General features: G+C 33.2%; 4 protein-coding genes across 4 annotated transcripts; 2 read left to right on the top strand and 2 right to left on the bottom strand.

Moving 5' to 3' along the window:
- Positions 1-11708: 11708 nt before the first annotated feature.
- LOC115717291 (probable inactive receptor kinase At4g23740) lies at positions 11709-17568 on the top strand. Its single transcript, XM_061115328.1, has 4 exons — positions 11709-12023; positions 12528-13329; positions 16061-16623; positions 16713-17568. The coding sequence occupies exons 2-4, from the start codon at positions 12626-12628 to the stop codon at positions 17372-17374; spliced, it is 1929 nt and encodes a 642-aa protein (XP_060971311.1). The 5' UTR covers positions 11709-12023; positions 12528-12625; the 3' UTR covers positions 17375-17568.
- A 432-nt stretch (positions 17569-18000) lies between these two features.
- LOC133038115 (uncharacterized) lies at positions 18001-18720 on the bottom strand. Its single transcript, XM_061116165.1, has one exon. The coding sequence runs from the start codon at positions 18718-18720 to the stop codon at positions 18001-18003; it is 720 nt and encodes a 239-aa protein (XP_060972148.1).
- Positions 18721-34493: 15773 nt separating this feature from the next.
- Positions 34494-36955, bottom strand: LOC115717292 (uncharacterized). The gene is made up of 4 exons (XM_030646262.2): positions 36445-36955; positions 35481-35799; positions 34811-34869; positions 34494-34715 (listed from the first exon to the last, which is right to left on the bottom strand). Exons 1-4 carry the CDS (start codon positions 36701-36703, stop codon positions 34684-34686), a joined length of 669 nt encoding a protein of 222 aa, XP_030502122.2. The 5' UTR covers positions 36704-36955; the 3' UTR covers positions 34494-34683.
- A 5007-nt stretch (positions 36956-41962) lies between these two features.
- Positions 41963-44397, top strand: LOC115717294 (ubiquitin-conjugating enzyme E2-17 kDa). Its single transcript, XM_030646264.2, has 5 exons — positions 41963-42176; positions 42289-42368; positions 42810-42937; positions 43454-43558; positions 44001-44397. Exons 2-5 carry the CDS (start codon positions 42299-42301, stop codon positions 44142-44144), a joined length of 447 nt encoding a protein of 148 aa, XP_030502124.1. The 5' UTR covers positions 41963-42176; positions 42289-42298; the 3' UTR covers positions 44145-44397.
- Positions 44398-72089: the final 27692 nt, after the last annotated feature.

Genomic DNA, 72089 nt, shown 5'->3' with positions numbered 1-72089 from the left:
ACAAAGACAAGACATTATGAACTCTAAGACAACTCAAATATCAAGGACTATGGAAAAATAAAAGCATTAAACAGTACAAACCCCTAAGGATTTCCTTAGAGAGATAAATCGGACCGAGTCAAGAGCTTTAGTAAAAATATCTGCAATTTGTTTGCTAGTTTCAACATACTCTAAGACAAGAATTTTATTTTCCACAAGCTCTCTAATAAAGTGATGACGAATGTCTATGTGCTTAGTGCGAGAGTGTTGAACAGGATTCTTAGAAATGTTTATAGCACTAGTGTTATCACAAAAGATGGTTAAAGTTTTCAAATCAAACCCATAATCTGCCATCATTTGTTTCATCCATAACAATTGGGTACAACAACTACCCGCAGCAATGTACTCAGCCTCTGCTGTGGACAGAGAGATTGAGTTTTGCTTCTTGCTATGCCATGAAACCAAATTGTTTCCAAGATAGAAACATCCACCACTAGTACTTTTTCTATCATCAGCATTACACCTTGATCGGCATCACTAAAGCAAACAAGGTTAGAATTAGTGTCTTTTGAAAACCAAATCCCAAAATCAATAGTGCTATTTACATAGTGAATGATTCTTTTCACAGCAGAAAGATGGGATTCCATGGGATTAGCCTGATAACGTGCACAAACACCAACACTATAGCAAATGTCAGGACGACTAGCAGTAAGATAAAGCAAACTTCCTATCATACTTCGATACAAAGTTTGATCTACCTTTACTCCTTGTTCATCTTTGCTTAATTTCAAAGTTGTGCTCATGGGAGTGTTGGTATGTTTGGCTTTCTCAAGGCCAAATTTTTTCACCAAATTCTTTGCATACTTGCTTTGAGTGACAAAAGTTCCCTCATCTGATTGCTTCACTTGAAGACCGAGAAAATAAGTGAGTTCACCTACCATACTCATTTCGAACTCCTTTTGCATTTGGGAAACAAAAACCTGCACTTCAGAGTTAGAGGTAGAGCCAAACACAATATCATCAACATATATTTGAGCAACAATCACATCAGAATTAATGTTTTTGATGAAAAGTGTTTTATCAACATTTCCTCTCTTGTAATCATGAGAAAGCAAGAATTCAGTTAGACGCTCATACCAAGCACGTGGTGCTTGTTTAAGACCATACAATGCCTTGTCTAACTTATAAACATGATCAGGAAAATGTGGATCCTCAAACCCTTTAGGTTGTTCCACATACACTTCTTCTTTTAACAACCCATTCAAAAAAGCGGATTTGACATCCATTTGACACAATTTAATACCAAGAATGCAAGCTATGGAAAGAAGTAACCTGATCGATTCCAGTCTAGCTACAGAGCAAATGTTTCATCAAAGTCAACACCCTCAACTTGAGTGTATCCTTGGGCGACCAACCTTGCCTTGTTTCGAATGATAGTGCCAAACTCATCACTCTTATTTTTGAAGATCCACTTGGTTCCAATGATGTTCACAAACGGTGGTCTTGGAATCATTTTCCAGACTTTGTTTCGAACAAACTGATGAAGCTCATCCTGCATAGCTAAAAACCAATCTTCATCCATTAAAGCTTCTTTTACAGATTTAGGTTCTAAAGAAGAAATAAAACATAAAAATTGAATTATATTGGCATATTTTCTTCTTGTAACCATGCTCTCATCAAAGTTTCCAAGGATGAGATCTGAAGGATGATTCTTTTTAACCCTGGAGGATGGTTCCCTCTGTATTGGATCAGTGATTGAATTTAAAGGATACTCAGTTTCTTTTGTTGTTGGATTTTCTGTAGCAACGATTCTGCACGATAACCTCGACGAGCGCACGAAGCTTCGTCGGGTTCCTTTTCCTCGGCGACGGGCTTTTCAAGTAAATCTTCAATCTGTTCTTCTGTGGAAAACTCAGAAAAATCTTTTAGATCATCAACAACAACATTAGCAGATTCCATAACAGTTTGGGTTCTCATGTTATACACACGATATGCCCTACTATTTGTGGAATATCCTAAGAAAACACCTTCATCACTTTTAGAATCAAATTTACCAATGTAATCACGATCTCGTAAAATATAACACTTACATCCGAACACATGAAAGTGACTTACATTTGGTTTCTTACCTTTCCAGATTTCATATGGTGTTTTGTGAGTACCTGGGCGCAAGAATACTCGTTGATGGTATAGCAAGCGAGTGTTAATGGCTTCGGCCCAAAGGCGCTTTGTGAGCTTCTTGCTATTCAACATTACTCTAGCCATTTCTGTTAGAGTACGATTCTTTCTTTCAACCACTCCATTTTGTGGAGGAGTTTTAGGAGCAGAAAATTCATGAGAAATACCGTTAGCTTTACAAAATTCATCATATATGGTATTTTCAAATTCCTTACCATGATCACTCCTAATCCTAACAATTTTGCCAATGTTACAATCTTTTTCAACTCGTAATTTCAAACACAGAGTTTGGAAAGCTTCAAAAGTATCAGATTTTTCTCTCAAAAAATCCACCCATGAGAATCGAGAAAAATCATCAACACAAACAAAAATATACCTTTTACCATTTAAGCTTTCTACCTGGATTGGACCCATTAAGTCCATGTGCAAGAGTTCGAGAACTCTAGAAGTATTCACATCTGGGACACTCTTGTGAGAAATTTTCAGTTGCTTACCTAACTGGCATGGACCACATTTTCCCAATGACTCTTTACCTAATTTAGGTAATCCTCGAACAATCCCTGAAACAGATAATTTTTTCAGATTTTTAAAGTGAATGTGACCAAGTTTTTCATGCCATAGGTCAGTAACATTTTCAATGACAGAATGACAAGTGGCATGCGTAGTGAGAGTATAACAATTATCACTAGATCGCAGCCCTTGTAACACAATTTCATCAAGAATATTATATACATAGCAATGATTGCTATCAAAGCTCACAAGATAACCACGATCACAAATCTGACTAATGCTAAGTAGATTAGCTTTTAGTCCTTCAACCAACATGACATTTTTTAGTTTAGGAAGCCCTTCGAACTTGAGAGTTCCCATTCCTATGACTTTACCAGTAAGACCGTTACCAAATGTAACTTCTCCACAGTGCATTGGTCTTATGTTCACAAGAAATTCTTTTTCACCTGTCATGTGTTTGGAACAACCACTATCAAAATACCACATGTTAGAAGCAACAGTTTTAAAACAAGTAGAACCTACCAAGCATTTGTTTTTGACAACCCATTTTTGTTTTTGTAAAACATGTTTATTTCCAATGTAATTAGATTTAAACATGTTATGCATGGTTATGCATTTAGGTCGAATGTGACCTTTTACTCCACAAAAATGGCAAATAGGAATGAAACGTCTTCCTTTCCCTTTGAAATTGTCAAACTTACCGTGCTGCTTCTTTTACGTAACGAGAGTGCTTTCTTTGGCGAGACAGAAACCTGCGAGGTAGAAACAGTTCTTCCAGAAACAAAACTATTAGTGGTATTAGACACAGGTTGATTTGGAACATAACCCAGCCCAGCATGATTGGTTTGGCCAGATTTTTGAATTTTTTTCAAAAATGGTGGAACCTGGATTTAGCATTTTAACATTCTTTTTAATGTTATCAATTTCCTTGGTTAAAGAAATAATTTTTGACTCTTTTAAAGACAATTCAGATTCACAACATTTGAGTTTATCTTCCAACTCATTAATGTTGTTACACAAAATTTTATTATCTTTAACCAGGGAGCGATTTTCAGCACTAGTTTCCAACCACTTACCAAACATTACCTTGTAGGATTCAATCATGGAATCCTCATCAATTTCTGACTCATCTGATTCGGATTCGGATTCTTCCTTGTTGTCATTGATCAGGATATTGTTCAAGCAAATGCTTTTTCCTTTTTCCTGCAAATTTCTTGACAAAACACTTGTTAGGACAACTTTTTCTTTTTCATCCTCACTACTCTCAGAATCATCACTCCAAGTAACATTCAATCCCTTTTTATTTTTCTTTAAGGTATTAGCACATTTAGATTGAGTGTGACCAAAACCTTCACATTCTCTGCATTTAATACCTTTTTTATTGTTAGATGGAAAAGGTTTAGAGGGATTGTTACCAGAAATGTTACCTTTTGGGTTCTTTGAAAAGAACTTTTTATTTCCACCAGATTTCATGAATTTTTGGAAATTTTTTGCCAATAGAACCATTTCATCATCATTTTCATCATCAGAAACAATATTTTCAGAAGCATTAAAGGCAATACCTTTGCTTTTCTCATTCGAGAGATTTTGCTTACTCTTTTTCTTGATTTGTTGATTCAACTCAAAGGTTCTTAAAGATCCCATGAGTTCCTCAACCTTCATTTTGCCAAAATCTTTCGCCTCTTCCATTGCAAGCAATTTTGTATCAAACCTGTCAGGAAGAACTCGAACAATTTTTCGAACCAAGACAGATTCATCCAGTTTTTCTCCCAAGGCAAAAAACTCATTGGAGATGTCAGATAATCTTTCATAGAAATCATTTAAAGTTTCAGTATCTGACATTCTCAATTCATCAAATCTAGTTTGAAGCATGGTAAATCGTGATCTCTTCACATCAGCAGTACCTTCAAATTGAATTTGAAGGATTTCCCATGCTTCTTTTGCAGATTCACAATATGAGATTAATTTAATAAAACCTTCACCAACACCATTAAAAATAGCATGTAAAGCCTTATTATTATAACCAGACAGTTTTTCATCTTCAGTGGTCCAACTGAGTTCAGATTTTACCTGAGTATTACCTTTTTCATCATTTTTAGTAGGTTGAGACCACCCTGTAAGAATAGCTCTCCATGCTTTCTCATCTTGCGATTTGATGAAAGCTCTCATCCTGACCTTCCAATAAGGATAATTCGACTCATTCAATAGAGGAGGTCTAGAGATGGAACTTCCTTCTGCAAACAAAGACATCTCACACAAAACAAGTTAAACGGAATAACCTCAAGATCTCACTAAGAATTTAGTGACTCGGCTACGATACCAATTGAAATTCCGTATTTTAATATTCCCAGTTTGATTATTTAATTAAAGGATTAATTAAATGCGGAATAATAAAGCGAGTGCGAAAACGATTTTACGTAGTTACAGAATGCAACTCCGTAACTCCAGAGAAACCCAGAAAAACAAACAGTGCATAAAAGTAAAGACACACAAGATTTTTGTACGTGGTTTCAACAATCCTTTCAGATTGTTACTAGTCCACGGGGCCACGCCCAGAGATAAGATTCATTAGATCGGTATCAAAAATACAAAGTAATTGACTTATGCATAAATAGACTCCCTCTTATTGTATGCCGCAAGCTTGATGTATTCCACCTACTAACCGAATCTTGATAAAACTCCAAGTGCTCGAACTCCCTTCGATCACCTTGAAGAGTGCTTGAATCCTCCCGATTCAAGGCTTAAAGGCTATCTCCCGAAAGCCTATACAACCATCTCCCGAAGGTTGTGTGCTTGTATCCTCCCGATGCAAGACTTCAAAAGCAATCTCCCGAAAGCTTGTAAATACCCTTCTCCCGAAGGTGCACTGATGTTCTTCTTCGTTGTAGACTTGAATACAGACTCAAGACAATACAAACAACAAATAAACAGAGTAAGAGTAGAACAACTCTTCTCTACAAATCAAAGACTCTCTTTTCTAAAGATATGAATGAAATTCAAAGATACAAGAGAGGTACCAAGAGAGGTACTAAACAAAGACACTCTTTTCTTAAGATATGAAAGTGAATGAAAGAGATACAAAACCTAGCTACTATAAGATGTATTTATAATGAATATACATCTCATAGACAGCTTACATTCGGTCTGAACAAGACCTCAACCCACTAGAAACTTCCCTAAAATAATTCTTCAATCAGTCCAGGAATTTCCGTTTCTGTACATACAGAATCGTGGGCAGTAACTACAACTTTCCTTTTATAGAAAAGGAAAGTCTAGCTCCGGTTTTCTCTTCAAGAAACCTGATCTAAGAAAATGGGAAACTCAACACAAGATCAGATTACACAGCTGGTTAGATAAAAACGAAATGGGTAACCAAACTTACCATTTTTACCTTTTTTCCAAAAATAGGAAAGCTAGACAACTTTCCTTTCAAGTTTGATTTACACAAATATGGAAACCATATCAATATATGCCAGCCGAAATATACATTAAATAATAAAATATTTTTGTCAATTAAATATGCCAAAAATGGAATTAACAAGAAAGTTATTCAACATGCTGTTAAAATCAAGCATGTCCTTGTAATTGATCAAGTTGCAGATGGGTTGACAAAAGTTGTATTCAATGGCAGGTTCAATGTTCTTAGAGAAAAACTCAAAATTGAAGATGCTTCAATTCTAAGCTTGAGGGAGAATGTTGAGACCGTGTAGTTAGTTAAGCATAACTAAAATTTTGTTATGTTTGTTGTATGAGCTGTATGAGCTAGTTGTCCGTTTTCAGTTATTTTGTTAGTTTGTTAAGCATGGATTTTATGTTATGAATCAACAGAAAACTACTCTTCAAATTTCTTCTCTTTTCCTCTCTTTTTAGACTTTTTCTCTTTCAAAATGTCTAAAAAATTTAACAAAACATATAAAATTTGGTCGCATTACTCTATAGAAATATAACACGTGCAACTTTTGTAATTGTCATAAAATTTTTAAGTAATTTGTGGCATAAATACTTAAATTTAATTCTCTGCTGTGTACAAATACCTAAATTTAATTTTTGAAAGAAATATTACTTAAGTTATATTTTAGAACTTTCTTAGATACATGTGCGTTAAGTGTTAAGTCATTATTCACATGTTATTTTTTTATTAGTATATTTAAATTAATTTTTAAATAAAAAATAAAAATTTAACGACTAATTAGACTAATTAAAAACTATTACGTAATTATTAAATTAATACTTAACGGTTTAATACTTACAAAAATTTAAAAAAAAATATAACTTAAATGTGGTTACTATTAAAAATTAAATTTAAAAATTTATTTATAACTGAAAATTAAATTTAAATATTTTTATTGTAAATTATTTAATTTTTTTCATTAAAAAAGAAAATTGAAACAAAACAAGATAAAAGTAATGATAGGTACAATTAGTTTCACTTAGTCAAAGGCTATGCAAATTATTTACTGACTAAATGGGACCCACAAACTAATTTATGTGATCGGAAGGCCTACCTCGATTCCTATTGTTTTCAGCCATTGCCACGTGTTTTCAGCATCAAACACCGTCGGCATGACGCGCGGCTCCCTTCGTGGCCGTCAAGCTCGAGGAGGAGATTTCAAAGTCAGCGTCTTGTCGTTGGAGCGTGTACTCAACGCGCCAACATTACACTGTGAAGAACTGATTGATATATAGTTAAATAACGTTAGGTAACCTACGCAAGTAAGTAGGCGATTTTTTACGGTTTAGAAATTTCTTAAGAATAAATAATTAAGTGAAGTAAAGTCAACTTTGCATGTGCGGTGATATTAGGGCATTTAATTAGCAAATTTAATTAAAATGAATTAACTAATCAGAGCAGAAATAAACATAACATTTTTTTTGATAATGATTGTTCAGCTACAATTTTGCATATGGCTTTTTCAGCCATTTATGTGTGTGCCAATTTTGTTTAATATATATAATAAATTTAGTTGATATTCCATTTTTCTCAAAAATTTGAGTCCAATAATTAAGAATATGTTCCAATTTATTTGCTGGTTTAATCATTATGTCAGCCTACTAAAAAATTTAGTAATACATTTGATCTATATATATGTAAATTATTTTGTCTAAATAATGTAAATATATTGTTTTGGTTAGACAATTAATGAGAATTTCTATCTTATCTTATTTATTCTAAATAAAATTAAATAAAATATTTCTTGACAAAAAATAATAATTACATAACATTATATTAATTTTGTAATGAATTGTAATTGTAATGACTATTACAATGATTTTTCATTGTAATGAAGATTACCATATACAATATAATGGATTACAAATTTTAAAAAAAGAAATCAAACAAAGTAATGGATATATTGATTACCATTACAATGGGATTTTGCCTATGTATTGTAATTCCTATCACGTTATAAAACCAATATAAGATTACATTGTTAGAAAATATTTCTTTTGCTTTTTTTGTTAATTTTATTTAAATTTTAAATATTAAAAATAATAAAACTACAAGCTTGGAACAAGGCTATCTTGGCTAAGTTTCTATGGGCTATTATAAAGAAGCATGAAGTTCTATGGGTCAAATAAGTTAATGTTGTCTATTTAAAACGAGATGGCATTTGGAACTACAAGCTTGGCCTGGATACAAGCTGGTATTGGAAGAAGTTTCACCATTTAAGGAAAGACTTCAAACAACAGCAGATTGTGGCTGCTGGAAGGAATAACAAGTTCAGGGCAGCGTTTCTTTATAATAGCATGATGTCTTGTGAGGAAGATAAGTACTACAAAGTTGTTTGGAATAGATATAACATCCCCAAACACACAGATTTATACTTTGACAAACGGTACACACCCAACTCCTAACTAGAGATCAGCTTGCAATTCTTCACATCAACATTTTGGCTTCGAATTATCTAGTGTGCGGGTTGGAAGTTGAATCTCATCAGCATTTTTTCTTTGAATGCTGGTTTTCTAAACAGGTTGTGTATGAGATTTTCTGTTGGCTAAGCTTTCAGGCTTGGAACACACAGTTCACAAGCTGGAGAACTTTTCTGTCCATAATAGGTAGCAAGTTCAAGGACAAAGTGGTGGTTATGCTGCTTGTTGCGGTTGTCTACCATATTTGGCTAAATAGAAACAAATGTACACATGATAATAGCTCTTACACGATTAGTCATATAGTTAAGGAGATTAAAAGGATTGTAATGTATAGATTGTATAGCTATAGACAAAGAATGATTGACTCCAATAGCCAAAGGCTAATGAGTAGGCTGTTAATTTGATTTTTTTTTTGCTGCTGCCCGAGCCTCTGATTTTTGTGAGGCTTTGTTTGTAACTTGTTTGTTGATTAATGAAAATTCTTCTTCTTTGAAAAAATAAATAATAATAAAACTATGAGTATTTTTGACAATATACAACTTATTTTATTTGATTACAATATTCATTGCGAAGTTAAATCAAATATCATAATATTATTCATATTACAATTCTTATTTCATTACATTACCATTCATATTACAATTACCATTCTCATTATATTACATTACTAAAGCAAACACCACCTAAATATCTTGAAGTCCAAATATAATTATTGAATCTATTTATGCTATAAGAATATATGTTAGGAGTTTTTCATTTTTACACTTTAAAACAGATTTTTTTTTACGAAAATTCACATACCAACAAAATAACCTAAATCTACAAAACAACTCATATAAAAATTACTGGAGCAATCTAATAAACTGTAAATTTTAAAAAAAAAAATTAAAAAAATAATATCTTATATTTTTATATATATGTAGTGATGAGATGCATCTTATCTCTTGATTATGATCTTAAATGAGATAATTATTTCTTTTCTTTATTTTTTTTTTTACAAAAAATACATATTTATTTCGTCTAATTAATCCCCCTTTTATGTTAACGTCCGGTCACCAATATAATTATATTTCTTTTTGCAAGAAAATTAAGTCCTTCAGTATTTAATGCATGTAATATATATAAATGCTCTTAACTTTAACAGTTGATGATTTTCTTATAAACTAATGCTCTTTTTGTGGTTAGCTTAATTTTTTTTGAATATTTTCAATTTTCAGTTACATATGCATAAATTATTACGAGGACCAATTGTTAAATAACATGAAAATTTGTGAGTATGTGTATGTGATAGTAAACTAACAAAGTTTTTTTTAAGGACATTTGAACAAATTATTTGTAAAAAGTTCCTATTTAATTAATTACCGGCCATGACCATAAATATTATTATTTATTTCTACATTAATGAGTCATTGACCACTATATATCTCTTTTTTTAATTTTTTTTTTTTTGCCCCTTTACTATCCTCTTCTCTGTTTTTTTTTTTTTTCATTACTACTAAGACATATAAAAATAGAAGCAGTTTCTCACTAAAATTAATCTAATCGAACACATAAAGCTATCCTATATATGAGATTACTACAATATCTCATTATTATTAGACATATAAAAATAGAAGCAGTTTCATATATGAAAAGTATTTTAGGTTATCTTTAGGATACTAAATACTTAAATTTATTATTATTTCTCACTAAAATTAATCTAACCGCGAACACACACTGGCATGTTTACTAAACTATAATTAAAATTAAAATAATTAATGGGAGAAATGTATCGGTTTGAAATAAAAAATAATCGGAAACAATAACTTATTATGTTGTTTACTAAACTGTTCGAAAAGAAAACTCGAATCATATTATTTTGTTTACATAACTAGAAAATGTAATCGGAATGCTTTAATTTGATAAAATTATCATTATTATAACATGTAACTATTTTCTGTTTGTTGTGGACATTGCCCCACATAGAATAAATGGTAGAGAATTGAGTCATATATAAAAACATGGGCTACTTCACTCATTGCCAATTGATTTTGAGATGGAACCACATGATTCTCAACACTGTTTATAGATTTTTAAAGGCATATTTGTCCTTTTCATTTTTAATTAATAAAATTAAAATTAAAATAAATTAAGATAGAAAAAGGAAAGGTATTCCCTATGAAAATGGAGGGAGAACATTTCCCTTTGTTTTTTTTTTTCCTAATTTGTGTGGGTCCTACTATTTTTCTCTTTCCAAAATTTAGTAAACGATTGTATGAAAATCAATAGCATACCATGCATTCCCATTCCCTTTAATAAACTAATCAATGAGAGAAATGTATCGGTTTAAAATAGAAAATAATCGAAAACAATAATTTATTATGCTGTTTACTTAACTGTCCGGAAAGAAAACCCAAATCATATTATTTTGTTTACATAACTAGAAAATGTAATCAGAATACTTTAATTTGACAAAATTGTCATTATAAGAACATCTAACTATTTTCTGTTTATAGATTTTTAAAAGGCATATTTATCTTTTTCATTTTTAATTAATAAAATTAAAAATAAAATAAATTAAGATAGAAAAGAAAAAGGTATTCATATAGAATCAAACAGTTTTTGTCATGTAATCAATCTCAATCACAAGTTTATATATATAATTATTTATGATAAAAATTAAACACATATTTTTGTGTGTAAAAGAAGTGTTACAATTTTTTTGATATCTCTAACATTACTCAATTTGTACTTACATATCCCTACTAGTTGGTGCAATCATACCCTAAAAAAGAAGCATAAGTTCACAAATCTCCAATATCAATCAATTCAAACCCACAAAACTATTTTAAAGGGCATTAAATTGCTACATTGTTTTTTTCTTACCCTATACTCTACAAGTACAAAATATGTCAATGACTCAACTATAACTAATTAAAGTTTTAATCTTCCTTTTTTTTTCCTTGTCTATTGGGAATAATGACCAAAGTCTAACCGTTGAAGAATATTGCTAAAAGAGTACATACATACATACATTATATATATATATATATATATATATTTAATGGTAGTAGTAGAGTAGTTGTTCAATATTTAAGCTATTCTCAAATGGGGTATTTTTTTTTTTCATTTGATTTGTTGTCTCTCCATCTATCTATCCACATGCACTTCCTCTTGTTGCGCTTTATAATATTTGTTTTTACAAACTGTATACATACATATATATATATAGATATATATATAGAGAGAGAGCCCATATTTCTGATAGATTTATCTAATGGTTTCCGGAGCCTGTTGGCATGTGGTGATGCTGCTTTCACAAGCAAATACCAGCTCATTCTCATTATTACAATCATCATTGCCAATGACCCACCTAAGGATTTTTCTTCTCTGAACTATTTCTCAAGCCCTCAAACACTTAAACTACTTCCACTACTAGATCTATCAAAGCTTTGGTGTCATTGTTATTGTTAGTACCAATCCTTAATTGTCAGCTACCTAAGCAAGTAAGTCTTAGTTATCTCTCTCTCTCTCTCTCTCTCTGCAAAAACTATAACTTTTATTTCTCTCTTTAGTTCTGCCAGAAAAACTTAAAAGAACTCTTATCTATAGGAGTTTGTTGTACATGTGGGAGGCAAAAAGAAAAAGCAAAAGGGGTAATGAATAGTTTTTCTCTGATCTCAGTGTGTATCTTAAAAAATGATTCTTTTCTTGTTTATGTTGGTTTCTGTTGTGATACTCAATTTTTGTTTTGTCCCTAACTAGAAGAGTGAAGTTTTGTTTTTTTTTTCTTTCTTTTTTGAGAATTTTTTTTCAAGAAAATTAACCCAACAGAGTTGGTAAAAGTAGGCAAATAAACCTATCTGGTTCCTATTCTTAATTCAAACTTTGAACTGCTTTTCTTGACTAAAAACTCCTAACTGTAAAGCATTAAAAGTCAATCGTTACAGCTCAAATATGTTTGATTCTCTTCTAATTCTCATTTGTTTAATGTTCTAAAACTATTGCAGATGTGACAAAAGATTTCTGAACCAACTTCTGTTCTGTTTATATCTTTGGGCTGAAACATTTGATTTGAGTCTTGTGATCATTTTTTTCTGAAGAGAAAATGAAAACAAGACTAGACTTTTACTTAATCTTCTCAGCCATTTTGTTGGTTGGAACAATCTCTACAAGTGTCACAGCAAATATAGAAGAAGATAAACAAGCTTTGCTTGATTTCCTTGGCAATATTTCTCATTCTCATTCTCTTAATTGGTACAACAACACAACTGTATGCAACCATTGGATTGGAGTCATTTGCAGCAGTGATCAGACCAGAGTTACAGAACTCCATCTCCCTGGAGTTGGGTTCCGTGGTACTTTCCCATCTAACACTCTAAGCCGCCTTTCAGGGCTTCAAGTATTGAGTCTCAGACTCAATAAGTTTTCAGGTTCTTTTCCATCTGATTTCTCCAAACTTGGAAACTTAACATCCCTTTACCTTCAATCCAATAATTTCTATGGCTCTTTGCCTTTGGACTTTTCACCTTGGAAGAATCTTTCAGTCCTTAATCTTTCAGACAATGGTTTTAATGGGAGTATTCCATCTTCAGTTACCAACTTGACTCATCTCACAGCTTTGAATCTTTCCAACAACTCTTTTTCTGGTCAGATTCCTGATATTAATATTCCTAGTTTAGAAGAGTTGGATTTATCCAATAATAATCTCACAGGTATTGTTCCAAGGTCTCTTAGAAGATTTCCAAGTTGGGCATTTTTGGGTAATAATATTTCATCAGAAAATGCCACTCCTCCTTCTCTACCAGCTGAGCCACCAACTAATGCTCATTAGGAATGGCAAATTGGGGGTTTTTCGCGGTTCGAATCGGGGCCCCGATCCGATGGGGCAGCCCCGCCCCGGTACAATCGGATCGCTAATCGGATTTTCGCCCCGCCCCGCCCCGCCCCGGTCAGATTTTTTCGGGTCGGGGCTGACCCGATTCGGCAATTCATTATTAACTAAAAACAAAATTAAATTTCAGTTCAAAAATCCCTAAAGCCCTAAATTGCAAATTCGAAGAACCCTTTTCCTAGTCTCCTTCCTCAAATACAGTGTGATTCTGTGCAAGTGAAATCCATTTCATGGAATCCGGCTATGTCAAGGATTTTCTTGCTGGGTATTGACGAGGAACAACCGAACAAGAAAAGAAAAGAAAGCTCCACTGCTTGGTTATAGCCAGCAAGAAGAACCACCTCCAAATCTTCCCTCTAGGGTTCACCACCGAATCACTCTCTCATTTCAGGTATGATTTTTTGCTCCAGCTTTGGTTTTCTATGGGATTTTCAGTTCTGTTGTTTTTTTTCTTCCATGTATCAGTTGAAAGTTGAAAGTTGAAAGTTTTGTGTGGCTGGTAGTTTCTCAACATTGTATACGTTTTTCTAGTGCATTGTCTCTTGGTGGATCGTTTGAGAATTTCCCATATGCATCACTCTTTATCTTTGTTTAATCTTTCCTTCGTCCACAGTTCAGATTAACATATATATAAATAATTATTGATTAGTTTAACCATTTAGAGTTCTGTAGGAAGAGATATTTCTATACCATTAAATTTAGAGAAGTTGAGCTTCTTGCTGCGTCTGAGATTCTCCTCCCTTGAATTTTCCTATGTGAAATTGAATTCCTAGTGGGTTTTTGGTCTAGTTTCATCACAGCTTCAATGGTGGGCTCTGCCGAGGTGGTGCTTCTGTTATATATTAATGTTAATATACAGTATTAAAGAACGATGGTCTATTGGTGTGTTTTCTAATAATTAAATGCAAACTAAATTATAAATATGTATATATGTGCTTCTATTAATATATATATAAGCAATAATTTTTGGTTGGTTAGATCGTAATGATTGTTAATTTCTTAAGTAATTAATTTAATTATATGTTTCATAAGTTTACTATTTTCTTAAGATAATGGCTTGAGTCGTTTGACTCAGTTTCACTATTTGAGTGGTCATTTGTTTTCTAATTTTTGTCTACTCATCATTGTCCTTTCATGTACCAAACTGAAAATGCAAATTCTATTCTTATTTCTTAGACTTTGACGCTTTGCAAGTGGAAATTTTAGTCTCAACTTCTGCAGCAACTTATCACTTGATCTATTACATTGGAGGTATATTTTATATAATTGTTATATTACATATAATTCAATAGAAGAGTTTGAATATCTTATATATTCATCCATAGTGAAGTAGGATCTGTGAAATTTATGTCCTGCGGTGATATAAGGATGAATTGTGTATTATCTGATTGTTTGTGACTGAAATTGACAGATGGTTAGGTTAATAAAATAGGGGAAATGCTGTCCGATTTTTTAAAAATATATTTATCAAATTTTCTAAGTAGTTGTGTGCATTGATAGACATGAGAATATGATGTTATTGTAGGTTGATTAAAGAATAATGTCTGGTCAAAAAAGGTAAATATCATTAAATAAATAATTATATATATTTGTGTATATGTTTCATAATTAGTATTGATTTTGTTTTTTTTTTTTTACAGTAACAATAAATGATGAAGATGTTGATGTTGATCCAACAATGGTAACTAGTTCAGTTTTCGTAATTTATCAAAAAAAATTATCAATTTTTATTATTAATATTTTTCTTTGTTTTTTTTTTCAGGAGCCTTACGTTGTTGATCTTGATGATTAGAATATATGTTGTTTTATTGTTAGTTTTTATTATTAATGTACTTTGTTATTAGTAATATGAATGTAATTGATATTTCAACTCAAATTATAATTAGGAAATTTGTTTAGAACTTTATTTTTTGGGTATTGTTTAATTTTAATATGAACATCTTTAGAAATTTATTTTTAAGTATGTCTTTATGAATCCAAGAGATGTTTGTTTGTTTGTTTTGTTTGAAAAGTAATATATAAATAATATTATATATGTGACATAGTGTGAGATGAAGAATCTATGTCACATATTTCAATCTCAACTTTTGAATATTACCATTTAAAAATAAAATCATGATTTGATCCAATAATTAAAGATAAATTAACAAAATATATGCTATAGCCTATAGTGAATTTTGTTGCATGCAATGTATTACTAAATATCTATATAAAGCCAACATATTCTTTTTTTCCATCGATTTATATGGTGAAAAGTAATTTTTAAATTTACTCGGTTAGTAAAAAAAGTTTATTAAGGAATATAAAAAAAAAAAAAATAAGAGAATATATATTTTTATTAAAAAAAAACTCTTAATGTTAAATTTGATAAATTTTAAAATAATTATAAAATATAATTAAATACTTTAATTGATTCAATAAAATTTCTTATAAAATTTTAGGAAAATATTTTTTTCTTAACTTATAAAGTCACTTATAATATAAAATTTGAAGAAGTAAATTTGAAAAAAAAAAAAAAAAATCGGGTCAAACCCGACCCAATTGGGTCGGGTCGGGTCAGACCCAATTAATTGTTTAAGGTAATCGGGGCGGGGCGGGGCGGGGCAAAAGCTTGTCGGGGCGGGGCGGGTCAGAAGCGGGGCGGGGCAGACCCGCCCCATTTGCCATTCCTAATGCTCATCACCAACCACCAATGAAGATGAAGAAACTCAGTCAGCCTGCACTTCTGGCTATTGTAATTGGGAGTTGTGTTGTTGTGTTTGCAATGGTGGCTATGATGATGCTCCTTTGTCGATCCAACGGTGGAGATCGAAAAAGTTCAGTTGTTGCTAAACCAAATAAGAAAGAAAGCTCATCAAAGAAAGCTGTGTCACTCTCTGAGAGCCAAGACAAGACAAATAGACTCTTTTTCTTTGAAGGGTATAGTTTTGCATTTGATTTAGAGGATTTGTTGAGAGCATCAGCTGAAGTTCTTGGTAAAGGAACTTTTGGGACAACTTATAAGGCAGCCTTAGAAGACACAACCACTTTGGTTGTGAAAAGGTTGAAGGAAGTAACCGTGGCTAGACGAGAATTCGAGCAGCAGATGGAGATTGTGGGGAAGATAAGGCATGATAATGTAGCTCCTTTAAGAGCATATTACTACTCAAAAGATGAGAAACTCATTGTGTTTGATTACTATGAACAAGGGAGTGTCTCAGCTATGTTGCATAGTAAGTTGAAAACAATTTTTGTCTTCAATTGTTTGAACATTTATGTAAAAAGATAGTTTATTTAATGAGTGGTATTTCTCTTATTTCAGGTAGAAGAGGAGAGGGTCAAGGAAGGATTCCAGTAGATTGGGAAACAAGACTAAGAATTGCTATTGGTGCAGCAAGAGGAATAGCTCATATCCACACACAAAATGGTGGAAAACTTGTTCATGGTAACTTAAAAGCCTCAAATGTCTTCCTCAACTCACAAGGATATGGTTATGTCTGTGATACTGGTTTAGCAACACTAATGAACCCAATGCCACCACCAACAGCGCGGTCATATGGATACCGAGCACCAGAAGTAACTGACACCCGAAAATCAACTCCAGCATCAGATGTGTATGGTCTTGGAGTTTTGCTACTTGAGCTTCTGACAGGAAAGTCTCCAGTTCATGCTACTGGTACTGAGGAGGTAGTTCACTTGGTGAGATGGGTGAATTCGGTGGTGAGAGAGGAATGGACAGCTGAAGTTTTTGATGTGGAACTTTTGAGGTATCCAAACATAGAGGAAGAAATGGTTGAGATGTTGCAATTGGGAATGAGCTGTGTGACAAGAATGCCTGAAAGGAGACCAAGAATAAGTGATGTTGTGAGGAGTTTAGAGGAAATTAGACAAGTTAACAGTGGAAACAGGCCATCTTCTGATATTAAATCAGAAGTTTCTTCTACTCCAATGCCAACTCCAGATGCTATAGTTAGTCATTCATAATAATAAGATCATCTATATCAGTGATTCATTTCATTCTATAGTGTTACATATTTTTTCACTTATTAAAATTCATTTCTTATTGCTCAAAATGGTTATGATTGAGATTATTACTGAATGTTATAATAGCAGTAACTTTAGAATCTATTGTATTACAAATTCTGGCCTTTGAATTGAAATGTTGTGGATTAACACAATTTTATTTTCTTGTACTTTATAAATACAAAATAATATTCGAGTTTGATTGGCCATTGTCTCTCAATTCACAATTTTTATTATTGAAATTAAACGACATTTATCTGTGAAAAACGACACCACCAAACTTGAACGGTGCTAAATAAGTGGCACATTTTAAACTTTCATTAAGAAAAAACAACAAAATTGACGTTAATCTTTCAACAGAAAAAAATGGCACTAGTTATATTAATGAAAAGCTTTTAACTCATTTTTTATAAAGAAATAATTTATTTTATTAATTGTTATTAATAAGAGAGCTTTAATTTCTTTTCATTAATGAAGTAAATTATCAATAATAATAATTATTTACTTTTCATATCAATTGTTCATATTGGAGGATAATTATATATTATAAATGCTGTGTTTTTTTTTTCTTTTGACGAAAATGCATTTTATATTAAATAAGCATTTATAATACAAAAGCATTTAACGGGGGAGGCATTTCCTCCGACCAGGAACAATTTGGCTAGCAAATGAGCTGCCGAATTAGAAGATCTGTATACATGAGAGATCTGTACTCCAGGGAAGTTGGACACTAGGTTCGTAATGTCTGATAAAAGACAATGGAAATCAGAAACTGGGACAGATCGTGATTGCAAACCTTTGGCCACTATAAGAGAGTCAGTCTCAATATAGTGTACATTCAGACGATTGTCTATTAACCATTGCAACCCATACATCAAGGCTAAAGCTTCCATCACCTCAGGCCGAAAAGAGCCTATAACGGGCTTGGAAAAAGCTGCAACGATGTCACCAGCAGAGTTGCGAAGAACTGCTCCACAGCTTGTTATTTGAGTTCCTTTGTTGACAGCAGCGTCAGTGTTTAATTTAAGTCTACCCGTAGGAGGATTCAGCCAAGAAGCTTCATGTTTGTGTTGTATATTGTTGAGAGATACAGCAGCAGTTGCTGCATTGTTCGATTTCTGGGCTGCTTGGAAGTCTTCCAAATAGGATAGAGCACAGTATAATAGCATATCATGTGGTTTAGTACTGCTGCCATATTTTTCCTTATTTCTCTCATTCCAAATGTGCCAAAGAATTGTTGTGAATTGTTCAATTTGAAAGTCTGACCATATTTCCGAAACATGAAGCAATAATTCTTTGAGGGACATATGCTCAGAAATCAATTGGGGAAGAGAGAAAGTAGAGTCCTTCCAGATCTTCTTTGGCCGATTACAGAAGAACAAAGCATGTTAAGTTGTCTCACTTGCATTTTGACAGAGAGGGCACATAGGAGAATCAAAAATGTGTCTATGGTGAAGAGTTGCAGTAGTAGGGAGACATTCATTTATAGCACGCCATAAGAAGATTCTAACTTTAGAAGGCAAAGATAAGGACCAAAACTTTTTCCACCATTTTTGAGTTTGAATACCCGATACAGCAGGTTGTTGTTCTTCAAGGCTTGTTGCTAATGTATAACTTGATTTAACAGTGTATGCACCATTAGTTTCATAGTGCCAAATAAGTTTGTCAGCTGAAAGATAGTCAAAGGTATCTGAAGTATTTTGTCAACATCTGAAGCAAGAAAAGTGACATTTAATAACTCCAAATTCCATTGTCTTGCTGGTGGGATAAGTGAAGACACTTTCTGGTTTATGTTAATCCCATTCGATCTTAAAGGCTAAAAGTTGGAGATACCAGGGAGCCAAGGATCAGATGCACACAAGATGGAAAGTTGGGAACAGCCCTTCCTTGAATAGAGCCATTAATTAGGAAGGAAAATGTGACACTTTTGATGCATCTTGCAATGAGATCAACTACTGAAGAATCAAAACCCAAAGATAACATCATTTGCTGAATGAAAATGCCATTCCACTCGATCGAAGGTTTTGCTCATGTCCAATTTGACGGCGACATAACCTTCCTTTCCCCTTTTTAAGTGCTTAAGAGAATGTAAAAGCTCAAAAGCAATAAGAATATTATCTGTGATTAACCTTGACTTGAGAAAAGCACTTTGGGATTCAGAAATTATATCACCAAGAATCGGTTGTAAACGAAGAACAATAGCCTTGGAGACCAATTTATAAAGCACATTGCAAAGACTTATGGGACGCAGCTGAGTCATTAAAGTTGGCTTTTTCACCTTTGGTATCAAAGTAATGACTGTTTGATTGAAGCTAGAAGGATCGCCCCCATTGTCGAGAATGTTAAGGATTGTTTTAGTAACAAGCTCACCAACAATATCCCAATAGTTGGTGTAAAACATGACGGACATACCATCAATGCCAGAACTGCCATCAGTTTGCATGGATGATAGAGCATCATAAACTTCAGATGCCGTATAAGGTCGAGTAAGTATCTGGTTTATATCAGCTGTTATGAGACATGGGACAGCTGACATAACCTGCTGTAATGCATCAGAGTCGACACCTTCAGACATGAATATGGAGTGAAAATAAGTCTGAACAACATTAGCAATACCATCAATTGTAGTGTGTTCCATGCCTTGGTCATCAGTTATCATTCGGATGGTGTTATTGGTCCTTCTACTTGAAGCTTTCTGGTGAAAGAAGCGGGTGTTTGAGTCACCTGATTGCAGCCAAGAAATCCTTGATCTCTGTTTCCAATATTCTTCTTCTTGAAACAGCAACTCATCAAGAATAGACTCACTTGATTTAAGCTCTTCAAAATAGTTGTTGCTTGTGTCATGTTTATTGTTAAGTGCTGCAACTTTTTCTTGAGAAATCTTGATTTTTTTAGGCAGTTCTCCGAACTTAGAACGATGCCAATGCTGAAGTTGAGTAGAACAATTGGAAATATTGAGCTGAACTTGGCTCACGGGATCAGTAGCAGAACTTTTCCAATGTTGAGTGATGATGTCAAGACATTGTTCCTCTTTCAGCCATAATTTTTCGAACTGGAAGTGAGACTTAAACTTCTGAATAAGTGCAGCAGCAGGTGTAGATATGGTGACTCGTAGTGCTCTATGATCAGAGCCAAAAAAATCCAAATGATCAATTGTAGGGGTTATGAAACTGTCAGACCAGGAATTGTTAATAAAACCATAGTCTAGCCTTTCTTTGACATTTGAACTTTGAGCATGCTTGTTGTGCCAAGTGAATCTATCACCCGTGAATTCCATTTCATGTAATCCGCAGCTGTCAATGGCATTTCTGAAAGCATCAATTTGATGTTCATAACGCGAAGGGCCACCAAGCTTATCATGATTAGATAAAATTTCATTAAAATCTCCCATGACAAGCCAAGGAAACAAAGGAGCAATATCTTTTAGTTTGTTCAACACTTTCCAAGTGAAATGTCTTTGAGAAGCACAAGGAGCTCCATAAAAACGAGAAAAGTGACAAGATGGACTATCAACAAAACCCATGTAACAGTCAACAAAGTTTTTACCATAATTGAGAATAGATACATTTACATTGGACTTCCAAAGGAATAAAAGACCTCCACTAAGACCTACTCTAGGAATTTCAATACCATTAGGAAACTTCAAAGCATTTCTAAATTTAGTAATAGACCCTAATTTAAGCTTAGATTCCATAATAAAAATAATATCAGGACAATACTGAGAAACGAGCAAACGCAGTTGACGGAACGCTCTCGGATTGCTCAAGCCCCGAGCATTCCATGAGACGATATTCATGGCGATTGGCGAGGCTGGGATACAGCCTTCGCCAAGGAAACAACACATCCTTTATCCACCCGTGAGTTGTTAGAACATTCAAAAGATGGGTCAGGTTGTTGGTGCAGATTGAGATTGGTAGTGTCAGCAAGAGGACAGACTTTGGTACGATACCTCTTCAACACATTACGAACATTCCCCCATGAAGTGGTTAGTTGTCGTTTGGTAAATAAAGAGGACAACCGATTCTCGGATACCATAGGAGAATCTGATGTAGAAGTTGAGATAGTAGTGGTAGTGGACATTCGAGAGGGGGGGTTATTTTCTGTAGACATGTGAATGTATGCTGGTGGAATTGTCATTGGAATGGGCACTAATTTTTGTTGGAAATTATTTTACCAGGATCTTAGATCTACTCACAAGTATGTTTATTAACACCCTAAATATGAACTTTCTAAAACGATGAAATAAACACATATAAAGTTTAGGAATCCTTACATTGGGTGCAGCGGAATATAATGACTCCTTCCGTTCAGATATCTAGCCCTTGATTCCTTTCTGTATCAGAGCATTATCAATATCTGAACCTGGATCTCTTTCTCTGAATCTTTGATGCTGAAACTCCTTTTGCTGAATGTCTTTCTTCACGATCTTCCTCACTATGATTGAGGTATCACTTGCTGTGTGTGGGCACTACTCATACACTAAGAATTTTCGAAATTGAAGGAAGAAGAAAGAGAAAGTGGGTTCGGCCAAAGATAGGGAGAGAGAGAGGCTCAGGTTTTTCTGAATGAGAAGTGTCAGAAGAAAAGTGTGTAATTTTCCTAAAGCCTTAACTATCTATTTATAGCATTCCACTAGGGTTAGGTTTGAATTATTTGGCATTAAAATAATGAAAATATCAGAGGTAAATTCCTATAAAAGTGGCCGGCCATGCAAGGTGCATTTGGGCCTCACTTTTTGCAATTTTGCAGTTTTATCTTTTCTGCATCTGATTTTCTCAAAAACGCCAATTTTCAAATTCAACCATTTAAATGCCAATTCTAACTATTTAATAACTATAAATAATTATTAAATAATATTGTCATTTATCATATTTATTAATTGAACCATACAAAGTATCATAATTAACAAATATGTCCCTATTAACTCTTTCTTTACAATTTCGCCCTTACTTAGTGAAAAATTCACAAATAGACATAGTCTTATTTGAGAATTATAATTGATTAATCAAAACCAATTACATGAGTCTTACAAGCAATATTATCTCAACTAGTGCGGGGACCATGGGTCTATATAACCGAGCTTCCAATAAGTAGATCAAGAATTTATCACTAAAATTCACTAACTTATTCATTCTTCGTTGAATCCACGCATAGAACTTAGAATTGCACTCTCACTATATAGAATGCTCTATATGTTCCACCATATAGACGCATTATTAGTTATCCATTGTTATAATCCTAATGTGATCAATGATCCTCTATATGAATGATCTACAATGTAAAGGGATTAGATTACTGTAACACCCTACTATGTATTTTATCCTTAAAACACTTGACCCTGTATAAATGATATTTCAGCTTATGTGAAATGAGTACTCCACCATTTATGTTCGTTTGGTCAAGCTCGAAGGAGATCATCCTTTGCTTACTATTCGCCAGATAGAAGCTATAGATTCCATGTTTATGCTAGCGCTCCCACTCAATTGCACTACCGTGTTCCCAAAATGTACGTATCACCCTGACCTAAAAGTAGGCTTAACTAACAAATCAAAGAACACGAATAGCCTTTCAAGATTGAGCCTAATCATAACAGGATTAAGAACATTTGATCTAGGATCAACTAGGCGATATTGACTTGAATAGATATTACGGTAAGTTTAATAAATCTAAGTCAAAGTTCAATATCGGTCCCTTCCGATGCATACTCCATGCATCCAACCTGAGCTTTACTTTAACCAATGCTCTGGAAAGAACATAGCACTTCTCCAAATGCAAGTAAACTCTGTTGTAGATTATCATATCAGTAAAATCCTATGTCTGATAAATCTAGGAAACTTTATTCACATAGTCATGTTTACTTTCCAATGTGTTGACGGCACAATAAACAAGATCAAGTATGTGAAAAGGGTTTCATATGAATTTATACATTATGTACATATAATCATGAAATAAATCATGTGAACCATGCAACATTAAATGTTATTTCTGACCTATATTAATAAGTAAATCTGATTATATTGAAATGAGTTTTATTTAGGGCATAAAACCCAACAAACTCCCACTTGCACTAATATAAAACAAAAAGTGCGTTTCAAATAATCTCAACACCTCGATATGCAAATCAAGTGTAGTAGTAGTAAACTCCTCGTAATAGGATCTGAAAGATTGAATTAACCACAACCTTTTCTCCACCATTACTCTTCCTTAATCACAAAATCATTGATAATGTGAAATTCCTCTCTATATGTCTACTCTCTTGGGATACTGGATTCTATACCTTTGGCAACTACTTTTGGTTAATCAGGAAATTAACACTAGTAGTTTAAGGCAATTTGGAATGGTGCCAAAGATGTATAGAACTTTCCTTAGACTGAATAAGTACCTTTCCTGCAGCTTTAACATTCAGTCTCTCTCTGGTAGACCTAGAGACTTCAGATAGGTTTTTACACTTCTCCAAAATCACTATTCCACCCCCAGAGTAACCACCATCTTATCAGAAAGATTTACTAGCACAAAGGCAAATTTCGAAATCTGATATGGTGTAGTGTAAGAGTTTTAAACACACCCTTATAGACTAATATATAGTTCCTCTTCTTAATCTTAGGATTTACTTGATTCTCTTCCAATGTTCTTTTCCTGGATTAATATAATACATACTCATTACTCCCACTCAACAGCAGGTTTCTGGTCTAAGGCATACAAAAGCATATCTAAGACCTCTCACTGTTGATATAAGAAATTCTTTCATGGCTTTATCTTTTCTGGAATAGTTGAGACTTTTCCTTAGATAAATAAAATCTATGTCTAAAAAGTTGCGAAGCTTCTATAGATTGCCATTAGAAAGAAAATGCTTCAGCATGTTACTAAAATAAGTTGCTTGCATTAGAGTAAGTAATTAACAGGTATACCACAAGCCATAGGTTTAGATAAACTCAAACCTATAATACTAGGAACATGAAGTTTTGTTAAGTCCATTGAATAGACTTATAAACGTAAATTTCCTTTTATGTCCTTGTAATAGAAAACTTAAGGTTACTCCATGTGAATGGATTAAACCATAGTTCTATTGGCTTTCTTCTTAGTTTCTTATCTTGACAATCCATTACTTGTTTAAACTCACAATGGATTTTAATCACTAGTGTCTCCCAAGTCATAAGAAGGTGAGTTCCTAGAAACTCTCCCACTACGACAAGGTACCGTGAATTATGTTGAAGAAAACTAAATGGTATTGATCTCTTCGGTTGTGACAAGACAACAGAGGCAGTGGGATCATCATATGTTATATAAGATGATAGAACACTTTTGGAATCAAGAAGAATATCTCTTTTATTTGCTACTTGTTTTCAGACTTAGTCATTATCTTAGAAAAGTAGTATTTGTTTGAACAAACACTTTCTTATCTATTGACAATGGGATGGTCCACCCCTAATCACTTAGAATAGCTAACAAACCATGGTTAATAGTTCTAGCTTTTCTTAAGATTTTGATTAGGTCATCCATGAATCTAGTAATGATTTACATTAAGTATACAACCATTACATCATTCTGAAATTGTATTACCATAGAAGGAATTAGGCAACGACTAGTAACTAATCATCAACATGCAACTCAAAATTTCTGGGGAGGTAAGTTTGGATATAATTCAAAAATCAATTTAATGATCTTTTAACTGCATATCAACTAACTATTTCTCCACCCCTATCAGTTCGCAAGATCTTTAACCACTTACCTTAATGGTTTTAACCATTGCTAGAAATTAATGAAATTTTTCAAACATTTCAAATTTCTTGCTAAAAGGTATAATCTAGAGTTATCGTTTGAAGAATACAACGAAAAACTCATATCCACCCCTGAATGTACATCCATCTGCGAATGAGATGAACTACTTTCAGTGGATATAGACATATTAACTCTTCGTAGAGAGTTTGATCTTGTCAAATCCACTATGAACAAGATACAAATGCCATAGATTAAAAAAAATGTGGTAGTGTCTTTTGATGACTTAGGTTTGAATATCACGTGGATCCTGGTCACAGAATACCTAACTCATATTCCATACAGTTTGAATCCATTAATAAAAGATGGATATTAAACACTTAAGAAAGTGTAACTGTATTGTATCTGGAATTAGAAATATAAGAAAATTTCTATTTGGAATCTAAAATTAAAGTCAAAGACTTAAAATTTATACCAAATATAATGAGTAATTCTGTCTTGGACCACCACTACTATTTAATTCTAAGTCTGATTTGCCCATACAAGTAGGAGATTTCTAAGATTGAGGATTTATATCAATTGGGAATAGAATTTCGGGATTATAATCATACGCGTCATTTAATTTTTTAAGAGAAAATATAGAATGATATGAAATGATTTATAGACCATTCATCCAATGATATGTTTTGAAGCTAATTCGAAATGAATAAGCTAAGAGGAATTAGGATAATTTCGTTTAAAATAAGAATCCAACGATGCTTCGATTAGCGAATGTCAAAGTAATCTTATTTATACAATCTTCTTGTTTCATATCGTAAAAATACTAGTCTAAGGTGTCATCAATTGATGAACAGCTAGATGTCGCATATACAATATTTATCTTTCGAGATCTAACACTATTATGTATGTCTAATAGTGAAAATCCACTAGGGATTTATCTCATTAGATAAACAAGCCAAGTTAGACCAACAATGAAGATTCGAAATTAAACTACAACTTAATAACAGAAAATAACATGATTCAATATAAATTCATACACAATTCAGAAATTATAAGCATATAGCAAGTAGGAATGACAAGTGAAAATACTAAAACATACAATCCTAAATAATTTCCAAGGTTTTCAACAAACGGATATCAGTGTCCCGTTTGGCGAGAGTCAAAGCTACCATTCATTGAATAGAGTTGTCAGCTCGTCTAAAATGTTAAACATTCTAGCAACCTTTTATTCGATCAAGATTGGAATTCAGCGTTGTCCCGTTTAGGCGAGAGTCAAGGCAATTCTATCTTATGAGCTTCCACCATTGTTTCATAATTTGCAAGTCAAGTATGGTCGCCACCATTAGGGTGATCCATACCATACAAAACACTTACAAACTACTTATCATTCGAGATTAAACGGTGCGAAATTGCTAATGAACGTTCCTCCATTAGGGAGGATTACGTCTCGAGGTTATATTGAAAACATTTAACTTTTGTAAAACCCACAATGGAGATCGAATATCTTAATAATAAAGCTCATTATTTAAAGAGAGTTGTATTTTCTTTGAATCTTATTATTTAATCTATTTATTTTAAATATATATTTATTAAAATTTCCAATTTAGAATGAAAAATTCTAAATATAAATTTTAATTTAATATTTATAAATTTTACTTAGATGGATATGAAAATAACATGAATTATTTCCATCTTAGTAATAATTTCCAATAAATATTTAGAAAAATATTCAATTTAAGTTATTACAAAATTAATTTAAATTAATTTACAACTCAAATTTAATTTTCTATACATATATATTGCATTTCGAAAAATTAAAGTATTCAAGGACACAATTTTCGAAAATGCATGTTAAAATAAAAAAAATTAATCCTGGAAAAATTATTCTAATTTAATGTTGGCCCAAAATTAATTAATAAAATTAATTTACAACAAAAAATATAATTTTCCTATTTAATTAAATATATAAGAAAAATTTCAAATATTTAAGTATGATGATGAAAATCAACTTAGATATTAATTTTCCATTTAATTAAATACACTAGAAAAATACTTCAAGCAAAAATATCATCTATCTAGATTTTCCTTTGACTAATTAATTCAATTTCTAATAATATACTTTAATTCAATTTATTTTAAATTAATCAATAAATAAAAAAATCATTGATTTAAGTTGGTCCAAAATTAATTAAAATAAATAATTAATTTACAACTTAATCTATTTTTCAAGATAAAATTCGAAATTCCTGCATTTAAGAAATGCAATTTCGAAAATTGATTAATAAAATAAAGAAAAATATATTTTGAAAATTATTTAAATTTAGTTGAAAAAATAAATTTCAACTAAAAATAATTTTCTATTTAATTAAGTGTCATGAAAAGGAAATATTTAAGTATCATGATAAAAATCAACTTAGATATTTAATTTTTAAATTAATTAAATGTATTAAATTCAAGAAATAAATAATTAAGGGTAGAGAAGGCTTAATTATTAATCTCTAGTTTAATACTAGGAAAAAATAAATTGTACCAAAATTAATTATTTAAAATAATTAATTTCACAATGTATAATATTTTCCTATTTAATATTAGAAATAATAAGTAGTCTAGAAATAACTATATAGAAAATATCTTATTTAACTAAGTATCTTTTCCACAAAATTTGAAAAAATATCTAATTTAAGTTGTATTAGAAAAAATCTAGAACTTAAATATTTTTCAAATTTAAATTTAATTAGATATCAAAAATTAAGTTGTAACCACTTAATTTAAAAAATATTCCATTTTAAATTAATATTCGAAAAGATATTAACCTAAAAAAATATCTAAAATATTTCATTTTAAGTTAATATTCGAAAAGATATTAACTTAAAAAATATCTAAAGAATCTTAATAACCAATGCCTAAAATTCCGCAACTTAATTTTGAAATTTTAAATCCAAAAGATATTCAGATTTCAGTTGGTTAGTTGTAGATAACTAAATATCAACTTAAATAGGAATATTTAATGAAAAATTTAAATTAAGCTCCAGAAAGAATCTAGATGGTTATAATTCTATATTTAATTAAATACAAGAAAATACATATAGTTTAGCTTAGAATAAAAATTCTTTAAACTATATTTTTCTCAAATTAATTTCAAAATAAATGAAATTAATTATGTTGCTAATCTATTTTATTAGGTTAAACTAGTTTAATTAACCTAGTACAGTTATTCAAATCAGACAAATGGGCCTTCACAATTGGGGTGGTTCATGTGAGGGGGTGTTGGGTTCAGTATGTCGTACCCACTACTATGGCTCCCAACTCTCATACAAGGCTCAAAAGAGAGGAATTTAACCTTAATAAGAACAACTGTTATTAATTGAATAGGCCCAAAAACTAAATGGGCCTAAATAAATTCTATCAAGAACTATGATAATTTATTTTAGCAACAACAACCTATATGCATCTATAATAAAATTAAACACATAGGCTCACACAGGCACACTTTGGATGGGTCTTATCATGTTGCTAGGTCATACACAGATGAAAGAAGTTTGTAAATATATCTGTTACAAATTATTATCTTGACCAAGGGAGCCATCAGATCAATAGATCTGGCAAAAGGTAACCATGGCTATTTGCAATCAAGTAATAATAGGTTTTGAAAAACTTACACACAAGCTAAAACACATACTCATGCAACAAGGTTAGCTGGATAGTTGGATGTAGGATTTATTTAATTTTAAATTAAATTATTAATTTCGAAATAATTAATTAAATAAAAAAATAAATAAAAAATTTCGAAAATTTTTTAAAAATTTAAAAAAATAATTCGAAAATTTAAAAAAAAATTAAATTTAAAATTAAACCTACAATTTTGAAAAATTAGGTTTCAACCAACCTAAATATCATTTCAAAAATTTGCTAACTACTTTTAAAATTTAAATGTTATTTTATAAATAAAAAATTAAATAAAAAATTAAAAAAAAAGATAAATGAATATCTTTTTCAGATTTTAAATGTAATTTAAATAAATATAATAAAAAAATTTAAAAGTTAGCAAAATATCTTACATCCTTTTAAAATTACATGATTATAGTTATCTTATTTTAAATTTAAATAAGGTCAAATTATTTAAAAAAAATAATTTAAAATATTTAAAAACTGACCTTAAATTTAAAAATAAGATAAGATATAATCAAATTTAAAAATAAGATAGATTATTAAGCAAATAAGATAGATACTAACTATTTTCAAATTCAAATTACACTAATATCTTGAATTAAATTTAAAAAATATTAAATTAATTCAATATGATAATTAGAATTGAATTAGGAATAGTAATAGTATAAATACAGAACTACACAAAAAATCGGAACTTAATTCCATGAAAAAGCATGAAAAAACGAAGAAAAACGAAAAAAAATGTGAGCTGTACGGACAGTTTTCGCGATCGCAGGAAAATTTCAGCACAACTCCGATTTTTTCGAATCTTCAAAAAATCATAACTAATTCAAATTAAATCGAAATTGAGTTCTGTAAAAAAGTAACTTGTTTAATTTTTTCCATACTATCCAATAAAAATAATTCCAGAAACAGGTATTCAATTATTTTTTAAGAAAATTTACAAACATCAATCAATCATCAAATAACACTCAATACAACATGATACCATCCAAAAACAAACAAACAATCGTTTTAAAGTCCAAATTTCTTGCAAGTAAATCAATTACCATGGATCTGAGGCCAGTTGTTGGAAATTATTTTACCAGGATCTTAGATCTACTCACAAGTATGTTTATTAACACCCTAAATATGAACTTTCTAAAACGATGAAATAAACATATATAAAGTTTAGGAAACCTTACATTGGGTGCAGCGGAATATAATGACTCCTTCCGTTCAGATATCTAGCCCTTGATTCCTTTCTGTAGCAGAGCATTATCAATATCTGAACCTGGAATTCTTTCTCTGAATCTTTGATGCTGAAACTCCTTTTGCTGAATGTCTTTCTTCACGATCTTCCTCACTATGATTGAGGTATCACTTGATGTGTGTGGGCACTACTCATACACTAAGAATTTTCGAAATTGAAGGAAGAAGAAAGAGAAAGTGGGTTCGGCCAAAGATAGGGAGAGAGAGAGGCTCAGGTTTTTCTGAATGAGAAGTGTCAGAAGAAAAGTGTGTAATTTTCCTAAAGCCTTCACTATCTATTTATAGCATTCCACTAGGGTTAGGTTTGAATTATTTGGCATTAAAATAATGAAAATATCAGAGGTAAATTCCTATAAAATTGGCTGGCCCTAAACTTAGTGGATTTGGGCCTCACTTTTTGCAATTTTGCAGTTTTATCTTTTCTGCATCTGATTTTCTCAAAAACGCCAATTTTCAAATTCAACCATTTAAATGCCAATTCTAACTATTTAATAACTATAAATAATTATTAAATAATATTGTCATTTATCATATTTATTAATTGAACCATACAAAGTATCATAATTAACAAATATGCCCCTATTAACTCTTTCTTTACAATTTCGCCCGTACTTAGTGAAAAATTCACAAATAGACATAGTCTAATTTGAGAATTATAATTGATTAATCAAAACCAATTACATGAGTCTTACAAGCAATATTATCTCAACTAGTGCGGGGACCATGGGTCTATATAACCGAGCTTCCAATAAGTAGATCAAGAATTTATCACTAAAATTCACTAACTTATTAATTCTTCGTTGAATCCACGCATAGAACTTAGAATTGCACTCTCACTATATAGAATGCTCTATATGTTCCACCATATAGACGCATCATTAGTTATCCATTGTTATAATCCTAATGTGATCAATGATCCTCTATATGAATGATCTACACTGTGAAGGGATTAGATTACCGTAACACCCTACTATGTATTTTATCCTTAAAACACTTGACCCTGTATAAATGATATTTCAGCTTATGTGAAATGAGTACTCCACCATTTATGTTCGTTTGGTCAAGCTCGAAGGAGATCATCCTTTGCTTACTATTCGCCAGATAGAAGCTATAGATTCCATGTTTATGCTAGCGCTCCCACTCAATTGTACTACCGTGTTCCCAAAATGTATGTATCACCCTGACCTAAAAGTAGGCTTAACTAACAAATCAAAGAACACGAATAGCCTTTCAAGATTGAGCCTATTCATAACAGGATTAAGAACATTTGATCTAGGATCAACTAGGCGATATTGACTTGAATAGATATTACGGTAAGTTTAATAAATCTAAGTCAAAGTTCAATATCGGTCCCTTCCGATGCATACTCCATGCATCCAACCTGAGCTTTACTTTAACCAATGCTCTGGAAAGAACATAGCACTTCTCCAAATGCAAGTAAACTCTGTTGTAGATTATCATATCAGTAAAACCCTATGTCTGATAAATCTAGGAAACTTTATTCACATAGTCATGTTTACTTTCCAATGTGTTGACGGCACAATAAACAGGATCAAGTATGTGAAAAGGGTTTCAGATGAATTTATACATTATGTACATGTAATCATGAAATAAATCATGTGAACCATGCAACATTAAATGTTATTTCTGATCTATATTAATAAACAAATCTGATTATATTGAAATGAGTTTTATTTAGGGCATAAAACCCAACAATTATGCTGGTGGAATTATCATTGGAATGGGCACTAATTTTTTTCATATGTGGAGTTGTAAGTGGGGGATATGTGGCAACAGGGGGCGAAGTTGGTGATAGAGAAATATTAGGAGATAATGTGTTGGTAATGGTGGGGCTAATAGTAACATTCAGATGAGGGTTCAGGGTTGTGGGCTTGGCTGCAGTGGTGATAATGTTGCCCATGTTCATTAACTTATCTACTTTTATTTCTTTAGAACCCGATGAAGATGCTTGATCCTTGAAAGAGAAGCCTTTTGGAGACTGAGAAGAGAGACAGTTGAGTTGGAGCGAGTGTAAATTCTTGTTGTTAGACTCAATGATTTTAGTGGAATCCAAGATTTGCTTTCCTTTCTCAGAATTGGTAATATTGGCAGGGACAGCAGGCAATTGTCTTGAGTGCGAAAGGATTGGATTGATTGTGTTTCGAGCAAGGCGAGTGATAAATGGCCAAGGACCCTCTTTAGAAAAGTCTTGCCTGTACCGATCGTAACTAGACCTTGGAAGGGGAGATCCCTCCATCCAAGGACCATAGGGCAGATTTGGTTCAATTCCTTCATCCAATTTTTCTAAAAACAGAGGGCATTTGTCAAAGACATGTCCAATTATTCCACATTCATAGCGAAAATTCGGCAATTCTTCATAGCGATAATCGATCCAAAGTTCATCAGCCATCCAAGGAAAAGTAACAAATTGACCACGCAGTAAAGGTTTCGAGACATCGATTTCGACACACATTCGAAGAAATGGCCCCCAACCTTCATTGAGAGAGTCTTCATAGACTTCAAGAAAGGTACCGATCATGTTGCCAAGAATCTTTGCAAGGGCTTCAGATTTACTAAGGAAAGGCAATCGAAACACTTGAATCCAAAATGGAGTGATGGTGTAAGTTTCCATAGAAGCATTTTGAAGGACACTTGGTAGGCATAAGATCATATGTTGGTTATGGAAATGCCAAGGCTCCTTTGCCGGAATTCTCTTAAGATCACCTTCACATCCGAATGAAATAGTGAAGGAGTCTGTTGAAGCATCGTAATCTGAAATGGTAACAGAAAAACATCCCACCCATTGCTTGGTTATGAAATTTTTAAATAGCTTGGGGTTGTATCCCTTTTTGGAGAAGATCCTACAGATTAGACGATTAACAGCAGGCCTTGGGGGAGAAATATTCAGATTAGAAAGGTTAATGACTTCCCTTTCTCAGATCGACAGAGCATCAGACATATTAGGAATGAAATTATCCATGAATGGATGAGAAAGAAGAAAGATACGCCACGGATGGAAAGAACGTACATGAAACAAAGCAAGGAAGGAACCAAGGAACCAGAGAAAAATTAAAAAAGAGGCTGGTGGGAACGGTTATAATCGAACATTGAGGGAGGAAAATACAAAAAGGAGCAGTTAAAATGAAATTAACAGACCAACTGCCACAGAGCAAATTAAAGGGCAGACAATGCTCTAACAAAAACAACTGATTCAAATTGTATTTCATTATAAATGTTGTGTTGAATATAGCATTTGTTTATTTATTTTTTATTTTTTTTAAATTTAGCATTCTTTCGCCAAATTAATATAACTAAACTACTTAAAAAAATTTGAAAACTTTCACCAAGTCAATACAACTAAACTATTTGGAAGCAATATTCTCGACAAAAGTTTGAGCTAGCCCGCTGGCCCTGGCCTTCTCTAGGCATAGATGCGACTTGGTCGTAGTTGTGTTTTGTTATTGTAATTTGATTTTTGTTACTGAGATTTTAGTCTTATTTGTGTGATATAGTTTTATTTTGTTTTGTTGCTAATTTTTCTTTATTTTTCGATGACTTGCTATTAAATCGCTATTAGAGCATGTTTGGTTTGAAAGAATAAGGATTTTAATGGAATCATTATTACCATTATACTGTTTGCTTTAACTTTTAAAGATTTGTCATGACATTACATTGTAATTTCCATTTCACTATATATTACAATCTCCATTACATAATAAAACCAATGTAATGGTGATTACATTGTTAAAAAAGACCTATTTTGCTCTTCTTTTTTATATTTATTTAACTTTAAATATTAAAAATAATAAAATTAAATATATTTTTTTATCAATATACTTCATACTTTATTCAATTACAATAATCATTACAATATTAAACCAAACATTATAATATCATTTCCATTACAATTCTTATTCCATTACATTACCATTATCATTCCCATTACATTACATCAAAGCAAACATCACCTTAGTGGTTGAGAATAACAAGTTCGACTAAAAGAGTTGTTAGCAGTGCAGTTACATACCTTGCACAATAATTGAGTGTTCATGCTACGAGATTGAAAAAATTTGATGCAACAATTTATACTATGTGTCTTCTGAGCAATAGATAAAACTGAATATAAATGTTCTTAAGATCAACTGTAATGTTACAATCTTTTTCACTTTTAGTTTTTTTGCCAAACGATCTAAAAATTATGCGATTAATTATTTGGCTCATTTTTTCTAATTCTAATCCTAATCGTGTCTCTAACGAAAATATTCCGATTGAATTGCAAGCTATTATTTTAGCTGATTGTTATTAATAAAATTGCATAATTTATTTAAAAAAAATTGACACTAAATCAAATCCCCTTTTTTAAAAAAAACCTTGTTAAATGACATCAAATAAATTATCTTCTTACTTTTATAATTCAATTACACTAAACATAACATGTGTAATATTACTGGAACACAACATTTATTTTAATGCCAAATTAAACACATATGTTAAAATATTTAATTAGAGATAGGATTTATAAGAAGATACAAATAAAAAGCATAACTTGCACAGAAAAAGAATCGATATTTGCAATAATCAGGCAATCCCACACGAATTCTACAAAACACTCTTAGCATCAAGTATAAGTAAATTTATTTTTTCACAATTCTGGTTTTCACACCACCTGAAAAGTAAAAAGTAAAAAAACTTGTAAGAACGTAAAACCTGCAAGATAGATGATTGTAGAGCTGAAATCTGTGTCAAAATTTTACAACATACCTTCAACTTCCTCAAATTGAATTTCTTTCACAAATTCAGCACCTGCATGATACTCAAAACTGGCAAAAAGACGAGAAAATTTGTACTCAGCCGAAAAAAAAAACAGAAGCAAAAACAATCGACATGCTGATTAAAAAAAGACTTTATTAAGATACTATAAACATAAGCAAAAACAACAAAAGGGGTCATAATAAAAGTAGATGTACTCCGTTTAACTATGGAAGTTGCAACACATATACAATAAAAAATTGGCAAGCATGTCAAAACTGTAAGGTCTTAATTTAAAACTTAAATGAAGAAAGACAGTATCTACTATCTATAAACAATAGATTGCAGGATTAAGAGTATTTAAAGAATCTCAGTGAAATTGAAAAGCTTCCCATAGTGTTGTTATTTGGACTGATTGATCCACATTTGCCCCAAGACCAATATCTATCAACTCACTATAATGTAAAATGATTTTTTTTTAACTAGGATTGCAGCCTAATCCTACAATATTTTGGGAAACTAACAATTAATATGTAGGCAGCTAGGACAGACTAACTCACAGCCAGACCATTTGAGATACCCAATTGGTTATTATAACACTTCTAAACACAGTTAATCATTTAATTATAAACAAACAGTCAATGCCTATATTTTTCATCTAAGAAGCATCTTCTTTTCTTACCTGTTAGAGAAAGCTACCTCAAGTTCGTAGTTACAAACATTCTTAGCCGATTCAGCTAACACAGTAACAATCTCAGTCTTCCGAGTACTAGCCATGAGCAAATCATATTCTGCAGGAACAATAATAGCGAAAAAATTATCACTTAGTTCACTCAAGCACATCTTTTCAACAGCAGCCAAGGCTATTCTCCGTTTTAGTGTATTCGTCTCCGGGTCAACCATATATATGGCCAAGTCAGTAATCAACAAAATCCTCCTTTTCATCTTCCCACTACCAGTAAACTTCAAAACTTTATCAGCAAAAAGAACTTGATTGTCACCTACAATACAAGATGAAATGCAGTATAATTGAGAGATGGCTACACCAAAGTTAAACAATCTCTGTAAACCAAATACAGACATTTACACAACAAGGATTGAACTTTGAATCACCAACTGCGGAAATATGTAACACAAAATAATCATATGCAAATTAAATATCAGAAAATCTATTTGTTTGTTACCCTATGTTTTGAAATTGTATACATTTGTTACTCTACACTCAAATTTGATCAATTTGACAAACTACTCTCAATTATATGGAATTAATTAATTCTTTGAACTTTTGACACATATAATTGAAGATAGTCTGAAGATATTAATAAATTATATTGATTAAATTTGGGTTTAGGATACCAAGAATGTATGATTATTGTTTTATCAAGAAATTATATTCATTATAAACTAAAAAGATACTAAAGATTTTGAGGTTATTCAATTTGATATGAGCAAACTCAAGCTCTGCATTTCTACACTTTAGAATCATGCCATACTCAAGAAAATTCATATCATGGACACAAACCCACTTGGACACAAGTTAGAACCATTATTCGTTCAAAATCACTAGAGAATGAGGAAATTAAGACAAAATTAATGGCAGAATTTAAGGCTTTAATGAATGGTGTAAAAAAATCAACGCATGATACCATGTTTTTGTAAGAGTTTCAACAAATATGAATGCGAAGGGATGTCGATGTAGTCTCCTCTGTACTCTCTGTGGAAAGAAGTTTTTCTTCGAACCTTGACGCCCATGAAGGGTTCCTGATCTTCGGAGACATTGCTCCCGGAGGGTCTCAATCTCCTTCCTCCCCCACTATTTTCGTTGTCTAGGGTTTCGTCGTCGTCAAAATTGGGAGATTGGGGATCGTCGATTTGGACCCGGCGCTGCGACTTGAGTCGATCCATGTTTTGCTATTCGGGTCGGTCCGGATCCGAATAGAGGGAGAGAACGAAAGGTTGTCTTGTCAGTTTTAAGTTAACAGGACGAGTAGAGGTGGAGGTGAGCTATCTAACTTGCGCAGGGTGGGTAATGCGCACCATGTGACAGAAATCCATCCATGTATTTTTTTTTAAAAAAAAAAAAAACAAAAGAATAATATTCCATTCAAAGTCACAAAACCAAATGATCAAAACGATCAATACAAAATTCAAAAGTTAAAATCATAGGAAAGATTTGGCTCCAAATTTTAGCAGTATTTAAAGAAAAAGTAATACGAGTAAGCAAGTGAGCTAATTCATCACAAGATCTCTTGCAATGAAAAAGAAAAATACTAAACAAAGAGGATCTCACATTTTTAATATTCTCAATTATAGCGTCAAATCCAATAAATTTTACTCAATGTAGCTTACACCAAGCAAAGACAATCAGAGAATATCATCATGCTTGTATACCTTAGGCACCGACAAAGAATCATCTGTTGCAACAAACCTACTCCCTCTGCCGCATGAGTAGGGCCGGCCCAAGCATTGGGCAGCTTGGGCCATTACACAAGAACCCCATTTTTTTAAGGCTCAATTTTTTATTTTTTTTTAAGAAAAGGCCTATTTTTTTTTTCTATTATATACACATAAATAAAAAATTTATAATAGAAAATTTATGAATAAATCTTTAAAAAAAAAGTTAGTAATAAAATTGTATTTTTAATGGGAAAATTTCATTTTTTGCCCTTAATAAAACCCCCAATATCAAAATTTAGACCCTCCACTAATTTGTACAAATTAATTCCATTGATTACATGAACTTCCCATTTTACCCTTTTATTAAAAAAAATTGTTAAAAACTAAAAAAACTTCCCTCTCTTCCCTCTCTCTTCCTCTCTCTCTTGCCTCTCGTGCACCCATCTCTCTCTCTAGAAAAAATTGAAAAAACTTCCCTCTCTCTCTTCCCTGTCGAATATTTATTTCTCGGTGGGCGGTGGTAGAAAACCGGAGCACACCCCAATCACTCAAGAATCTTACACCATTATAATGGATAAATTGTGTTTTAAGCATTTTGTTAGATTTTATGTAGTTTGCTTTCGTTATATGTGTCGTATTTATTGGAACTGGTATTTTTCGGTCTGAAATGGTAGAGACCTTGCAGATCTAGTTTTCTGTCGAAATCTGGGTTTTCCAGATGTTATCGACAATTTATCGATATAATATCGATGCTATGTCGATATCCTGCTAAGAAAGGTCAGGGATGACCATTATCGACATGTTGTCGACAGTTTGTCGATATCATGTCGATTAAAAAGCAAATTAACCCTAAAATTGAAAGTAGTTTGACCAATAAAATTGTCTGTGTTGTTAATGTATATCGATAGGATGTCGTAGGTGTATCGATAGGATGTCGACACAATGAGAATAAAAAAATTTTGACCTAAAATGTCGATAATTTGTCGATGGTATGTCGATATTTTGTCGACAATGTGATTTTAATTGCTTTCTGTGTGATAATATCGACCTCATGTCGACATGATGTCGACATTGTGTCGACAATTTTGTTTGCTAAATAGGCGTGATCATACTTAGAATATCGACAGCATGTCGACAGTATGTCGATATGTTGGCGATAATGTGATGTAATTGCTTTCTGTGATTGCTAAGTGTGATATTGATTGAATGTCGACATCATGTCGATAGTGTGTCAACAATTTTGTGTCGATAAATTCTCAAATAACTTATGTATGTTAATTTGCTTTTTAATCGACATGATATCGACAAACTGTCGACAACATGTCGATAATAGTCATCCCTGACCTTTCTTAGCAGGATATCGACATAGCATCGATATTCTATCGATAAACTGTCGATAACATCTGAAAAACCCAGATTTCGACAGAAAACTAGATCTGCAAGATCTCTACCATTTCAAACCAAAAAATACCAGTTTCAACAAATACGACACATATAACGAACGCAAACTACATAAAGTCTAACAAAATGTTTAAAACACAACTTATCCATTATAATGGTGTAAGATTCTTGAGTTATTGGGGTGTGCTCCGGTTTTCCATCACCGCCCACCGAGAAATAAACATTCGACAGGGAAGAGAGAGAGGGAAGCTTTTTCAGTTTTTTCTAGAGAGAGAGAGGTGCACGAGAGGGAAGAGAGAGAGGAAGAGAGGGAAGTTTTTTAGTTTTTAACATTTTTTTTTTTTAAAAAAAAAAAGGGTAAAATGGGAAGTTCATGTAATCAATGGAATTAATTTGTACAAATTAGTGGAAGGTTTAAATTTTGATATTGGAGTTCTATTAGGGACAAAAAGTGAAATTTCCCTTTTAATGTACACAGTTTTTTTTTTTTTTTTTTTTTTAAAAAAAAAAGGCCCAATTTTAAAATTTTGCACGAGGCTCCCAAAATACTTGGGCCTGCCCTGCGCATGAGGTTCATAAGCTGCTGCCACCGTCATCGTCTCTAAGAAGAAAACCTCACTTGACCGACTCATCACCACATTCCCAAGATCAATCTTCCATTCTTTGGCATTAACACCAACATCCACAAATAAGTTGACATTCTCCATGTAATATCCTAAAATTGAGAAATAGATTAGCAATTTTTATTAGGTTAATTAAGAATAAATGTGGAATTATATTATTATATAATTAATTGTATGATATTATTTGTGAATATTTAAAATTTAAGACTCCATTTATGTGTTAGAAGTATTTTTGTAATTTTGACCTGAAAAATGGTAAAATAGTAATTTTATTATATATTGTGCTAGTGGACTACATTATTATCTAGTATGTTTACTTTGTTGTGTTAGAGGTGAATTTCGACAAGTCAAGGCAGTATAGTCACAATCAGATATTTTGGCTCAAAATTATTATTATGTGGTTATGGTAATTATTAACCTCACTTTTAGCTAACAACAGTGAGTTAAATTAAAGTGATTTAAGTATAATTAAAATAATAAATATGAATAATATAAAGTAAAGAAAATACTAGAATTATAGAGGTTTGGCCCCTTGATGATGGTAATAGTCTACTCCCATTTAGTTGTATTGACTTGTGAGTAAAGGAGCAAGAAGGTATTAATCTCTCTCGAAAGCTCTTACAATGATCTCTGACTTCTTGCACTCTTAAATCTAGATTTTTCTCGTGTATTTTCTTTGAATGAATTTTATGTTCCTGAATAGTGAGATAGTTCCATTATTTATAGGGATTAATTACAACAATTGGTTTCTCAAAACTAGTAAGAAGTAAATAAGGAAACTATATACTTTCTATAATTACAATGAGCAAAACAAACAAAGTAATGGGTCAGCCTATCAGCGGAGTCAGACTACGACTCCGAGTTCAGCTATAACCATATCTCAATAAAGCTAGACCTCTTAGGTCTGGGAAGGACGACTCTCGTCCAGAGAACTAGAGACTTAGAGAAACACAATCGGATACCCTCAGGGGTAGTCCCGAAGGAGTAGTCAAAGAGGTTCGGGTGTAGTCCTACGTTGCATTCATCTGACACCAAATCCTAAAGAATCAAGGGTTTGTCCCATGTGTCAGACCTAAGAAAGGCACACAACACATAAAGCAATATATCTTTTGTCCAATGTCCATGATATTTATTGTACATGATCGACGGTGCATAGCCACCTATCAAGATCAGACGGTACTATGTGGTACACCTACCCAACTCAAAGTCAATATTATAATGTATTTTACCTTATCAATGAGTTTATTTCATATACAACGTACTAACTCGTGGACTAATACTCTTTAACACCCGAACCTAGGGGTGTACATCAAACCGCTCAAACCGCCCGCACCGCAAAAAAATGCAGTTTGAAATTTTTCGCGGTGCGGTTGCGGTTTGAATTTTTCCCAAACCGCGCGGTGCGGTGCGGTTTTGAATTATTAAACCGCGATTCAAACCGCACTGCACCGCATCTTTTAAAATTTCATTTTTTATATTTATTTTATTAAGCCCATACATATGAGCCCAACCCAAGCCTATAAATCTTAGGACAAAATCCATAACTCTTCACAAACCCTCTCTTCTTAGCAACAAACCCAAGCCCATACATGTGTATTAAAATTTAGAGTTGGAAGTTTGTGTTTGTTTTATTTTTAATCTATTGATGTAAGTATATTAGTTGTACATTTATATTGTTGTTGGAATTTAATTAGTTTCAAGTTTGTTATTTTGATTTAGGTGTGTTGTTGAAACTTTAAAAAGATTATTGACTTATTGTTGTTGTTATAACTTTTATTAGTCTCAAGTTTGTTGTATTTTCTTAAGTGTTTTGGAATAATTATATTAATGATAGTTTAATTATTTTATGATGATTTAAAAAAAAAAATTGTGATAGTTCAAACCGCAAAAACCGCACCGTACCGCATCATTTTTTGCGGTGCAGTTTTTGCGATTTTTTAGTATCGCGGTGCGGGTGCGGTTTGGAAAATTGGAAAAACCGCATGTGCGGGTTGGTTTGAAAAAAATAGTTAAAAACCGCACCACCAGCACCGCGAACACCCCTACCCGAACCACAACCACATAAAAATCATATGTTCTTTATTTCTTAAATGTTTTTTTTTTCTTATCAAATCTATTATTAGTTCAGTTTTTGAAAATCACACTAAACCAATACTAATAAAGATTTAATGAGGTTAGGCCACAAATCTCTTAATAATAAATATATTATTTAAATGATATAGATAAAAATTATAAAGAATATTATTATATATATGTATGAGTTAATATAAAGATTTAAGTGCTCGTTTAGTAGGCCTTATAAGAGTCGTATTGTATTAAATAATAAATAACACTATGTTTGGATAAAGAAATGTGTTGTATTAATTATTACGATAAAAAAAATTAATACAATGTAAGTTGTATTATTTAATACATAATAAATAGTCTGTATTTGTTTGTATTAAAATATTTACAAATGATCGTGGTCAATTCCAATCTCCAACGGAACTTGGGACTGGGGACCCGAACTTAAATTTAGACTCGGGACCCAGACCCAGACTTGAACTCGGAGTCGGACCGAGACAGGAGCACGGACCGGATTCCTAACCCCAAACCCTAGACCCAAACCCAAACATAAACTCGACCCGAAGTCGGTGTTGGGGTCGAGTTTATTAAAAATTATAACTTTACACATTTTTTTAATACAAGTCAATATCAAACATAGTATTGTATTAAATAATACTAATAATACGACGTACCAAACGAGCTTTTAGGGGCCAATGAGAAGCGAGATCCCCATTAAAGGATGCGAGCGCAGGTAGTCTCGCCCACACCGAATCTTGAACTCCTCTATTTCGTCTTCCTGTCATCATCATCTTCTTTCTCTCTCGTTCTCTTTCTCTTCTTCGGTTTCAGGACACCAAATAAGCTTGAAAGGAGGATCTCTCGCAACCTTTGCTACTTGCTCTTTCTCTCAGGTACGTTCGGTCTTTTATTCGATCAGTTCCTCTATGGTTTTGTTCATCTATCTATGGTTTTGGTTTTCACTTTTGATCTGTTATGACGGTGATTTTGGAATTTGGGAATTAGGGTTTCGCAAATGGCTTCGAAGCGGATCTTGAAGGAACTGAAGGATTTGCAGAAGGATCCTCCTACTTCTTGCAGTGCAGGTATTTTTGTCTATTTATCTTTAAGCTCTTCGCGTATATGTATGTGTGTAAATACTGAAATGATTTCCAAGTTGATTATTTGGGTTTTTATTTTGTTTTATAGAACTAGGTTACATTATTTGAGCACTGGCTTTCTTTTCTTTTTTGTTTATCAGTGAAGTAATAAGTGTGGTGAAAGTCCCGAGTTCATATACATGATCTGTAATAGGATTCTCTTAGGGACACCAATTCTTCGTAACGAAATTATGTGGCATTATTGTAAGCCATCATTTTAGTGTGTGGCGAGCGATACTCAATTCTTGAGTATTTTGTTGTGTATGATGAATTTTGTTCTGTGATGATGATGTCCGTCCTTCATGTGGTTCTTTGTCCTTCAAGTTCATGTTGATCATAAAGCTTCTTGGTAATATTGTTTATTGCCTTATTTGCAAATATTTACAGGTCCTGTTGCAGAAGATATGTTTCATTGGCAGGCAACAATCATGGGACCTCCAGATAGTCCTTATGCTGGGGGTGTTTTCTTGGTTACTATTCATTTTCCTCCAGATTATCCCTTTAAGCCTCCCAAGGTACCATTTTATTTGCTATCTTGTCTATACTAATTTCAGTAAGTTCTTAATATCTTGCAACATTGAATTTTCATTTGTATTTTAAGTTTGAAATGTTTCTTGGGTTACTTTTCATTACATATCTTTGTTCATATTCTTGTGCATAAGTTATGTGGTCACATTTCTTTATTGGAATACTGCAATCTCGCACTCGCTCAGGTGGTATATTTGTTCCAAGAATAATCTATATTGTGGAGATTAACTTATAGGAGTGGGACCTGGGGCTTATTACCTTAGTGGAGGGGCAACTGACAGTGGCCACTATAATATCTGGTCTATTTTGTGTTTGCATGGTTGCTTTTAACTTCATTCTATTTGTCCTTGCACACTTATTTGACTAGTTATCAAATTCATTATAATATTGGGGTTAAAGTTTTTGTGGGTCATTTTCCAGTATGCTAAGCTAGTCTGAACTATTTCATTAAAATTGTTATTCTGGTTAAACTCTCTCTCTCTGACATTGATGGTCTTCTGCAGGTGGCATTTAGAACAAAGGTATTCCACCCGAATATAAACAGCAATGGTAGCATTTGCCTTGACATCTTGAAGGAGCAGTGGAGCCCAGCTCTAACCATCTCGAAGGTTTTTGTCTTATAAACCTAAAATTTCCAATCTAGAACAAAAGTCAAACTGTTTTTTGTGTGGAATACAGGTGCATTATCTTTTACCTACAACTATTTGACCACTATATAATCAATACAGGGCCTTCTCTCTCTGTCTCTCTATATTATATATCTATAAAGGTTTAGAAGATGGCCATTCTGCCTGTCTTATAGAATTTCTCCACTGGTCTAAATTTGTCTGATTTGGAGAGAATGGTGACTGGTTGATTGCCAAGTATCATTAAACCTTGTTACTTAGACCACTAAATATCATAATTTTGATGTTTCCTCTCAAGTCATTCTTTCGATGAACTACTTAAGTTTCTTATCTGCATTTTGAAATAAATAAATAACTCCTTCAGATTGATCTGTTTATGCTGTAGAGAGTTAACGATCTGTGATTATCTTTTTTTAATGTTCAGGTGCTGCTTTCGATCTGCTCGCTGCTAACAGACCCGAATCCTGATGATCCACTGGTGCCTGAGATTGCTCACATGTACAAGACAGACAGGAGCAAGTACGAGACGACTGCTAGGAGCTGGACCCAGAAGTATGCCATGGGTTAAGGAAATATGATATGTGCATCGGGAGTTCCGTATTATTGTAAGTGTTCGATCATTTAGCTTAAAGATGAATGTTCTTCTGTTTCTTGAAACCTGAAATGTACTAAAGAAAGAGGTCCATAGCCTGTTAATTGAAAAATGAAAAGGAACTCCTGTTATTTTCCAATTGTTTGTAATGTGATATTAAGAACAATGAGCTGTGTCCTTTCATCCATTCTGGTGCATTGCATGATTACATATTAAGATTTTACTCGTATATGAGGAGTCCACTACCCACTAAATACTCAATAATGAATGGACAATCTGAAACTGTTTAAGAAATTTCAGGTCAAGAGAGCAAGTCAGTAGAATTATTATAGAAGGATGATATGGGGATTTTACTCATTTTCTTCTTTTAATGTACGATTTATCTTTTAATTTGAGTTATTTATAATTTTGTTTTCTCATTGCAATTTGAGATTTTATGTCTTAACACTAAAAGCGTATCTATCCCTAATCGAGTGCTATAAAAATGTTGCACATGCTTTTTTTGTCACATCTTTATAAAATTGAATTTTAATGGTGCCCCTTAAATTTTGTGTTAAATTTGACAAAAAAAAAAAAAAAAGATTATGCTATATTTAGTTTTTTTTTTTAATTATTATTTATTGTCATTTAATCTTATTATGAGAATGAACTAAAACTATCATATTTTTACTGTCAGTTTTGGTAATATGGTAACATAAAATGTAAAGTATTGAATAAGAGGAAAGTGCCCTTTTTGGGTCTGTAGCAGTTAAGTGTTTTTAACTAATTTTCTTTCTTTTCAACTTCCTACCCCGATTGCTCCCTTCAATCCAAAGCAGTTTCCTTCATGTAACCGCTTTTTTCTGGGTTTTTTCTCATCTCATACTGTACTTCTACCTCACTTCTACCCCTCTCCATTGCTATTCCTTTCAGTTACTGTGTTCTGTAAACGATATGGACCCCCTTAGCCACTCTCTTCGTTTTAATCTTTCTCTCACTGATGGGGAAAGATCCACCCTTGTCCTTACTGAGGAGGACACCCCTGCTGCTTCATCCACGGCAATTCATGTTCTTGTCGCCAAGGTTATCACTGCTTCTTTTGTTCACAAACCAACCTTTTTCAATCAAATGTCGGGTCACTGGAAGGGAAGATTTCCAGTCACTATCACTGAATTTGAAGATGATTTGTTCAAGATTACTTTTGGTTGCGAGGGTGACAAGTTCCGAGTCCTTAACAAAGAACCGTGGCACTTTCAGAACCATCTCATTGTTTTACACTCACCAGATGTTCGGCAAAATGTCTGCACCACTGATTTAGCCTATACTCCCTTTTGGGTTCAAGTCTACCGTCTGCCCTTCCTAAGTAAATCGAAAGCGCTTGCTAAAGCACTTGGAAACATAATTGGTGAATTTCTAGATGTCCATGAAGACTCACTTGCTGAAGGTTGGGGGCCTTTCTTAAGAATTCGTGTGAAGATTCAGGTTACAAAGCCACTCCCTCGAGGACAGATGATCAGTCTACCAAGGATTAAAGATGAATTCTGGGTTGATTTTCGTTATGAGCGCTTACCTGAGTTTTGTTTTGAATGTGGACGACTTGGTCACCCTTTTGAAAAATGTGTTGCCTTTATGGAACGAATGGACCGTGGAAACGATGATGATTTTGATTATGGACCGTGGATGAAAGGCTCAAAACTTCCTACTTCTGGATATGACAAATACAGACAAGACTTTTCAAAAGGCAATGCATGGCCTTTCTTGACACGTCTCACTCGTAACACTATTTCTTCTACTTTGCCACAAATGATTAAATTACCACATCCTACTCCAAATGCATTGACTGCTGGAGAATCGCCCACAATTATTTCGACCAATCCTGGGTCTTCAATCCTCCACGGCCTGCCTTCGCCAACCACTACAGCTGCTCCTTCTGCTAATCACAATGTCCCTCTGCTTTCTACACCAGATCACAATGTCAATACCTTTCCCACTACTCCAATACTCCCACCATCAATCACTCCTTGTAACCATGCCACTATAAATAATGCCACGACTGTGCCCTCTGTCCCTACACGTACCATTTCAAAATTAAAACAACCTATGTCATCCAATGCTGTACATTTATCACACATCTACACCCCTGACATTGGCCCTTCCCCTCCAAATCATATCCCTGTTGCTACTTACCCTCCTTTAACACACCCCATACCACCTTCATATGCTGATAATACCTTAGCCCCACTTCACCATGGCCTTTACACGTCTGTTACTCCACTCTTTACCCCTGCTGTGTCTACTAACAAAGAAAATTTAAACCCCAATAAGGTGCTAAAGAGGCAGACTGATCAGTTGTCTATGAGACAATTATTGAAGCGTTGTCGCAATCAAATTGACACCCCAGCTGCTCCTTCCTCGTCACAAGGAGTTGATTTCAATCAAAATGTTTCCTCCTCTATGTTGGATTCAGATGATTCTTCCGACGAGTCTGCGGAGGTTGCGTTGCAACCCCGCTCATCATCATGAAAATCCTAAGTTGGAACGCTCGGGGGTTGGGGAATCCCAAAGCGTTCAGACACCTGAAGCTGCTTGTTCGTCAGCAGTCTCCCCAGGTTCTCTTTCTCATGGAAACTCGTCTCGGTAGCAATGCAATTTCTCGGTTCCGTCAATCTTTGCAGTTCCAAAATGGTCTTGAGTCCCCACGGGTTGGTATGAGTGGTGGGCTGATGCTGCTTTGGACAGATAATATTAGTATTTCTCTTAATACTTTTGGTCCTACTTTTTTTGATTGTTTCTTATCCACTGACTCTACTTCTGCTATTCACTTTACTGCCTTCTATGGAGCTCCTGAAGTTTCCAATCGATCCACTTCATGGACCCTTCTTCGACGATTGAATGATATAGCTCCTTCTATGCCATGGTTTCTCATTGGTGATTTCAATGAAATCTTATCTCAAGGCGACAAATTGGGTGGCTCATTGCGCAATGAATCACAAATAGAGGCCTTCCGCAACACTTTAGATCATTGTCATCTTCAAGACTTGCCTTATGAAGGGGATCGTTTCACTTGGGTAAAAAATAGAAGTGCTGTCACTACAACTAAAGAAAGGTTGGACTGGGTTTTCACAAATCACCTGTGGAGTTCAATTTTTGAGTTGCCAACAGTCTTGCATTTGGATTTTTTCTCATCTGATCACCGCGCCATTGCTACTACTGTTACTCCTTTGCACTCTACTGCTGCTCCCCTTCAAAAACACTCACGGTTTCGCTTTGAAAAACTATGGTTGGCCGATCCCGAAAGCAAGGAAATTATATCCTCCTGCTGGTCTGATGTTTCTCACCCCGATTCCATCCTTAATATCACTCAAAAGCTTGAACGTTGTGCCAATTCTCTTCAGCATTGGCACATTCGCAAATATGGTCGCATGAAAAAAAGGATTGCTGAAGCACAGTCCACGGTTACAGCTCTTAATAATATCAGCAATCACTCTCCTACAACAGCTGCCTCGCTCAAAACTTCCGAGTCTATCCTTGATGACTTGCTGGAACAAGAAGAAATGTACTGGCAGCAGCGATCTCGCATTGATTGGCTCCAACTTGGGGATCGAAACACTAAGTTCTTTCATTCGAAAGCTTCTGCAAGGAAGGCTAACAATAAAATCAAATTTCTTCAAACCGAAAGGGGTGTTCGGGTTACATCTAAGCATGATATGGCTGAGGCTATTCAAGATTATTTTGAAGGAATTTTTCAGAGTAATTCTGTTGATGAAGATGCTCTTGCTGCCATCATTCACTCAATTCCAACAACCATTACACAAGAAATGAACAGTGACCTTACCAAGCCATTTACCCCCTCTGAAGTGAAAGATGCTTTGTTCTCTATGGGTTCTGATAAAAGCCCCGGCATTGATGGTATGTCGGCAATGTTCTACCAACAACATTGGGACATTGTAGGCGATTCGGTATGTTCTGCTGTCCTTAATGTCTTGAACCATGGAGCTGATCCCACACCTTTAAACTCAACGATGATCACACTTATACCAAAGAAGAAGAAGCCACTCTTTGTCAAAGATTATAGACCAATTGCTCTATGTAACGTTATCTCTAAGCTCATCACCAAAGTGTTGGTAAGCCGTCTTAAACCAGTTCTGCCTCTTGTTATCTCAGAGACCCAAAGTGCTTTTTTACCAAACCGTCTCATCACTGATAATATACTTGTGGCCTTTGAATTAATCCATGGGATTAAACTGAGAACATCTGGTCGCAAAGGAGTTGCTGCTATGAAGCTTGATATGTCAAAAGCTTTCGATCGAGTTGAATGGTGCTTTATTCAGCGGGTTATGGCAAAAATGGGTTTCTGTTCGCAATGGATAGCTCTTATCATGACATGCCTGACTACGAACCACTTCAGTTTTTTGCTAAATGGAGAAGCTACGGGCTCCCTCACTCCAACCCGTGGTCTGAGACAAGGTTGCCCCCTCTCACCATACCTGTTCTTAATTTGTTCCGAAGGGTTCTCTCGGCTGCTGAAACATGAAGAATTGTCAGGTAACCTCCATGGATATAAGCTTACTAGGCGGGCTGAACCAATTTCACATTTGTTATTTGCCGATGACAGCCTGCTCTTTTGCTATGCTGATGAAAGTTCGTGCCTTGCTATCAAGCGCGTTCTTGACATATACCACCGTGCTTCGGGCCAAACCATCAATGCTGAAAAGTCCAACATGTCTTTTTCACCAAACACAACTCTGGCTGCCCAGATTTTCTTCCATCGAACTCTCTCCATGCCAATAACAGACTGTCATGAAACTTATCTTGGCTTGCCAGCTTATTCGGGCCGCGACAAACAACATATGTTTAGTGATATTAAAGAGAAGGTTTGGCGGTTGATGAATTCTTGGAATGAAAAAATATTTTCCTCGGGAGGCAAGGAAATCCTTCTCAAGGCTGTTGTTCAATCCATTCCAACTTATGCTATGAGTTGCTTTCGCCTACCTACAACGGTTTGCAACAAGTTAGAATCTATGATGTCTAACTTTTGGTGGGGTCGAACTGAAAATGGCTCACGGATTCATTGGAGAAATTGGAAATTGATTTGTAAATCCAAAGCCGATGGGGGAATGGGGTTTAGATCTTTTGAACACTTTAATCAAGCCCTCCTTGCTAAACAAGCCTGGCGGCTCATTGCTCACCCAACATCACTGCTGTGCCGTTTACTCAAAAGCAGATATTTCCCCTTAAATACCTTTCAAGAAGCTTCTCACGGTCACTCACCCTCTCTATCTTGGCAAGGAATACTATATGGTCGAGAGTTATTATTAGAAGGCTTGCGATGGAAAGTTGGAGAAGGACGAAACATTCAATGTGGAATGGATCCATGGATCCCAGGGAACAATTTTTTTCTACCTTTTCTTTACAAGGGTCCTGAAAATGCAGTGGTGGCAAATCTCATTACTGAGGATCGTCAATGGGATGTTGCTCTATTAAATCAATACTTCATTCCGGCTGATATAGAGCGCATTCTCACCATTCCTTTGAGCTACTTTCCTAGTAATGACTGCTTAGTATGGCACCACACTAACAATGGCATCTACACTGTTCAATCGGGTTACCATTTGGCCTCATCTTTAGCTGAACAAACTCACTCCTCGAGCTCATCTTCAGAATCAAAGTGGTGGAAATCTTTTTGGTCATTACAGCTGCCTGAAAAGATTAAAATCTTTGCTTGGCGTGTTATTCATGGTGCCTTGCCAGTTGCTACTTCTCTAGTTAAACGGAAAGTTATCACTGATGCCACATGCTCGGTTTGTCGACAAGCATGGGAATCAGTTGGACATGTGTTTTTTGGCTGCCATTATGCTAAGCAAGTATGGCGTTTGCTGCACCACACCTTTGATTGGCAAAAAGCTGTATCCATGTACAAGGGGGACTATCTAAAATTCTTAGCCTCATCTCATACCAAGGCTGAATTTGAGCAAATTATCTGCACACTCTGGTGTATATGGTCAGAACGCAACCAGGTTGTTCACGGCAAGAAGTCCCGTTCTGCTTCTGCTCTTGCAGCCTTCTCCCTTCAATATCTGGACAACTATCATGCGGCACAGCTGAAATATCGACCACTTCAAACCTCCTCTCAGGTGCCTCCTCCATCAACAGCTGCTTCTACACCTTGGCAGCCGCCTCCAATAGGTTCTCTGAAGCTAAACATTGATGCGGCCTCTGATAAAACCAGCAATAAGATTGGTGTTGGTGCTGTCATCAGAAATTCTGTCGGTCAAGTCCTTGCTGCCCTCTCTATGCCTATTGTTGGTAATTTTGCATCTCACGAAATGGAAGCTAAGGCAATGTTTCACGGCATCAACTGGGCTTTACAGCAGCAGCTTTCCATCTCAATTGTTGAAACCGATGCCCTCTTGCTCTCCAGTGCTTTAAAGTCTCCAGCAGCAGGCATCTCAGCCTTCAGTGATCTAGTTATGGACATATCTTACCTCCTTTCCTTTTTCCCTAATGCTATTGTAACTCATGTAAAGCGTAATGCTAATTCAGTTGCAGATAGTTTGGCAAAGTTTGCCTTAGGGTTGGATGAGGTTTGTTCTTGGTGGGAGAATTTTCCTCCTTCCATTTACTCTGTTATTGTAAATGACTCATTTTAATTTATAATAACATTGTTTATTCTCAAAAAAAAAAAAAATGTAAAGTATTGTAATAGTTGATGAAAGTTTTTTTTTTTATATTTGCTACAAATTATGGTTAGTGAATTAAAATGTAAAGTTTATACTGGTTAATGAATTATAAGACCATCTCCACCTACATAACATACTTGCTACAAAATGTAAGACTGTAAAGTTAGCTCAAAAAATGACTAATTAATTAATAATGTCACTTTATATAAAAATAATTATTAAAATTAATAATTAAAATGTTAAAAAGCTTTTAATTAGCAGAAATCAAAAATCAGTGACAAATATGTAAATAAAAAAAGTTGGTATTTATTGTTGTGCAAATTTGACTTGTGCTATATTTTGTTTAAATTTAGCAAAATGTTTAAGGCGTGCTAAATTTAGTATATTTTTTACACTATTGGAGTTACTTTTTTTTTAAGAAAAAACCTTGTAAAATATAGTAATACGCAACTTTTATAGCTCTCCGTAGTATTATGCTCAAATGCAAGTTTTATTTTTCATTAATATATTCAATATTCATCAAAAAAAAAATTTTACCAAAAAAATATATTTATTAAAAATATACAAAAATTAGTAAACTACTTATGTGGTAGCTAATGATAATAATAAAACAATAAAAGATGTATAAAAGTACAGTAAAAAGAGTAGTACTTACGAACCATGCAAAATATGTATACTGCTATATTGTGTATTAAATCTGACACAAATTTTAATGTGTAAAAATTGGCACAACTTTTGTGTAATAGATCACAAAAAAGAGAGAGGAAAGAAGAAAACCAAAATTAGAGAAAAAAAATTATGAACAGCTCAATTTTATTTATTGCCAAAAGAGATATTTATATACATAAGACCAAAGCAAAAATAACAAGCAAAACAAGAAAATTAAGTAACAAACTGTTAGTTGACTGTTACAATATTAACTAACTAACATCTTTTATATCTCCCCTCAAACTAAATGGCGTAGAAACTATTTTTAGTTTGAATTTTAGATAAATAAATCGATTAGTGGTTAAAGACTTAGTTAGGATATGAGTTGCTTGATCTATAGCAGGAACATAACAAACTGAGACTTGTTTTGCCATGATTTGATCTTCGACGAAGTGCAAATCAATCTCTATGTGTTTCGACCTGGCATGAAACACAAGGTTGGCTGCAAGTGCAGTTGCACTTTGGTTGTCAACCCAAATAACAGGACATTGAACTAAGAGAACCTGAAGTTCAGCAAGCAGAGATTGAACTCACTTAAGTTCAACTGCAGTATTTTCCAGTGCACGAAACTCACTTTCTGTGCTTGAGCGAGCAACTACATGCTGCTTTTTTAACTGACCAACTTATCAAATTTCCTCCTAGAAACACCAAGTATCCTCCTGTGGAGCGTCAATCATTCAGACAGCTCGCCCAATCTGCATCAGAGTATGCAAGAAGAGTTGTTGCAGCAACTGGTTTGAGACAAATGCCTTCTTTGATGGTGCCTTTTAGATATCTAAATAATCTCTTACACGCGTCCCAATGCACTGTCGTGGGGGCCTATAAGAATTGACTTAGTTTATTGACTATGCATGCGACATCTAGACGTGTGAGAGATAGGTATTGCAATGCCCCTATGGTGCCTCTGTACAGATTGACATCGTGAAATGGTTCACCATCTTATAGAGACAGTTTAATGTTGGCACTAGATGGATTAGGACAAGACTTAACACTCTCCATGTGAACTTTCAACAATAAATCAGTGATGTACTTGGTTTGAGATAGGTACATTCCTGTGTTATCTCTGTATATTTCTACCCCAAGAAAATAAGAAACTTGTCCTAAATTTTTGAGAGAGAAGCGATTGTTCAGATCAGAAATTAACCTGGATATTAGTTTGGCATTTGGTCCAGTTACAAGAATGTTATCGACATACACAAGAAAAATGACCAAGTTGTGTCCTGAACCATGAATGAATAGTGAGCTGTCTTATCTTGATCCTTGAAACCCCCATGAGACTAAGGTTTGTCTCAGCTTATCATTCCAAGCACGTGGTGCTTGTTTAAGACCATAGATTACTTTGTGTAATTTACACACATGTGTTGGGCAATCCTTGTCTTCAAAACCAGGTGGTTGTCTCATGTAGACAGTTTTAGATAAGGGTCCATTGAGGAAAGAATTTGTGACATCAAGTTGAGAGACCTCCCAATTATTTGAAACATCTAGAGACAAGACAATTCAAGCTGTTGTAGGCTTAACTACAGGGCTAAACATTTCCTTAAAATCAATTCCAGCTTCTTGGAGATATCCCTTTGCTACTAGTCTGGATTTGTATCCGTTAATGGAACCATCTTTGTTCATTTTGACACGACGAATCCACTTGCATGCTATGACATTCATGGATGGATCATAAGGAACTAATGTCCATGTCTTTGCTTTGCGAAGAGCTCCCATTTTTGTATTCATTGCATTGTTCCAATGTGGATTATTCTAAGCATCCTTTAGATTCTTTGGTTCAGATGGCAGCATAGTTTCTGGAAGGGGATGCCTTGTTGCCATGTAAGACTTTGGCTTGGAAATGCCATGTTGTGACCTGGTGCGCATGCTATGTGTCATTGTTCCTATAACAGCCACATGTGGTTCATTCGTAGAAGGTGTATGAGGGTGTGGTTGAGATGTAGCTGTTGGAGCATTGGTGGGTAAGGTAACTAGAGAGGACTGTGGTGCAGGTGGAGTAATAAGGTTGCTGTTTTGGGTTATGGGAGATGGAGTGGTTTCTGGTGTGTGATCCTGATTCGTCACAAGTGGAGAAGGTTAGCTTGTTGTAAAAATGGATGGAGCATGAACAGAGATTGTCACAAGAGTTTTACTTTTGGGTGAGTGTTCAGTTTGATCAGTGACAAAGGAGCCAGAGTTGTCCACAGGAGGAACATATGTTAGGACTAGCATTAGGAATTTAAGAAGTTGAAACACAACAGTAGGTAGATTAGATACATGATCAGATTGTACCTGATGTGTTGTTGATTATGAGATTGCTGGAAATGTATTTTCATCAAAGATCACATTTCGTGCAATGAACAATCTCCTTTGTGGATTTTCACACAAATAGCCCTTGTGCACTGATGAGTATCCTAAGAAGATACATTGTTGTGACCTGAACTCCAATCTGTGCTTGTTGTAGGGTCTTAAATGAGGGTAACATGCACACTCAAATGGCTTTAGAATGCTGTAGTCTGGTGTTTGTCCAAGTAAACATCTGATAAAGATTATTGATTTATGACATGAGTTGGCAACCTATTGATCAAGAAAGTAACTGTGTGAAAGACATGCCACCAATATGTAAAGTTCAAACCAGATTGTGCTAGAATATGAGTCCTATTTCAGTTATGTGTCTGTGTTTGCATTCTGCCCTCCCATCTTGTTCACTAGTTTTGGGACATGGATGTGTGAAGACAATCCCTTGATCATTTAGAAATTTTGCAAATGGTCAATATTCCCCTCCCCAATCTGCCTGAACTCTCTTTATAGGAATATTAAATTGCTTCTCTACCATGCTTTTGAACTTAATGAATACGTCAAAAGCTTGAGATTTAAGTACTAAAGGATAGATCCAAGTGAATCTACTGTAATCATTTAAAAAAGAACATAGTAGTGGATTTCATGTGTGAGGGGTCTCATAAATCTGTGTATTAGTTCTAGTGGTTGAGAAGCTCTTGTGGTCGAAATGATAATTTTTGGCTTTTGCCCATGAGGAATTATATTTGCACCCCAAAAATATATAAGTTCACCCCTCTTTATTTTTAAAATTGTTATTTTTTATAAAAGCATCCCATTTTTATTTCAAAATTAGGTCTTGTTTAAATGGAGAAGTACACCCCATATTTTTTTTATGGAGACCATCTTCTTCCTTCAATCTTTAATTGGAAAATCTAACCTCCCTTTAATCTCTATTTGTTACCATGATTTTTTTTTCTTTTTTGAAAGAAAGGTAATCACCATTTTGATTTTTCTATGTATGATCTCTAAATTTTTTTGGTGATGAATAATCTTTTCTGTGTTGTTATTTATTTTTCTTTTACGATTTAAAGTTACTCAATTTAATTAAGGAAATGGGGTCTTGTTCAAAAAGAAAAAAGAAAGTAAACAGGTGTATTTATTAAAAATAACTGATTTAATTTATATATTCCTTAAAAAATGATTTAATTTAATTTTAAAATGTCAATGAAAAAGCTGAGAAATAAATTGAAAAAAAAGGAAGGGAGTCTAAAGACTCTCACTCTCCTCAGCTAGCAAAAAGAAAAAGAAAGGCTGACTTTTTGTTTAGGTACGTACAATAGTACCAATTTTATTAAAAGAGTTTTGGTATTGACAGTATTTAATTATTGGACGACATTTAGATAAATATTTTAAAAAATACGTATTGTGAGGTAAATATTTCTATTTTAAATGCACTTAATTATTATTATTAATTTGTTTTTTTATATATAACATTACATATTATTCATCTCTTTTCATTTTTATTTTTACAATTAGCCAAGACTATTTTTATAAAGAAAAAAATATAGGTTTAGTACATATTAATAAATCACTTGTTGTAAGTAAGGAATTATAAAATATGATTAAATTGCTTAATTTCATATATATTTTTTTAAAGTACTCCTCTAATAACATAATATTTAAATTTATTTATATAATACGTAAATCGTTCAAGTAATATTAATTAATTAAGAAATAATTTGCGCTTTCCTCGCATGCGGTCATATTTAAAACATGCGCACTTTAAAGATATATATTAAACTAATCAAACAACTAATGTACAACTAAAGCATGCACACTTTAAAGATATATATTACAAATTGTTAATTTTTATTTAGAAAAAAATAAAACGTTAAAACAAATCGTTAAACTAAATATATAATGTTTCATAATGATAAATTAATTTTTTTTTTATCACATGCATGCTTATAAATTCATATTTTTGAAAGAAAAATAAATAAACAGACATGTAAATTTTTTTTAAAAAAATTATAACATAAATTTTGATATTTTTGAAATTATAATAAATAGTATTATAGCATTATTATGGTTATAATTATAATATTAACAATTTACTTTTCCCACATGATCAATGCATGCATGGTGAGATTAACCATATCATCTTCATAATTAAATCCATATGTTACGTTGATCCACAAGAAGAAATAATACTTTTTATAATAGCCAAAAATATTATAATATATTTTCATAATACTTTTTGATGTATTAAGGAATGTTGTGTTATTAAAAGTCATGCCACTTTTTATAATATTTTTTATGACTTATACTAAAGTATTATTAAAGACTTTTTTAGTATTATCTTAATACTGGGCCCGTTTGGTACGCAGGACCGGATTGGATTAGACAGGTTAATTTGTCCAATCCAGTGTTTGAGCATGTTAGAAGTCTGGATAACAAATCCAACTAACCTCATCTGTCTGGGATTATTTATCCCATCCAGCAGGGTGGGATAAATAATCCAATCCAGTCTTGCGTGCCAAACGTTAATGAGTATTATCTTTATTAGTTTTTATAAGTCATTTTTACTTATGTTGAAAGTAATATTGAATTCTCTACAATAATATTTTTAAGTAATATTTTATCATTTTAATAAGTTGAAAATATATTTATTATTCAAATTTTCATAATACATTTTAACACTTATATTAAAGAGTATTATAAAATAATCAACAATAATACTTTTTTTTGGTAATAATTGTTATGTTATTTTATCATTCTCACAAGCTTAAATAATAAAAAATTAATTTCTATGATACTTATTTTTTTTCTTCATAACACAATTATTTAGAAAGACTAGTTAAATTTTATTTCATAAAATTTGTTTCAAAATTCAAATTATCTAAAATAACAAAATATTTAAAAAGTCAAATAAAAAACATGTCCAATAAACTCATGTTCAATAAATCTCATTAGTTACACCAATATATGAGTATTGTTAAATCTTAAAACTTGAAGTCCAAAGGTCCTGAAACTTTCTCTGACATTCCTACATACAAAGCAATAAACAAATTAATCACATCAATGCTAAGAGATGCTAAGATGACAAATTAATCACACAACTCTATAATGTTAACTCTAAAATTCTTTACCCCATGAACTTAATCCTCATCTACTATATGTATCTATCGGAGTCAGATTTGGATTGAAGGAAGCTTAATCTCTAGCAGCAGTAGCAAAAGTAGTAGCATAAAGATATCATAAACAAATAAATATCAGAATTTGATGGAAAAAACAAAAAGAAGAATGAATCAATATAGAAAAACTAAGTCTACAATAAAGAAGAATGAATCATAATAAATCTGCAACAAAGAAGAATGAATCAATATAGAAAATGTGTTCGTAGTTACCTGTTTGTACAGTTTTGTATGTTGTAGTAAATTCAAAATGAATAAATTTTAATATTTTTTTATGATAAGGAGGAGATATTTTAATTTCTTAATAGTGGGACTATAGGGATGTATAATGTATAATGGTGTCTCTTTGGTTATAGTATTTGTCACTATTTTGACTTCATATTGTGGTGCGTTTAGTCCTATATATGTTTACTATTGTTGTTTTCAGCTTTGTATCTAAAAATGGTGAAGAACTTTTAATACATAAAAGTTATAGTTTGGTTCTTGTGTAATGGTTGAACTGTTTAGACCTTAATATTTATGAGATTCTTGATTAAACTTTACAGGCACCCAGAAATCTGAAAGAAAACTAACCTTAACATCATTTGTGTAGTAGTGCGTTTAACCAATTTAGGACTCTGTTTTCAGATAGTGCAAAACAAGGTAGTCAAACATCATTAAATTAGATAAACAAAAAAACTAACCTTAACATCTTGGAACAACCTTCTCCGATTGATGGCCATGCAACAAATTAAAGAGTCGACAACTTCTTGTATAGTAATCATCGAGTGGCTAGGACAAAACAAATAGGCACTTGGTGAGATAACCCACACTTGCATGAACCTCTATGTTCGGATCACTAGAACACCAACGACCTTCAGCAACTATTTCTAAAATTAGAGGTTGTTGTTGGTTAGCCGCTTCTCTAAAATATAAGTTAGTTTTAGATTTCTACTGAAAAAAATATAATTTTAGATAATGAGTATTATTTTTTTTTTCTTATATAGACAAACACAACAGTATTTACTATAACATTATAACACTATCATGATCATGTTAAGACTTGGTATAAATATCACCAAACACGATATTTGCAAGCAAGCTACTAAATGTAATATAACTATCTACAAAACACTAGTTAACACATGAAAAATGCATAACATAATCCACACAGAGAACTTTTAGACACTAGAATATTAATTAATTTATTCAATTTAGTTTGCATTTCTAATAAGAACAAAACACTAACATAATTAAATTCTTTACATAATTTGTGAGGGTGAATAAGTCGAACAATATATTATTAGACGAAAATTTTATTCAAAAATGATTTCAAGCTCAGCATTTGCCCTAGCAGGGATATATGAATAGTTGAATTAAGTAGTAAGTTATTTCAAATGACAAAATTAAGAAGATAGACAGTTTATAAATCATTCTAGCAAAACAAACATAAATAACAAAACATAGACACTAAACAAATCTTAAGAAAACCTAACGTATATTTGGTAATGGGTTTTGTTATTTTTAATGGGCTGACTCATATATTGGGCCCTAACCTATTTCCATAATACTTTTTTATTAATTTTATATTTGGGTATTATATTATCTTGTATTTTATAATTTATTTATTAAAAGATTTCTCCAATCAATTCATATCATCTATATTTGGTGTATATATACATATTGTTTCCCAAACTAACTAAATTCCTAAAACTCCTCCTAATCAACAAATATATTATTCTAAAATTACAAAAAAATATATATTAAGAAAATCATATATCATATATTCTCCAACAATATTCTAACAAAACTTAAATCTGTATATCACTAATTATGGCAAAAATTGAAAAAATAAAAGAAAAAAGAAATTTTAATTAATTAATATCATCTCTTTAAAGTGTATATAAGATTGTGTTGGTACCTAACATATTTTCATAAAACTAAAAGAAAAAAAGAGATAAAATAATTAATAAGAAGAATGGCCAAAGTTCAAATTGTTTTTGTTCTTCTTCTTGTGGGGATTCTCATTTCTTCCTTTGGTTGGTCTCAACATATACATATTTTTTTATATATTGTTCCTTTTGCATTTTTGAAATTATATTTGTCATTATTATTAGTACTCATACTATATATTTTGTTTTTGTAGGCTTCAATGGTACTCTAGGGCAAGATTCTCCTATGCTCCTTGCATGTTGCAAGAGCACAAAGCGTCCAGATTTATGTCCTCATTCAGACTCAAATCCCACTAAATGCGACGCCGAGTGTAAAAAGGGACCTTGTAGAGGAGGTACATGTAAAAATGAAGGTGGTCCTGTTTGTCACTGTTTCTGTTAATTCGATCTATTATATTTATAATATCAGTTGAATTTTATTATTAATAATAATTATTATTAATAATAAATTTATTAATCACTTGTTTTAAAAATAAATAAATGAATAAAGTATATTAATTCCTATCTTATGAGGAGTCCAATAGTACACTATTTTTATTTGAAGTGTATTATTTATTATTATTGTTATTATTTTATTTTTACATATTAAAGTATTTTTTTTTTTATTTTTCACGGAAATTATTTCATATAGCAACTCACATAGTAATTAATGGAGCAATCTACATCACAATCAAATTTATATTGCAATTTACATAAAAATTACTGGAGAAACCTAAATTGTTTTTTTTAAAAAAAAAATTAAAAATAATATACATGGTAATTATTATTATGTAAAGTGAGATAATTTATATAGAGTAATAATATACTTAAAATAATGATACGTAATAACGAAACAAATTATTTAATTAATCATAATTAATTAAATTGAGATCTATTTTTGTAAAAAAAGATAAAAAAAAAAATGGGAAATTATATTTGCACCCCAACAATATATAAGTACACCCCATACTTAAGTTCACCCCTCTTTATTTTTAAAATTGTTATTTTTTTTATAAAAGCACCCCATTTTTGTTACAAAATTAGGTCTTGTTTAAATGGAGAAGTACACCCCATATTTTTTTTTTACAGAGACCATCTTTTTCCTTGAATCTTTAATTGGAAAATCTCTAACCTCCCTTTGAATCTCTATTTGTTACTATTCAAAGGACTTTTTTTTAATAAGGTAACCACGATTTTTTTTTTTGAAAGAAAGGTAATCACCATTTTGACTTTTCTATATATGATTAATTTTTTTTGTGATGAATAATCTTTACTTACTTAGAAACATGTTTTGATACCATGATACAATACTATTTTTATTTTTTTTGGCACAATAAAAGAAGAAAGTTTAATATCATACTATTATAAAAGCATGGTAATAGTGTCTATAATAGTGTACCACTTTTACTCTTATAAAATTATAGAAATTACAATAAAAAAATGATAAATATAAAATTTGATGATAACTTTTGGCATAAGACAAAAAACTAAAATTTACTTTTGGCATAAGACAAAAAACTAAAATTTATTTATGTATTTGCTCTATATCAGCATTTCTCTATAATAGCTAAATAAATAAAATATATATTTTATTGAGTGTCAAATTTAGATAAGTTTTAGTAATGGTAACACTTTTACCCTTCTAAAATTATAAAAATTACAATAAAGAAAAGATAAATATAAAATTTGATGATGACTTTTGGCATAAGGCAAAAAAAAAAAAAAAATTATTTATGTATTTGCTCTATATCAACATTTCTCTATCCTAAATAAACAAAACATTATTTCATTGACGGTCAAATTTAGATAACTTTTAGTAATAAAAAAAAATTGTGAATAATTTAGTGTTTAAATTAATAATTATTAATAAGATAACAATTTTTTTTTGTGAATAATTAGTTAGCTTTAAGATATTTAAGATAATATTTTATCATTTGTTAAAATCAAATTCATAAAAACTGTTTAATGATAGTTCTATGTTAATTAATAATGAAAAGATGTAAAATAGAATAAAATGGCCATTATTTTAAGTTACAAATTAACTATATATTTTAGAGTAAATACTATTTTAGACTCTGTATTTTGAAAAAAATTACCAATTGGACCTTATATTTTGTTAAATAACAATATTGACTCTATATTTTCTAAAATAGTAAAAATAGGGTTGAGTCCAAATTTTAACAATTTTATTTTTTAATATAACTAATTTTAAGATAATTTCTAACATGAACAAATACAGAAAATATAACCAATTTTGTCACAACATCTCTAGATTAGATTATTATTAAGTTTTATTTTGACAAAAAATCAGTTCAGGATCGACCTATTTGTATAATTTCTATTTTGTCATTTAACAAAACAGAGAGTCCAATTAATAACATTTACAAAATATAGAATTCAAAATAATATCTACCCTAAATTTTATTTTTACTACTATTATTTTTACAATGGCTGCCCATGCGTAACATGCTTCTTCCACTGTATTTATATATAATTCTACTTTATAAATGAATCGTACAAAGAAACTTTTATACTGTGTTGCTATTTATTTTTCTATATGTAATCTCTAATTTTTTTGGTGATAAATAATCTTTTCTGTGTTGCTATTTATTTTTCTTTTACGATTTAAAGTTACTCAATTTAATTAAGGAAATGGTGTCTTGTTCAAAAAGAAAAAAGAAAGTAAATGGGGTGTATTTATTAAAAATAACTGATTTAATTTATATATTCCTTAAAAAATGATTTAATTTAATTTTAAAATGTCTATCTTTGTCATTTTACACAAGGTTAAAAGTGCATATAAAATTTTGGGGTGTACTTAATAATATTTGGGGTGTAAATATAACTACCCTTTGCCCATTTGGCAAGCCTTGCAAAAGTCTAACTGGTCCAAAGAACCAGTGTGATGAACATGTTGTAACACCTTGCTTAAGACTGGTTTGGATGGGTGTCCAAGCTTTTAGTGCCAAATATTTACATTAGTAGTTTTGCTAGAGTGGTAAACAACTGGACAAAGATTGGAAACTTCAGAAGCTGTAGTTTTATTCATTTGAATTGGATTACAAGTATTGTCAAATGACTAGTACAAACCATATCAGTGGGGTTACACACATAAGCCATTGGCTGTTTCGAATTGTTCACCACTGGATCTTTAACACTGTCTTCAAGCACATAAAGTCCTTCTTTAAGTATTCCCTTGAGCAGCACCTTCCCAGTTTGTTTGTCCTTGACAAAACAACATGTTTTATGAAATTCAAGAAATACATGATTGTCATGAGTTAGTTGAGATACACTAAGTTTTTAGTAATTAAAGGTACATGAAGCACTGGATTCAATTCAAGAGGTAATGAATTGACATAAGGTAATGTGATTGAGCCAATATAAGAAATGAGTAATTTCTTACCGTCTCTTATTACAGGACCTTCTGAGCCAGAGTAAGCAACTTTTGTATTTCAGTGCCAAAGGTGATGTGATTTATGGCACCAGTGTCCACACGAACCAGCCAGAGTCATCACCAAAGTCAAGGATGAATGAAGTGGCATAAGCATGTGGATCATAGTCAAATTCGTGTTTAGTGATGAAAGCACGGGGGGAGGGGTTCGAGGTATTGGAGGGCTAATTGTTTGTGCCTAATTTGGGAGGAACCCAATTCTTATCAAATCAATAATAGCACACAGGGGTAATGTGACCAAATCGAAGGCATAATTGGCACTGAGGCCTATTGTTTTGATTTACCACACGAAATCCACCCCGACTTCCAATCTTGGAGCCTGGTGGTGGTCTGTAGGAGTTGGTTCTTAATCCTGAGAATGCCACATTGGCTTGAAGCTTCATGCTGAGGTCTGTAACTGTGTTATGATGTTCAAGGCGAATCTCATGAGACAAGAGAAGTGCTTTAACTTCCTCAAGGGTAAGATTATCACTACACGCAATGATGCCTGAGATAACAGAGTCAAATTCTGGTCCAAGACCATTTAACAATTGAAGTATTACATCTTGATCATGGATCAAAGATCCAGCAATAGCCAAGGAGTCGATATTGAGCCCTCATGTTGGACTCTAACTCCCAAGTGGCTTCCTTTACCTTGCTGTTTCTCCAGAGTACTTTGACCAAAGTTATGGTCTTGTTCTGAAGGACCTTATCCTTTTTGTCTAGGATCAGAACTGGTTGTTCTTCGTATGATAAGTCTGGTTGCAGCTCAAGATTTTCATAACATAGTACATGAGCAGGGTCTGAAACGTATTTTCGTAGCATAGAAACATGGAATATGTTGTGAACTGCTGAAAGAGCTGGAGGCAAAGCTAAACGATATGCCACTTGCCCAACCTTCTCGAGAATCTCAAAAGGTCCTGTAAATCTAGGGCATAATTTGCCTCTTTTCCCAAAACATTTGATCCCCTTCATTGGAGACCCCCGTAGAAACACATGATCTCCTACTTGAAACTTTACATTCCTGCGTTTTGGATCTGCATAACTCTTTTGCCTACTCTGAGAGGCAAGCATTCTGACTTTAATCTTCTCGATTGCTTCATTAGTCCGTTGTAATGATTCCAGACCTAAGTATTTCTTCTCCCCTGTCTCATCCAAGTGAATGGGAGATCTACACTTTCTGCCATATAACAATTCATAGGGAGCCCTCGAAATCCATAACATAGGCTCATAACATATCTTCCAGTATCTAAATTGTCCTTTCAGACTGTCCATCAGTCTGAGGATGGAAAGTTGCATTGAATTTCAATTTGGTACCCATAGCCCGCTGTAAACTCTGCCAAAATTTAGAAGTAAACTTTAGATCTCTATCTGAAACTGTAGACTTTGGTATACCATGTAATCTTACTATCTCCTTGACGTATAAATCTGCATACTGATCCACTGTAAAGGTTGTTTTAACTGGTAGAAAATGTGCAGACTTCGTGAATCGATCTACTACAACCCAAATTGAATGAAATAAACCTGTAGTTCTAGGTAATTTAACCACAAAGTCCATGGTGATACCTTCCCAAGTGCTAAATCAATGATAAAAACAATTTCTCTCTACGGTGGTAAACCTGGAAGTTCATTAGGAAAAACATCTAGTTTTTCCCGAACCACCTTGATGTCTTCTGGCCGAATTGACTCAGGCAGAGTGGTATCCAATACCATGGCCAAAAACCCTAGACATCCATCTCGTAACAATTCCCTAGATGTTAGTACTGAAAATACTGGGATTCGTATCCCTGAACCGATCCAACAAAAACAAACGGTTCCCCGCCTTCTGGTTGGAAGATTACCATCTTTCTCTTACAATCAATACTGGCTGAGTACTTGGATAAGAAATCCATCCCCAGTATAATATCAAAATCTGCTAAATTCATTTCTATTAAGTCAGCACTCAACTCCCTATCCTCAATTCTGATAGACATAGACCTAATCCACCTTTTGGAGATGACTAACTCTCCGCCAAGCAGTATGGTTCCAAACCCTGATTTATAACTATCGTGCGGTCTACCTAATTTACTAAAAATTTTGGCTGCCACATAAGAGTGAGTGGCCCCAAAGTCAAATAACAAAGAGAAGTAAGAGTTGTTGACCGAGAGATGGCCTGTTAACACTGAGGGGCTAGCTTCTGCATCAGCTTGAGTTGACACGAACACCCTTGCTGGAGTGGGTTTCGCTGCGATCTTTTGTTCTTCCTTCTTGAGTTGGGGGCAATCCCTTTTATAGTGTCCTGGCATACCACACTGGAAGCACCCCTGCCCTCTACACTCTCCCAAGTGATGCTTTTTACAATTGGGGCATTCTGGGTAAGTGTATCGGGATTCGAAGCTACCCTGACGATTGCCTCGGCCCTGGTTTCCTCATAACCTCTTGTTTTGACCTGAACCACTGGATGCAGTAGGTGCCTTTCTTTTCTGGTCAGTGGTTGAGCCACTACCTCTCCTACCAAAGCCTGATGTAGGAGTAGTAGGAGCCCCACCAACAACCTGAGTCCCTCGAGACTCTAGTGTGCACTCCACTGCGCCCTCAGCTCGTAGTGCGTTACCCACTATATCGACATAGGTGGTGTTGTCATCCGTAGTGATCATTAAGTCATGTCTTATTTTCGTATTTAACACGTCCAGGTATTTTTTTCTTGCTAAAACCGGTTGGCACTATTCTCGAGGCCAATCTTGCCAGACGGTCAAACTGAGTTGGGTATTCAATAACACTCATATTTTCTTTTTGAGTCAGCTGGGTAAATTCTTTCCTTTTCGTGCTTCTGACTGCCTCATTGTAATATTTTGCATTGAACAGTTCTTGGAACTTTTTTCAGGTCATTGTAGTAACATCATGAGTTAGGGACACCATGTCCCACCACACTAGAGTGTCTTCTTGGAATTGGAATGTGGCACAGGCCACTCTATCATTATCAGTGACACCCATAAAGTTCATAATTCTAGTAATCACTGTTAGCCACTGCTCGACTTTCATAACATCGGGACCTCCCAAAAAAACTGGAGGTGCCTGCTTACAGAACCTTTCATACAGTGGTTCCATTTGGTTTACTTCAGCGACTGGTCCTGCCTGCACAGCAAGGGCAGGAGCTACCAGTATTTCTGGAGCAGGGATTGCAGGAGCACCTTGCTGTCTCAAGCGTCGGATCTCTTCATCTTGTTCATTAATCCTAACTTGCATTCTACAAACCTATTTTCCCAATCTTGGGCAGCTTGGGCAGCCTGTGGCGGGTTAACATCACCTCGGCTGCGTGCCTTGCCTCTAGGACCTCTACCTCGGCCACAAATATTTAGGGGAATCTGAACTCCCTGACCACCACTAGATCCAACCGAGTTACCCTGGCTCCTGGTGTTTCGCCTGGCGTCCATACTATTAGAACAGCTTGCATAACCAAGAGCTAGTCTGGTCAGATCGTGATCATGTAAAACTTACTAATTGCCGCTTATTTGGAATTAAAAAAAAATTCCTACGCCTATTCTACCATCAGGCTACTAACATGCTTCCTAACATGCTTTTCTTAAATCATATTATTAAAATAAACTACTAAAGCAATAAAAGCTTACTGAACTGTGAAACAAGTTGATCGCTGATGATGATTGTATATGTCGTGACGATCTTCGGAAGACAAACTGGCAGCTCTGATACCAAATTGTAACACCCTAAGTAACTTAGACATGATAGCGTGATTTTTAACGTACTATGCAACTCGTTGCTAATCAACAAGGTTAACAAAAAATGTGATTAATTAAAATTTTTCTTATTTAATTAAAAGCCATAAAGTTACATACATATAAAATTCCGGGATCCCGTTTACAAAAAACATTTACAAAAGTTTAACTATACATGTACAAAAGTCTGTCGCCTAGCGACTATACAGCAAAAGCCCTGATGTCGCAAAGATCGTACGCTCCAGGCCTAACCGCCCCGACATGTATATGTTGGGTTTTATGCCCTAAATAAACTCCATTTCAATGTAATCCATTTTATTCAATATCAATAAAGAAACAAAAGTATTTTTCATTCATTTGTATGTTTTGGTTCATCTTATCAATTGCTTGTCTATTTGATTTATAAATTCATCCAAACCCTTTTTCACATACTTGATCCTGTTTATTGTGTTGTCAACACAGTGGAAAGTAAACATGACTATGTGAATAAAGATTCCTAGATTTATCAGAACACAGGGTTTTACTGATATGATAATCTACAACAGAGTTTACTTGCATTTGGTAAAATGCTATGTTCTTTCCAGAGCATTGGTTAAAGTAAAGCTTGGGTTGGGTGCATGGAGTATGCATCGGAAGGGACCGATATTGAACTTTGACATAGATTTATTAAACTTACCGTAATATCTATTCAAGTCAATATCGCCTAGTTTATCCTAGATCAAATGATCTTAATCCTGATATGATTAGGTTCAATCTCAAGAGTGTTATTCGTGTTCTTTGATTTGTTAGTTAAGTCTACTTTTAGGTCAGGGTGATATGTACATTTTGGGAACACGGTAGTGCAATTGAGTGGGAGCGCTAACATAAATATGGAATCTATAGCTTCTATCTGGAAAATAGAAAGTAAAGGATGATTTCCTTCAAGCTTGACCAAACGAAAATAAATGGTGGAGTACTCATTTCACTTAGCTGAAATATCATTTATACGGGGTTAAGTGTTTTAAGGATAAAATGCATTGTAGGGTATCACAGTAATCTAATCCCTTTACAGTGTAGATCATCTATATAGAGGATCATTGATCAAATTAGGATTATAACAATGGATAACTAATGATGTGTCTATATGGTGGAACATATAGAGTGTTCTATATACTGAGAGTGCAATTCTAAGTTCTATGTGTAGATTCAACGAAGAATTAATAAGTCAGTGAATTTACGTTGTAAATTATTGATCTGCTTATTGGAAGCTCGGATATATAGACCCATGGTCCCCCCACTAGTTGAGACAATATTACTTGTAAGACTCATTTAATTGGTTTTGATTAATCAATTATAATTCTCAAATTAGACTATGTCTATTTGTGAATTTTTCACTAAGTAAGGGCGAAATTGTAAAGAAAGAGTTTTTAGGGGCATATTTGTTAATTAAGATACTTTGTATGGTCCAATTAATAAATGTGATAAATGACAATATTATTTAATAATTATTTATAGTTATTAAATAGTTAGAATTGACATTTAAATGGTTGAATTTGAAAATTGGCGTTTTTAAGAAAATGAGATGCATAAATGATAAAACAGCAAAATTACAAAAGTGAGGCCCAAATCCACTAGCCATGGCCGGCCACCTTTGTAGGATTTATCATCTAATATTTTCATTATTTTAATGCCAAATAATTCAAACCTAACCCTATGTGGCATGCTATAAATAGATAGTGATGGCTTCAGGAAAAATAGACTTTCACATCTTGTTTCCTTCAGAGAAAAACCTGAGCCTTCTCTCTATACCTAGCCGCCACCTTCCCCTCCTTCTTCTTTCTTGAATATTTCGAACCTCTTAGTGATAGAGTAGTTCCCACACACAACAAGTAGTACCTCAATCACAGTGAGGAAGATCGTGAAGAAAGACATTCAACAAGAAGGACATTCGGGCTCAGATCTTGATAATACTCTGCGACAGAAAGGATACAAGGGTTAGAGATCTGAGTGGAAGGAGATATATTATTCCGCTGCACCCAATGTAAGGTTTCTCATACTTTATATGTGTTTATTTATAATAGTTTTAGAAGTTCATATTTAGGGTGTTAATCAACATACTTGTGACTAGATCTAACATCCTGGTAAAATAATTTCCAACAGTACAACCTCCATCTGCTCGCTCTCACGATTGCTCAGCCTTAGCCTTGCCCTTACCTACACATGGAAATAGTAATTGTGAGTCAACAGACTCAGTAAGAAAAGCATAACATAAAACATAATAATATCATTGGTTATAATTAGGCGCCCATACACCCAACCATAACCCTATCCCCGTGTCCCACACGGTACTGAGTCTAGAACGTTCTTACGATAATACTATCGACCATAATGCCAGCCTATACTCTATATGTCAGTCATACTCCAGCCATATTGATGTGATAAAATCGATCAGTATTTCAGCCAACATACATTTATCAGTAATCAGTACAACTCTATGTGTACTATAACTGCTATCAATGTATTCTAACAGGCATAAACAACATGTATGTTAAACATGTAAATACATATGCATGACATTATACTAATCTTATCTTATTTTCAAATTCAGGTGTGCCGGACAACTTGAGTGGAACAACTTCTCGACGAATTACAGGCCCCTAAAATTACATCGATCATAACATGGATAAGTAATACGCTAAACCATAACCAGGGACTTAGGTTTTAAACCAAAAACCTACCTACTGTAAGTTAACATGGCAATACCCTAAACTAATACGGAATTAACCAACCAAAGCTCTGAAACTAACACGAATCGACAACACAAATTTTTTGGGGAACCCAGCAGCAAAATCCAATTAACCGGTTTACACCAGAAAACCCCAAAAATTCAAAAACCTAACCAATTCGATTCCATTCCTTACCAAACCTTCCAGACCTACATATTATACTCCAATAGATATATTCCAAGTAACAAAACAACTAACCAAGCTTAAAATAAAAAATCACCATTAAAGAGTCAAGCTTGCTCAACCAACATAATAGTCCTCAAAACAAGCTTAATTCAACTTTATTATTCATAAATAAACTCCAGAAAACCATTTCATAAACTAACAGCAAATACAACACTCACATACACAAATCATGCAAAAAAAAATCTATTTTCTTAAAGTTCAAGAAAGTGAGACGAGGAGTTTAAAAGGCTTTACCTTGGTTAAGATCACTAAAAACTAGTTGAGAATCACTAGAATTACTGAAGAAATCACCAACCCTAGCAGCCACAGGAATTTCCAGAGAGAGAGAGAGAGAGAGAGAGAGAGAGAGAGAGAGAGAGAGAGAGAGAGAGAGAGAGAGAGAGAGAGAGAGAGAGAGAGAGAGAGAGAGAGAGAGAGAGAGAGAGAGAGAGAGAGAGAGAGAGAGAGAGAGTGTCCTTTGTTTTTCATGAATTTTCTAATTTTTTGTAAAATGAAGGAAAAAGAAAATGATTTTATTAATTAATCTCAGCCTAAAAAATCAGATTACTAAACCCCATTAAAACTACTAAAAGACAAAATTAATCATAAGGCAAAAAGACCATTTTGTCTCTCACATAACCAAAAAAGTCAAATAAAACACTTAGGGGTATTTTTGTCAATTCTAAAATCTCGACTATTCCTGACATTCCTAATGTCTAACTATAATGCCTCGCTTAACTAGAAATACTAAGATGTGATTCTAATAGCCAAATACCACATTCCAATGTTGCGGGGCACAAAACATGCAAAATTATGAAATTCCATATATTACATATAAAATGCATTCTTAATTCAAATAAATCTCCATAAACTGATAATTCATAACTAATATGCAAGTTTCATAATTAAACCCTAATTGTAACGCCCTAATGCTAAGACACGCTACAGTGCTTTTTCAATTATTGTGCAATCTTTGCTAATCAAAGAAATTTCTCGAAAAACGTGTCAAATTAAAACTTTTGCTCTAAATATTAAACTTTGTAATATAATATAATATTTACAAATTCCGGGATCCCGTTTTCAAACTTTGTAAAATTTAGTTTTCAAACTATACATTTCAAAATACACAAGTTCTAGGTCACACAACGACTTTCAAAATACAACTCCCAGATGTCCCGAGACCGAACACTCCAGGTCGCGCTGCTTGACATGTACAATCTCACCCGAGCTCAGGTTCATTCCTATTCAGCCTTCGCCTTTCCTTTACCTACACATGGAAGCAGAAATTGTGAGTCAACAGACTCAGTAAGAAATGCATATAACATACCATATAATTTCTGACCTGTAAATAGGCGCCCATACACCTATTTACAGAGCTTAACAGATGAGTATGAACGTTCAATACCAGGGTACAACCACTATACCACATACACATCGTACCTCACTGTACGAGTGTTGGTAGGATTTATCCCGAACACTGAGTAATACTGAGTGATGTACCACACACCTTAGCATTTTCCCATGCCTGTGTTGGTATCACTGTATCGTACTCACAACCACAATAATCACTATACCAATGCACTCTATAACTTATTCATACAAGTGTTGGTAGTGCTTAACATAATTCAAGCATGCATATATAAACACATATACACACATTCAGATAATCACATCATACATTATACACAGTTCTTACCTGTTTTCCGAATTCAAGTGTGCTGGCCGACCTGAATGGAATTCTCGTGCTAGATGGATGCCCTAATCACAATAATTGTAACACAGATGAGTGACTCACCAAATCACTTTTCGGGACTTAAACTTGAAACTAAAAGTTTCCCTATCGATAAACCTCATGGCAATACCCTAAATATCTCAAAATTGGCCAAAACTAGTGTAACGCCCTAAATAATTAGGCACGCTACTCAAAATACTTATGAAACCCTAATCCCCTAATCGGGATTACTAATTAAAATAGCGCAGAATTTAAAATTTTATATTAAATAGACTGAAAATAAACTTGTAATATATTTAAATTTTCAAAATAGTTGGGATCCCAAAAATATTTACAAACTTAATACACCTATACAATGCATAAACAACCATTTCCAACCAATAATTCACAGAACAAGCTAATAAATCAAATTATGCCATTAAAGCTCAAAGCTTTGAACTCTAAACTTAAAATTGCATAAAACCATCAACACCCATTAAAACCAGCAGCTAGGACTTAGAATCAACTCAACTAAACCCTAAAATTTGAACCCTAGGCACTTCAAACCTTAACAGCCCCTAATTTACAATTTCACATATTCAAATCAAAGAAAAAGCTTAAAATCACATCTTCAAAGGTTCTAGAGCTTTACCTTAGATGAAACCTCCTTGAATTCTAGCTAAATCTCAGAAAAATAGGATGAACAAGTTGATCCTTGCCCTGGTTTGCTTCAGCCGAAGGAAAGAGAGAGAGAGAGTTCAAGAACAATACAATTTTCCAATTTTTTCTTGTTCTTAATTTTCCACAAATGACAAGAGTTTTTCCAATAACTCTTTGCTGAAAATAAACCTAGGTTAGGTGTCAAACACCTAGGCAGCCACCTACTCCCCATTTGTCCAAATGACAAAAATGCCCTTTAATGTATAACTTAGGTATTTCTAAAGCTAGGGGTAAAATGGTCAAATTCCATAACCCCGCTCAACCCCGATAATTTATTTCCTCTAAAATATTTCCCACTATAAAATAAGGTTCTAAACTTACCCATGTGATCAATCTAGCCATCCATCGCATTTTCCGTTGTCGCCGAGCAAAATTACAAAATTAACATATTTCACATATAAGCTAAATAATACCCCTAGAGTTTAATAAAATCTCCGGAATTGAGAAATTATAACTCTAATATTTATTTCTAAATATTGGGGTCCACAATTAAATTAATTCACAAATAATAATAAAATAATAAAAATTAGTGCTAATTGCCTTTACTAATCCACATTACTAGAGCGGTCATTACAATTATCCCCCCGTTAATAGGATTTCGTCCTTGAAATCTAACCTGAATAGCTCTAGATGTTGAGTCCTCATATCTAACTCCAATTCCCAGGTGGCTTCTTCCACCTTACTGTTCCT

This window comes from Cannabis sativa, chromosome 5 (genome assembly GCF_029168945.1).
Source record: "Cannabis sativa cultivar Pink pepper isolate KNU-18-1 chromosome 5, ASM2916894v1, whole genome shotgun sequence".
NCBI classification, from domain to species: domain Eukaryota; kingdom Viridiplantae; phylum Streptophyta; class Magnoliopsida; order Rosales; family Cannabaceae; genus Cannabis; species Cannabis sativa.
This window is presented reverse-complemented; position numbering and strand designations above follow the sequence as displayed.

Coding starts and splice junctions, on each gene's coding strand:
- LOC115717291 (XM_061115328.1), top strand. CDS start 12,626: ATGAAAACAAGACTAGACTTTTACTTAATCTTCTCAGCCATTTTGTTG. Junction 13,330..16,060: donor CCTCCTTCTCTACCAGCTGA/GCCACCAACTAA, acceptor GGGGCGGGGCAG/ACCCGCCCCATTTGCCATTC. Junction 16,624..16,712: donor TGTCTCAGCTATGTTGCATA/GTAAGTTGAAAA, acceptor CTCTTATTTCAG/GTAGAAGAGGAGAGGGTCAA.
- LOC133038115 (XM_061116165.1), bottom strand. CDS start 18,720: ATGTCCCTCAAAGAATTATTGCTTCATGTTTCGGAAATATGGTCAGAC.
- LOC115717292 (XM_030646262.2), bottom strand. CDS start 36,703: ATGGATCGACTCAAGTCGCAGCGCCGGGTCCAAATCGACGATCCCCAA. Junction 34,870..35,480: donor GAGGTAGCTTTCTCTAACAG/GTAAGAAAAGAA, acceptor TCTTTTTGCCAG/TTTTGAGTATCATGCAGGTG. Junction 34,716..34,810: donor TCAATTTGAGGAAGTTGAAG/GTATGTTGTAAA, acceptor TTTACTTTTCAG/GTGGTGTGAAAACCAGAATT.
- LOC115717294 (XM_030646264.2), top strand. CDS start 42,299: ATGGCTTCGAAGCGGATCTTGAAGGAACTGAAGGATTTGCAGAAGGAT. Junction 42,369..42,809: donor TCCTACTTCTTGCAGTGCAG/GTATTTTTGTCT, acceptor AAATATTTACAG/GTCCTGTTGCAGAAGATATG. Junction 43,559..44,000: donor CAGCTCTAACCATCTCGAAG/GTTTTTGTCTTA, acceptor TTTAATGTTCAG/GTGCTGCTTTCGATCTGCTC.